The sequence below is a fragment of the Salvelinus fontinalis genome, chromosome 5 (assembly GCF_029448725.1).
Source record: "Salvelinus fontinalis isolate EN_2023a chromosome 5, ASM2944872v1, whole genome shotgun sequence".
Taxonomy (NCBI): domain Eukaryota; kingdom Metazoa; phylum Chordata; class Actinopteri; order Salmoniformes; family Salmonidae; genus Salvelinus; species Salvelinus fontinalis.
Window position 1 is genome coordinate 43295099 of NC_074669.1, and position 72089 is coordinate 43367187.

The window sequence follows — 72089 nt, forward strand, 5'->3', positions numbered from 1 at the left end:
GTTTATGTGCCAGACAAACACTCGGCTGACGCAATAAAACATGACCAGGAAAGAACCTGAACCTCAACTCAGAGGTGGTGAAAGATGCTAGCATGTCATCTCTCTCGTGCATCTCATCTCAGGAGTGGAGGAGAGTGAGGAGAAAATGAATAAACATCAAGAGGAGATGAGAGGAAACGTAAGGGGCGCCACCTTTTTTCAACAACATTTTGCTCAGAGGTCTGATGTTATGTTGTAAGAGTGAGGCAGCTGAAAATGTTTCATTCAAAGCAAACGGGAATAACTAATGGTACATTTCGAATGCAAAGCCTCCCTGGTGGGGAGATAGGCAGGGAGGTTTGCGTGTAAAAGGATTTAGACGTCTGTTCCACGGAGGGTAGCCAATGCTTCGGCATGCCAAGCCGTAAGTCTCTCTCTCTCTCTCTTTCTCGCTCTCTCGCTCTCTCATCAGACAATGAAGCAAAACAATCAAATGGGAACCATTATGTTAATCTCTGAGGCATGCAAAGTCTGATAATACCTAAGTGCCACAGCCGTAAGCAGCGTCATGTGAAGGGAATCGTACTGTAACCCTTCTCACACACAGCCACGGCAGCCAAAAGACTGGGAGACATTTAAATATCACTGTAGTGTTACACATACCGTGCTATATTTTTCATGCTGACTCTAAACTGGAAAAGGAACTGCAATACCCTCAGTCTTTTTCAGTAGTATTAGATGCTCCATTTTGGGGTCATATAGAGTAGTTTGGCCTGTCGCTGTTGGAAGTTATCCTCTTAGTCCGTTACTCCTAGACAATCCTGGTAGATCTGAGAGGGTCAGATATTGCTGACACTATAATTCTGTCAGGTAAAATGCATATCTAAAACATACTAATCTGCAGCTCTGTTCAGGTCTAGGAACCAGGTCTCTGTCCCTTTTCACTCCCTGATGACGGTCAATGCCGAAACGCATCTGATTTTATCTGTTTGACCATATCAATAAAAACATGTTAACCTACAGTAGCTGTCTCTATTGGATTTCAGTGTTGGGAGACTGAAACAGGCCAGACAGGTGCTACATCTCTGAGACACTTGGGTGGTAATTGGGTGCACCTGTATGTTTTGTCCTTTGAGGAGAGCAGGATCACCTCTATGTAAACCATTATGGTCTATTGACCAAAATGTTGGGTTTAAGATCCTTTAAAAAAAAAAAACATTTGTGAAGAATACAAAAATGCCAGTGTGTTAGTGAGTTTCTTTTTCATAACAAAAACAGTGTCCAGATGGGATCCTGTGAAACACTAAACCCGCTAGTTCAGTAGTGGATGTTGATAACCTGAGAAGGGATCAGGAGACTGTGCTGTGTGTTTGCTCACTACAGTACAACCGTTTTACCTTCCAGAGACGAGAACCAGATACATGGAACAGCCAGGGGATCCCTTTAATATTGAAAAAAATCAGTCCATGGTCTCGCTCCCGCAGAATTCACACAGAGAACCTGAATTTCAAAGCCATTGGAAATTGATTCATGTATTCTTTTTGAAGGCTAGTATTTAACAAGGGCTATTTGAACCAATATCTACTTTTACCAATATCTACAAGTCTAGCTAGCTACGGTACTGTAAAGGGCTCAGTCACTAATTCATGCAGATTGAATGGGATGGATGGATATGTAAAGCTTGGATAATTTCTGAACATGAAATACGGAGCTGCATGTGGAGACACACACTCCAGTCAGCATAATTATATCGCAAGTGAGGACCTCTAAAGTATGGCATGTTTAGAACCATTTCAGGGCGTATGTAAATGTTTTCCAATGAATTAACCATTTCTGTTTGGTGTAAGACTGATTTGTGTTGTCATGCATATTCATTATCACTTCGAACAATGTCAAAACACTTGTGTTGAATTTCTACAATATTGACAAGGCAATTTAGTGTGGAAAAAGTGGAAAAGTACAGGTACAGTACTGAATAGACAATGAGATATTTTGCTCCCCAGGGCAAAAAAAGAAGGAATATCATTGGAAAAAGAAAGAGCTAACATTGAAAAAAAAAGACAAATGAAGAAGCAAAACTGTTAAGATTAAAATAGCAGGCCATTGTATATTTTTACGTTATCAAAAATTGTCATTCTAACCAGTGAAGGCCAAATAGCTTCTATTGGAAGCTTTAAAAACCCAATAAGCCCAGCACAATGCAGGCTCTAGCTGTCTGCCACTTGAATACATCGACTAATTCTTAAATTTGTCATTCGCGAGTACCTTAGCGACCTATTTGGTGAGTTTTCTGCATGCTATCAATGCTCTTAGCATATCTCCATCATTATGACACAACAAAGACTCTTTGATTATCATTATTATTGACTCATGGCCCTCCTGATGGCCCTCCACACTTGGCCCTCCTGCCCAGCACTGACTGTCTTAGTTGGGTCCGTTTCATAAATGGTGGGTAAGACCACATCTATCTATCCTACTCCAGCCAGACACAACCCAAAGACACAAAACGCCCAAGCCCACCCAGACAATAGAGAGGAAAGTAAAATGCTTACTAACGCAGTAAGTGTGCTGGTACTATAACAGTATAGATTTCACAGAGTAGCAGCGGTCTGTTCAGGAGAGGCCTAAGCAGATGTTGATTCATTACTCTATTAAGGTCCATGACAGAGATAAGGACCAGCATGTTTCAAAGTGATAGCTGACCTCTGCGTTCTACCCATCACACAACAACCACACCTAAGGAAAGGGCTCCGTTAGTCAGACACCCAGAACACAGCTCTGTTATCTACCCCCCCCCCCCTTCTCAAGTCAATTACCAATCAAATGGATTTCATTCATCATCTCACAAATAAATGGGAAAGAAAGAGGTCGACTGGGTTGTAGAGTGCGATATAATGGTGAAACTGAGAAACTGAAAATATAACCTGTGAGGCCATTGCAAGTGTATCTTCTAACACATCGTGTATCTTTCCCAAGATACTGTTTTTCAGAAACATATAATGAGTGATGGGGACTGCGGTAACAGGAAACTTGAGTCTACGATTCCTCTAAAAGGAAGTGGAGAAATGGTTGAGCAAGAAAGAAGAAAAAGCACGTAAAGAAAACATAAATCCCAGTGCTGACAGATATTTAGGGATTTGTTTGATTTGAAATAAGAAAATATGGATTCCACATTATGACTAGGGAAAAGTCTATAATAAAAAAAGACCATTCATTTAATCATATCATACACTACCTCCGGGATATATAAAAAAAAACTGAGAAAAGGTAGATAAGGATTTGTCACATTGATGCCACCATACAATAGTGTTGTGAGCGTGTTATTGTATCCGCCTGCTAACACTACGAGATGGGGTGCTGCGCTGTGCTCTGTCCTGCATCTGCAAGTGTTTATATTTGCAAAATTAAGTCTATCCGTCTTCTTTCATCTCTTCTGTTGATGTGACAGAGACTGGGAGGAAGGTAGAAGAGGGGAATAAAATAATGTAGTCTATAGAATTGACAGCAGCTGGCTACAAATACTGATCCAATATGTTTTTCCACACTTGCTATTGATATGTACATCCTTGTCACGTTCTGACCTTAGTTCCTTTTTTATGTCTTTATTTTAGTTTGGTCAGGGCGTGAGTTGGGGTGGGCATTCTATGTTGTTTTTTCTATGTTTTGTTCTGTGTGTTATATTTCAATATGTTTGGCCTAGTATGGTTCTCAGTCAGAGGCAGGTGTCGATCGTTGTCTCTGATTGAGAATCATACTTAGGTAGCCTGTTTTCCCACTAAGGGTTGGGTAGTTGTTTTCCGTTTTAGTGTTTTCTCCATTCGGGACTGTTTCGGTTTTCATTTTGATTCTCTTGTTCTTTTTGTATTTTGTATTCATTCTCATTAAAAGTTATTATGGATACGTACCACGCTACATTTTGGTCCTCCTCTCCTTCCACCAACGAAAGCCATTACAATCCTATAGTACCTAAGACAGGGAATTAGGATTAAATGTCAGGAATTGTGAAAAACGGAGTTTAAATGTATTTGGCTAAGGTGTATGTAAACTTCCGACTTCAACTGTACATATTACCTCAATTACCTCGGGCCGGCCGGTGCTCCCGCACATTGACTCTGTACTGAAACCCCCTGTATATAGCCTCGCTACTGTTATTTTAATGTTGCTCCTTAATTATTTGTTATATTTCTATCTGTAAAAAAAATCTTAACTGCATTGTTGGTTAAGGGGTTGTAAGTCAGCATTTCACTGTGGTGACCCTAGCGTCAACAGGTTAAACTCCACCAAAAAAACTAAATCAAATAGTAGGCACAGTTCTGTGAAGGGAGTAGTACACAGCGTTGTATGAGATCTTCAGTTTATTGGCAATTTCTCACATGGAATAGCCTTAATTTCTCAGAAGAAAGTTCTTTGTTTCTAGTTATTTTGAGCCTGTAATCGAACCCACAAATGCTGATGCTCCAGATACTCATTTAGTCTAAAGAAGGCCAGTTTTATTGCTTCTTTAAATCAGAACAGTTTTCAGCTGTGCTAACATAATTGCAAAAGGGTTTTCTAATGATCAATTAGCCTTTTAAAATTATAAACTTGGATTAGCTAACACAACGTGCCATTGGAACACAGGAGTGATGGTTGCTGATAATGGACCTCTGTACGCCTATGTACAGTTGAAGTCAGACGTTTACATATACTTAGGATGGAGTCATTAAAACTGGTTTTTCAACCACTCCACAAATTTCTTGTTAAACTGCTCTGGGATAGGTGGCAGTATTTTCACGTCCGGATGAAAAGAGTGTCCAAAGTAAACTGCCTGCTACTCAGGCCCAGAAGCTAAGATATGCATATTATTAGTAGATTTGGATAGAAAACACAGTTTCTAAAACTGTTTGAATCATGTCTGTGAGTATAACAGAACTTATTTGGCAACAAGGACAAACCATTCAGATTTATTTTTTGAGGTCACTCTTTTCAATGTGTTTTCATTGAGAATCCAGATTTCTAAGGGACCTTCTTGCAGTTTCTATCGCTTCCACTGGATGTCAACAGTCTTTAGAAATTGGTTGAGGTTTTTCCTTTGAGAAATGAAGAAGTACCACTGTTCAGAATAGGTTTCGATGGAAGTGTACTCTTTGTTAGAGGCGCGGGACCTGAAAGCTAGCTACACTTTGTTTTCCTCCGGTATTGAACACAGATCATCCCGTCTTAAATTTTTATACGTAAAAAAATACCTAAAGTTGTATTACAAAAGTGGTTTGAAATGTTTGGACAAAGCTTACAGGTAACTTATGAAATATTTTGTAGTCACATTGCGCAAGCTGGAACCAATGTTTTTCTGGATCAAACGCGCCAAATAAATGGACATTTTGGATATATATCGACGGAATTAATCGAACAAAAGGACCATTTGTGATGTTTATGGGACAACAGATTAATTTTGTCAAAGGCATGAATTATATCTTTATTTCTGCGTTTTGTGTCGCGCCTGGAGGGTTGAAATAGGATTGTCTGTGTTTGTTTACTGGGGTGCTGTCCTCAGATAATAGCATCGTTTGCTTTCGCCGTAAAGCCTTTTTTAAATCTGACATGTTGGCTGGATTCACAACAAGTGTAGCTTTAATTTGGTGTATTGCATGTGTGATTTCATGAAAGTTAAATTTTTATTGTGATTTATTTGAATTTGGCGCTCTGCATTTTCACTGGGTGTTGGCCGGCGTCCCACATATCCCAGAGAGTTTAAGAAACTATAGTTTTGGCAAGTTGGTTAGGACATCTACTTTGTGCATGACAGAAGTAATTTTTCCAACAATTGTTTACAAAAAGATTATTTCACTTTATCACAATTCCAGTGGGCCAGAAGTTTACATACACCAAGTTGACTGTGCCTTTTAACAGCTTGGAAATATCCAGAAAATGATGTCATGGCTTTAGAAGCTTCTGATAGGCTAATTGACATTATTTGAGGAAATTGCAGGTGTACCTGTGGATGTATTTCAAGGCCTACATTCAAACCCAGTGCCTCTTTGCTTGACATCATGGGGAAATTAAAAGAAATCAGCCAAGACCACAGAAGAAAAATAATTGACCTCCACAAGTCTGGTTCATCTTTGGAAGCAATTTCCAAATGCCTGAAGGTGCCACATTCATCTGTACAAACAATAGTACACAAGTATAATCACCATGGGACCATGCAGCCGTCATACCGTTCAGGAAGGAGACGCGTTCTGTCTCCTAGAGTTGAACATACTTTGGTGCGAAAAGTGAAACTTAATCCCAGAACAACAGCAAAGGACCTTGTGAAGATCCCGGAGGAAACAGGTACAAAAGTATCTATATCCACAGTAAAATGAGTCCTATATCAACATAACCTGAAAGGCCGCTCAGCAAGGAAGAAGCCACTGCTCCAAAAATAAATAAGCCAGACTACGGTTTGCAACCGCACATGGGGACAAAGATTGTACTTTTGGAGAAATGTCCTCTGGTCTGATGAAACAAAATAGAACTGTTTGGCCATAATGACCATTGTTATGTTTGGAGGAAAAAGGGGATAGGCTTGCAAGCCCGAAGACCACCATCCCAACCGTGAAGCATGGGGGTGGCAGCATCATGTTGTGGGGGTGATTTGCTGCAGGAGGTACTGGTGCACTTCACAAAATAGATGGCATCATGAGGGTGGAAAATTATGTGGATATATATATTGAAGCAAAATCTCAAGACATCAGTCAGGAAGTTAAAGCTTGGTCGCAAATGGGTCTTCCAAATGGACAATGACCCCAAGCATACTTCCAAAGCTGTGGCAAAATGGCTTAAGGACAACAAAGTCAAGGTATTGGAGTGGCCATCACAAAGCCCTGACCTCAATCTCAGAGAAAATTTGTGGGCAGAACTGAAAGCGATTGCCAGCAAGGTGGCCTACAAACCTGATTCAGTTACACCAGCTCTGTCAGGAGAAATGGGCCAAAATTCACCCAAATTATTGTGGGAAGCTTGTGGAATGCTTCCCGAAACATTTGACCCAAGTTACACTCAATTAGCATTGCCTTTAAATTGTTTATGTAAACTTCTGACCCACTGGGAATGTGATGGAAGAAATAAAAGCAGAAATAAATCATTCTCTCTACTATTATTCTGACATTTCACATTCTTAAAATAAAGGGGTGATCCTAAATGACCTAAGACAGGGAATTTTTACAAGGATTAAATGTCAGGAATTGTGAAAAACTGAGTTTAAATGTATTTGGCTAAGGTGTATGAAAACTTCCAACTTCAACTGTATATATTCCATTAAAAAAATCAACAACTTCCAGCTGCAATAGTCATTTACAACATTGACAATGTCTACACTGTCTTTCTGATCAATTTGATGTTATTTTAATGGACAGAAATTGTGCTTTTCTTTCAAAAACAGGGACATTTCTAAGTGACCCCAAACATTTGAAAGGTAGGGTATTTGAAATCAAAATCCAGACAAAAGTAGCAGTTTTATAGCTTCTGTAGCCAGACTTATACATTTTTGTGCAATTGCTACGATAACATACATCAATTCATTTTCACCAACGAACCCAGGTACAGGTACACACCTGGAAACTCCAGGCAATTAGTGTATGATTATGCTTAAAAGGTGTTTCTGTTAAATAATACACTCAAATGTGGATATTTTCTAAGAATTTACATAGAAACCACAGAAACACAAACAATTGTCATGTCTACTCCTGTTCCTCCTCTCTGGCGCTCGTTGTCACCAGTTGTCTAATCATTACGCACACCTGCCACCATTTATGCGCACCTGTGCCTCATGACACGCACCTGTGCCTCATGACACTTACCTGGACTCCATCACTTTCCTGAGTACCTTCCCTATATCGGTCACTCCTTTTGGTTCTTTCCCTAGGCGTTATTGTTTCCGTTCCTGTCTGTACACTACCTTTGTGTTTTGTTCTATGTTTGTTTGTTTGTTTATTCAGTTTTTCACTCCCTGTACTTGCTTCCCAACTCTCTGCGCACACATTACAGAGTAATGCCTCACCAAAGCGGAGCATCAGGGAGTGTTTTTTGTGTTGGTAGGTGACGTTGGGTCCGGATGCCGCTGCCGGAACAACCGAGGACGCCTCAGCTGGCTCGCCAGGTTCACAAGACTCGATAGGCTCCTCAGGCTCCCGCGCCTCATCCGGCTTGACAGGTTCCCGCGCCTCAGCAGAGGTGACCAGTCTGCTCCTGGTCCCTGGGATCGTCCCTTTGGTCGGCGTCCTTTGGCTGTAGATGCATGTCAAGGAGGGGCTACTGTCACGTATACTCCCCCTCCGGCGCTCTAGGTCACCAGGTTGCCCATTATAACGCACACCTTTCACCATCGTTACACGCACCAGCGCCTCATCAGACTCACCTGGATTTCATCACCTTCTTGATTACCTTTCATATATCTGTCACTCCCTTTGGTTTCTTCCCCAGGTGTTACTGACTCTGTTTGGGTTTCATGTCTGTACGCTTTTCGTGTTTCTTGTTTTGTACCATGTTCTATTTCTTTATTAAATTATTCACTCCCTGTACTTGCTTCCCGACTCCCAGTGTACACATTACAAGACAACATGACCTGTTGTAGACTTTATCCCTCTAGAGTCACTGTATTACTTCACAAAACAAACATTGGTTTATTGATTAGGCTAAATTAATACAATTTACATTTTCACTTTGCAAGAGCATGTTTAAACGTTTTCTCTTGCGTGGCAATGCTCAAGTAGGGTCTCTGGTTAAGAATCTACAGTAAGGCATAAATCTGAGGACATGGAGATTCTGAGACATCACCATACTTGAGGCTTTGCTACAGGATATTGCTTCTGCATTCAGGGGATAACTCCCAGTTCATCTGCAACTGCACCTCCTAAAAGCCCTAGCATGGAGATGAAAGAAGAGAATTAAAACAAAGACGACAATTGTAAAATAAAATTGGGCAAAATGTCAATGTACTGTATAATAAAAATAGGTAGCTAGAAAAGATGTATTATTTGCTGTCACTGGACAGTTCTTTTCAGCCTTCACAAATATGGAGAATGGGCTATGACAAAGCATAAAAATTAGACATGATTCAAATGGTAAGGTGCTTTCAGATTGCTATGCTAATGTGTGGGCTATTTGTATTTGAACTTATTGCTTTGCGCAGAAAAGGAATGGCTGTGACTGAAAAAAATCTTTAAAAAACAGATGTCTATTTGTGAACTAGCTATATTGTGATATGTTTGAACTAGCTATAACATTTGGTCCCTGGCTGGCACTACATTTTTTTTATTGACAGAGTGCGGCCTTATTTACATTTACATTACATTTACATTTAAGTCATTTAGCAGACGCTCTTATCCAGAGCGACTTACAAATTGGTGCATTCACCTTATGATATCCAGTGGAACAACCACTTTACAATATTGCATCTAACTCTTTTAAGGGGGGGGGGTTAGAAGGATTACTTTATCCTATCCTAGGTATTCCTTAAAGAGGTGGGGTTTCAGGTGTCTCCGGAAGGTGGTGATTGACTCCGCTGACCTGGCGTCGTGAGGGAGTTTGTTCCACCATTGGGGTGCCAGAGCAGCGAACAGTTTTGACTGGGCTGAGCGGGAACTGTACTTCCTCAGAGGTAGGGAGGCGAGCAGGCCAGAGGTGGATGAACGCAGTGCCCTTGTTTGGGTGTAGGGCCTGATCAGAGCCTGAAGGTACGGAGGTGCCGTTCCCCTCACAGCTCCGTAGGCAAGCACCATGGTCTTGTAGCGGATGCGAGCTTCAACTGGAAGCCAGTGGAGAGAGCGGAGGAGCGGGGTGACGTGAGAGAACTTGGGAAAGTTGAACACCAGACGGGCTGCGGCGTTCTGGATGAGTTGTAGGGGTTTAATGGCACAGGCAGGGAGCCCAGCCAACAGCGAGTTGCAGTAATCCAGACGGGAGATGACAAGTGCCTGGATTAGGACCTGCGCCGCTTCCTGCGTGAGACAGGGTCGTACTCTGCGAATGTTGTAGAGCATGAACCTACAGGAATGGGTCACCGCCTTGATGTTAGTTGAGAACGACAGGGTGTTGTCCAGGATCACGCCAAGGTTCTTAGCACTCTGGGAGGAGGACACAATGGAGTTGTCAACCGTGATGGCGAGATCATGGAACGGGCAGTCCTTCCCCGGGAGGAAGAGCAGCTCCGTCTTGCCGAGGTTCAGCTTGAGGTGGTGATCCGTCATCCACACTGATATGTCTGCCAGACATGCAGAGATGCGATTCACCACCTGGTTATCAGAGGGGGGAAAGGAGAAGATTAATTGTGTGTCGTCTGCATAGCAATGATAGGAGAGACCATGTGAGGATATGACAGAGCCAAGTGACTTGGTGTATAGCGAGAATAGGAGAGGGCCTAGAACAGAGCCCTGGGGGACACCAGTGGTGAGAGCACGTGGTGCGGAGACAGATTCTCGCCACGCCACCTGGTAGGAGCGACCTGTCAGGTAGGACGCAATCCAAGCGTGGGCCGCGCCGGAGATGCCCAGCTCGGAGAGGGTGGAGAGGAGGATCTGATGGTTCACAGTATCAAAGGCAGCCGATAGGTCTAGAAGGATGAGAGCAGAGGAGAGAGAGTTAGCTTTAGCAGTGCGGAGCGCCTCCGTGACACAGAGAAGAGCAGTCTCAGTTGAATGACTAGTCTTGAAACCTGACTGATTTGGATCAAGAAGGTCATTCTGAGAGAGATAGCAGGAGAGCTGGCCAAGGACGGCACGTTCAAGAGTTTTGGAGAGAAAAGAAAGAAGGGATACTGGTCTGTAGTTGTTGACATCGGAGGGATCGAGTGTAGGTTTTTTCAGAAGGGGTGCAACTCTCGCTCTCTTGAAGACGGAAGGGACGTAGCCAGCGGTCAAGGATGAGTTGATGAGCGAGGTGAGGTAAGGGAGAAGGTCTCCGGAAATGGTCTGGAGAAGAGAGGAGGGGATAGGGTCAAGCGGGCAGGTTGTTGGGCGGCCGGCCGTCACAAGACGCGAGATTTCATCTGGAGAGAGAGGGGAGAAAGAGGTCAAAGCACAGGGTAGGGCAGTGTGAGCAGAACCAGCGGTGTCGTTTGACTTAGCAAACGAGGATCAGATGTCGTCGACCTTCTTTTCAAAATGGTTGACGAAGTCATCAGCAGAGAGGGAGGAGGGGGGAGGAGGGGGAGGAGGATTCAGGAGGGAGGAGAAGGTGGCAAAGAGCTTCCTAGGGTTAGAGGCAGATGCTTGGAATTTAGAGTGGTAGAAATTGACTTTAGCAGCAGAGACAGAAGAGGAGAATGTAGAGAGGAGGGAGTGAAAGGATGCCAGGTCCGCAGGGAGGCGAGTTTTCCTCCATTTCCGCTCGGCTGCCCGGAGCCCTGTTCTGTGAGCTCGCAATGAGTCGTCGAGCCACGGAGCAGGAGGGGAGGACCGAGCCGGCCTGGAGGATAGGGGACATAGAGAGTCAAAGGATGCAGAAAGGGAGGAGAGGAGGGTTGAGGAGGCAAAATCAGGAGATAGGTTGGAGAAGGTTTGAGCAGAGGGAAGAGATGATAGGATGGAAGAGGAGAGAGTAGCGGGGGAGAGAGAGCGAAGGTTGGGACGGTGCGATACCATCCTAGTAGGGGCAGTGTGGGAAGTGTTGGATGAGAGCGAGAGGGAAAAGGATACAAGGTAGTGGTCGGAGACTTGGAGGGGAGTTGCAATGAGATTAGTGGAAGAACAGCATCTAGTAAAGATGAGGTCAAGCGTATTGCCTGCCTTGTGAGTAGGGGGGGAAGGTGAGAGGGTGAGGTCAAAAGAGGAGAGGAGTGGAAAGAAGGAGGCAGAGAGGAATGAGTCAAAGGTAGACGTGGGGAGGTTAAAGTCACCCAGAACTGTGAGAGGTGAGCCATCCTCAGGAAAGGAACTTATCAGGGCGTCAAGCTCATTGATGAACTCTCCAAGGGAACCTGGAGGGCGATAAATGATAAGGATGTTAAGCTTGAAAGGGCTGGTAACTGTGACAGCATGGAATTCAAAGGAGGCGATAGACAGATGGGTCAGGGGAGAAAGAGAGAATGTCCACTTGGGAGAGATGAGGATCCCAGTGCCACCACCCCGCTGACCAGAAGCTCTCGGGGTGTGCGAAAACACGTGGGCAGACGAGGAGAGAGCAGTAGGAGTAGCAGTGTTATCAATGGTAATCCATGTTTCCGTCAGTGCCAAGAAGTCGAGGGACTGGAGGGAAGCATAAGCTGAGATGAACTCTGCCTTGTTGGCCGCAGATCGGCAGTTCCAGAGGCTGCCTGAGACCTGGAACTCCACGTGGGTCGTGCGCGCTGGGACCACCAGGTTAGAGTAGCAGCGGCCACGTGGTGTGAAGCGTTTGTATGGTCTGTGCAGAGAGGAGAGAACAGGGATAGACAGACACATAGTTGACAGGCTACAGAAGAGGCTACGCTAATGCAAAGGAGATTGGAATGACAAGTGGACTACACGTCTCGAATGTTCAGAAAGTTAAGCTTACGTTGCAAAAAATCTTATTGACTAAAATGATATAGTACTGCTGGCTGGTGAAATAGGCTAGCTAGCAGTGGCTGCGTTGTTGACTTTGTTTGAAAGTGTAGCTGGCTAGGTAACCTCTAACTGGCTAGGTAACCTCGACAATTACTCTAGACTACACAATTATCTTGGATACAAAGACGGCTATGTAGCCAGCTAAGATCAAACAAATCAATACTGTTGTACTGTAATGAAATGAAATGTAATACTACCTGTTACCTCTTATTGTCTGTACTGAGCCAAAGCACACCTCCTTTAACCTTCTGTTACTAAACACTATATCGCTGCTACTACACAGCAAGGCACAAGGCTTAAACTGAGCTCCACAGGCAGATAACACTAAAAAAAGAAGTTAATACTACTAAAAGCTATTGTATCTATGGTTCTTCATACAATCCCTCGGAAGTTCAGAATTCAACTACATGAAAACATTTTTTCAATCTACATTAACTGTAGAACTCTTGCTAATTGTAGATACTGCATAATGCACATTTAAATATGTAGGCTAATGTTGATTGTAACTGAGGCAGCTTCATATGTTTTTTTTATGAACAAATAAGATCAATCAATCAATCAAATAAATGACCAGCATGTGAATGCTCAGCAGGCTGGTGTGTGTCCATAGCCTCTGCAGACTTGGCATGTCTTCTAATCTACAATATGTGAGGGTTTATGTGAAAGACACAAGCGATAAATAAAGTGAGCGAGAGAGAGAACCTGTGTGAGAGTATTCCTCCCCACTCTGACAATTAATGATGCCAATTTTAATTTTGATACGCTAGCTGTTCCCTTGTTCAGCCAGGCCAGACGAGTCCAGGAAGTCACCTATCTAATAAATGCCACATGATATAAATGTGCCGAGGCACTGCCTGTAACCTGGCAGCTGTGGGTGAATCAATCACAGACTAAGCGTTACTTTCTACTGACATATACTCTCTCCCTGGCCTCAAAAGCAGTTCTGTCAACCAGATCCTATTAATTATGTAGTCCCTCACCCGTGCCGCTGAGATACCTTACAATATTTACAGTGTTCATCCCATCTGCATCACATAGCTCTCATCGGCTATTATGCTACTTTACTGAACCACAGAGTTACTGTTCATGAAGAATCAGACACGGGGGTTTCATAAACTTGTCAATTTGTAAGGTGTGTGTGTGTGAGGAAAAAAATGTGTCCATCCATCAAGCCCACGCAGAATTAAATCCCTTGAGGTGAGGAGAGGAGGAGGGGTAGAGGAACAGAGTGAATCTAAAACGGGTCACGTGGATCACGTGTGACCCCCTCTGCTAAGTATGCAGTGACGTTTGAGAGCTCAGTCAGTGTAGTGGTGCCTGTCAGCCTGCCTCTGCCTCTGCTTCCACGCTACAGCTGCTTACTTCTCCTCCCGCTACAGAACAACGGAGCCCAGCCGAGAGGAGAGCAGCTGGACAGAGAGAGGGAGAGAGAGAAAGAAAAATAGGGACGAGAGCTTTTTCCTCGAGATTCAGAATCTTGTTCTACTGCAGCCATCCTCAGAAACCCTGAGTGGAGGGTTTATTCTCTTTTCCTTTCTCTCGCTCTCTCTGTCAGACTGCCTAGCAACATGAGGGACTAGCCGCAGCACTACCACCACAGCTCGGCTCTATCGTCCTTCAGCACTGCTTTCCTTTCCTTCAGCAGTGCAGGCTGAGGATAACACATGCATAAAAGAACAGTGAAGAGGAAACAAATGGCACAGTGAAGGCTTCTTTTTTTATTTTCAGGCACATTGCATAAGGGAAGTGGGGACAGGAGGAGAAAGAGAGAAACCGGTGAGACCGTTGGAGAGATAGGAAAGGTGTAGTGCTGAGACAAGGATTGAAAAGAGGGGAGAAAGAACCCTAAACCTGAAGTCTTGGTGAGGCAGAGGAGGAGACACAGGCTGTGGAACGCACTGTGACAAATGGATGAGTGTTACACCAACAATAATACATTCAGACCCGGGCGAGGGGGATGTGTTTTGCATGATTAGGCAGACAGGGTGGAAGTGGACATTTCCCCAGATTTCGGAGGAGAGGAGTAGTGTTGGCGTGCCGAGTGCGTCGACAGACGGCACCAGTGATCACACAGTCCGTGTGCCAGTCACAGGAGGAGGTACAGTACTATATGTCTCAACAGCTCTGGCACTCAACCTCCCCCAATCCTCATTATTAATTTACCCCCCCCCCCCCTCCATTCTCCTCTTTCTGTCATTCTCCTCTCTCTCTCCCATCCTCTTCTCGCTTCACAGAACATTTGTGGGTGTTAAAATCTCAGTTTTGAGGTAAAAAACACAAACGTGTTGTGAGTGTTATACCTGAGTGTTGATTCTAGTGGTGCTTACATCAGTGGCATTGAAATTGACGCCACCTGCGGTTAATAAATGAAGTGTTATTTGAATCACAGTAGAATACTATACTGCGTTGAGTTAATTATCATTAACTCTCTCAGAGTGAAAAAGACATGGGAGAGGCCTCATTATTATATTTCCCAGCATGCTTTGCTGCAGGTTGCTTTTTAGAAGAGTTATTTTTTATGTATATATTTATTTCTTGTGGACTTTGATTGAATAGTTGATCTTATAGTACACAAAGTAACAATACTCTAAATAACATAGATGTTTCTAAACGAATCCAATCTGTAAGTTATTGAACTTATTTCACAAATATTGAGATGGTTTAGGTAGTCTCATTTATCATTCTTCCCTACCTTGGCAGTCATTCTAACAACAGATTTCAGGTGATTTAAAGTTCCAATTGTTAGACATCCTATAAGAATGGTATAACACTTTGCAAGCCAGCATAATGTGACTTGCCAACTTGGCCTGCAAACCATGAGTTTCAGGCCACTGTGCTAGGGTACAACTAGGCTGTCAAAGTATAGTATTGTCCCCAAAAGGTTTGTATTGTCATAAATAATGTAACCTTAGTTGGTGAAGGCTACAAGACTGAAAGCCATGAAATGCAACAGGCTTGCCTCTGTCACTAGCAAACACAGTCATGGGTGGTACAGGAACCTCTAAAATTCCCTTGAAAGGTACCCTGGGATATAAATATGCAAATAAGGCTTTACACTCTACAGTGTTAAAACAAAACCCCCAAATGTGTTACTGTAACACCACAGGTGTTAATTCCCTAATACTGAGGAAGTGTAACAGCATTAGCGCTAATAAAGTGTTAATTTCAGTTGGAATATGCAACACCCAACAATCTTGGGGTGTTCATTTGTCAACACTTTAAAACATTTTAGTTTAACTCTATTTGAGATTGTCACATATCATTTCTAAGGAAGTGTTCAATTGAAAACTGTGGGTAAAATCCTAATAGCAAATGTGCTATCCATCAATATATCCTCTTCCCACAGCATAGCCAGGCTCACAGCTCTGTCGTTTACAGCTCTCTCAGACCTTTCAAAACCATTACCTGCCTGATCCAGTGAATCATGCTGGCATGCCGGGCAGATCTCATTGATCCAATTCAATTAACACTGGCTCTATCCCATGCATCATGTCCATCCCACTGACTGGGGAAATTGGCACACTGGCCCTGATGCTTAGGGACAGCTAATTGCTGAGATGTCCCTTTGAAATGCATGGGGTTTGGTTCTTCATCTGGGTTGCAGGCTTCCCCCTCTACGAAGAAACTTAAATAGGATCTCATTTTCAAAGCACGTCATCATTTATTGCAGCAGATTACCCTGCGAACACACACACAAAACCCAACACAGCAGCTTAACAGATGAGACACACAAACAACCCAGCAAAATGACTTAACGCACAAGATACACACACAACCCAACATAGTGAATTCACCTATGACACACACACACAGACACAACTTAATACAATGATTAAATCTATGACACACACACACACATAACCCAACAGCAGCTGCATCGTCAACAAAGATCACCTATTCTCATTTAATTAAATTATTCTTACTAAGCTGCACCCATTCTGAGGGTTTGCTGTATATCTCACAAATACTAATACAGTATCAGAAAATGCCACTGAGTTGCTACGGCTGAATGTGATTCGAAGGCATCAGATATGGCTGTGTGTACATCAGATATGGATTTGTGTACAGGGGGGCTCCGGTGGCCTGGCCTAAATTTGACCAGCGCCTAGGCGATGAAGTGAAGAAACACCCCGTCAATCCAGTAACATTAGCCCACACACACACATACACATTTTCCTCAGGGCCTGCCTTTCCTGCTTGTACTCAAGATTATCCAGACACGGAACAAACAAGCCACGATTGAACAGAGAGAATGAGAAGGAGAAAGAGACAGAAAGAAAGAAAGAAAGAGGAGTGAAGGTGTACATTTACCAGAAACCAATATACAAATGATACACTCGCTCTGAATGAAGCACAATAGCATGCAATTCCCAGGACATTCCCCATGTTTGAAAACCCCCAGAAAACGGAGAAGTCAACCCACAGAGGACAGAATGTGACAATACAAAGTAAAGTGCTGAGTAGATTCAATCAGACTCATATTCACGTCTCCACTAGGCCTACTTGAACATCGCTGTAAATGTTGTTCAGGATGATGGCAATAACAACACAAGCCGCTAAGTTATTTATAATCATAACATCAGATTAAAATGCCTTTTAGATGTGAGAGCGATGGGGTCAGAGGGTACAGTGTGAGATTTCAGAACACTAAGCAATTCATTTAGACCCGTTCTGGAGCAGCAGCACACACACACACAGAGACATCAGCACTGGATGGAAAGAGCATAAAGGCTATTCTTAGAAAAAAATGGCATATTCCGACTGAGGGGTGGGTTGAGTGATAACTGCTTCATACTTTGGCCTCAGACTGACCCTGACAGAGTCTGGCTGTAACAATAGGGAAATACAGCTATAGCATTGTATGACAGTCATAACCTGTACACATATTGAAGACTTGTGAGATTGCTTTATCAAAACAAATATCACAGTTATGCTTAAGGTACGTGTGAAGAGTAGTCTACCTTGAATGGTTTATTCAATCACATTTATTGTGTGCACCACAATGTCCTCTCTAGACTCATTCAGCCACACATGCAGTTGGTTGTCAGCTGGTCGGTTTTCAGCAGCATCTGTCTGGTATACATAAGGTCATTTGTTTCATCAAATAATCCAGTCCCCCCCCCAAATTACTATCCAGAGACCTTTGTTTTGACAAGGTCTTTGTTTTGGCCTCAATAAACAAACATGTAGCATCACACACAGCTCAATATTGAATATACGAGGGCATTTGACAGAGTGCCAATAACAACTATGAAACAAAGAACGATCGATACTCTGGCAAGGCTCGCATTGATAATAACTGACCGTCAACATATTAGACTATGGACTTTGATAGGATCAAAACTTACACAATGTTAATCTTTAAACTCGGTTTGACTGTCACAAAAACAAAAAGCAATTTGAAGAATTTATTTCCAAAATGCTATATGGACCACTAGTACCGTTGGCGTCCTGGGTCCCGACCATAACACGGACAAGGCTGTCCTCTCGTGCCATTTCTTAACCTGTTGGGGATGGGGGCGCTGTTTAGACTATTTATGCTAATGTGGCTAATTTTTTAAACGGCTTCCCACAAAATCCTTGATCGTACAATATGCATATTATTATTATTATTGGATAGAAAACAGTCTATAGTTTCTATAGGAGTTGAAATTTTGTCTCTAAGTGGAACAGAGCCCATTCTACAGCAATTTCCCTGACATGGAGTCAGATTTGAGAAATGTTGGCCACTTTTCTGAAGTCAGTTAAAAGGGCACTGTCGTTGCTATGACTATACGGACACTTCTTACGTCTTCCCCTGGATGCCTTTACGTGATGACGATTCCAACGGGCTCGATTGCGCGTTCACAGGCCCTACAAATGAAAAAACTCTGAAGCTAGTCATTCTTTGGGAGCTGCGTAACGCGCGTGGAAGACACCGACCCTCTCCTGTTCCAAGCGTTAGTTTAGCCTGTTATATTTCTCCGGTCATCTTTTCACTCGTTATAGGAGTTACAAACATCATAAAGTAGTTAATTTAAAGCGTTTTATAGCAATTTATATCCGTTTAGTGCGATTTTGGGACATTTATTTTTGCAACGATGTGAAAAGTTGGGCACGCTTTTCAGTTCATCCCGAACGCAGTTGACATTTCCACATGGCAAGAGGACAGCTTTCCACCAAAAGACGATTTCTCCCAAGAAAGGATCCTTTGCCCAAGATACTGATGGAAGAACAGCTCAAGGTAGGACATTTTTATTATGATAAATCGTGTTTCTGTCGAAACATTTTAGTGGCTTAGGACGCCATGTTTTTTGACGTAGCTTCGCTTGGCGCAAACTGTATTGAAAAGTAAGGATAAATTAAAAAATGTAATAACGCAATTGTATTAAGAATTAAATTGTCTATCAATCCCTGTCCACCCTATATTTTTTAGTCACGTTTATGAGTATTTATGTATAAGAGTAGATCACTGTCTAAGTGGCGCAAGGACATTTTCTTTACCAGCTTGTCTACATTTCACATTGTCTAACCATGATTTTGGTGGCTAAATATAAACATTTTCGATCAAACTGTATATGCATGTTGTAATGTGATGTTACAGGAGTGTCATCGGAAGAATTCTGAGAAGGTTAGTGAAAAAATTAATATCTTTTGGCGATGTTGACTTTTATCGCTCACTTTGGCTAGAATCAATGCTGGGCTGCTAATTGCTATGTGCTAAGCTAATATAACGATTTATTGTGTTTTCGCTGTAAGACACTTAGAAAATCTGAAATATTGTCTGTATTCACAGGATCTGTGTCTTTCGATTCGTGTATGCTGTGTATTTTTACGAAATGTTTGATGATTAGTAGTTAGGTAAACACGTTGCTCATTGTAATTATTCTAGTCCATTTGTGATGGTGGGTGCAATTGTAAACTATGCCATATACCTGAAATATGCACTTTTTTCTAACAAAACCTATCCCATACCATAAATATGTTATCAGACTGTCATCTAATGAGTTTTTTTGTTGGTTAGGGGCTATAAATATCTTAGTTTAGCCGAATTGGTGATGGCTACTGGTGTTGGTGGACAAATAAAAGATGGTGGATTATGCTAATGTGTTTTTAGGTAATAGATGTACATCTTTACATATTGTGTCTTCCCTGTAAAACATTTTAAAAATCGGAAATGTTGACTGGATTCATAAGATCTGTGTCTTTCATTAGCTGTATTGGACTTTAATGTGTGAAAGTTAAATATTTAAAAAAAATATTTTTTTTGAATTTCGCGGCACTGGTTTTTCAGTGGGGGGGGGGGGGGGGGGGGTGCCGCTAGCGCCACGCTGATCCTAGACAGGTTAAACAGGTTCACGTGGGTAAATCTGTTTCCATCTCCCGGGCTGCCGTACGTGGTATTTGACAGGTCCCAGCTTCTCGATCAGCTCGTAGGGCCCGTGCCATGTTGCCAGGAACTTACTTTCAGCAGTGGGGATCAAGACCAACACCCTGTCTCCCACCTGGATTTCTCGGAGCTGGGCTCCCCGATTGTAGACCTGGGCTTGGGCGCGTTTGTACTTCTCCATATGTTCCATCACGACTGGCCATATGGCTGTCCGCTCCCTCATCGTCTCCACGTGCTCTACCACGCTGCGTAAGGGGGTCGGTTGGGTTTCCCACACCTCCTTGGCGTGGTCCAGTAGGTCGCGTGGCCTCCTCCCGTAGAGGAGTTTGAAAGGGGAAAACCCCATGGAGGACTGGAGTACTTCTCGGATTGAGAACATTAGGTGGGGTAGTAAGAAGCTGGTCCCAGTTACTCCCGTCCTGCTCGATGACCGTCCGCAGCATATGTTTGAGCGTTTTATTGAACCGCTTGACAAGCCCATCCATCTGCAGGAGAAAGTCGGTGGTCCGGATCTGCTTGATCTGCAGGAGAGCACAAAAATCTTTCATTAACCTGTTGAGGACAGAGGGCGCTGTTTTCACTTTGGGGGAAAATCGTGCCCAATTTAAACGGCCTCGTACTCAATTCTTGCTCGTACAATATGCATATTATTATTACTATTGGATAGAAAACACTCTCTAGTTTCTAAAACCGTTTGAATTATATCTGAGTAAAACAGAACTCATTTTACAGCAAACTTCCTGACAGGAAGTGGAAAATCTGAAATCGATGCTCTGTTCTAGGAACTGCCTATAAATGTCCTTGATATTTATCAGTATACATGAACTTCATACGTCTTCCACTAGATGTTGACAGGCAGTGAGAGAAGAAATGGAGTATATAACTTGATCTGGGGTTGAATAAAAGCTCTTTGTATGACGTGTCACCAGTTTCCTGTTTTCTGGAGCGTGCGCGAAGGGACCTGGTATTGCCTTCTGAAAAGCTGTCATTATAGACGACTAATATCTCCGGTTTTGATTTTATTTGACAAATGTGACAATATCATCGTAAAGTATGTTTTTTCAATATAGTTTTATTAGATTTTTGAAATTTATTCGGGACGTTAGGCGTGTTGCGTTGTGTGAATTTGTTCAGGAAGGAGAGCTTTGCGCTACTTTGCTAGCTTTCCGTGCTAATTGACTGGAGAAGAGGACATTCTAAAACCAAACAACGATTGTTCTGGACAAAAGACCCCTTGTACAACATTCTGATGGAAGATCATCAAAAGTAGGACCCATTTTATGATGCTATTTCATACATCTGTCGAACATGTTGTACTGGTAGTTTGTGCCCAGATCCAAAGCTGGATGTCGTAATGAAGTTATTTTTAGAATTCTAACACGGCGATTGCATTAAGAACTAGTGTATCTATCATTTCCTATACAACTTGTATTTTTTAGTAACGTTTATGTATAGTTATTTGGTCAGAATAGTTGAGTGTCATAAAAATATCCGCACATTCTGGGAAAAAGATGCTACGTTAGCACAATGTATAACCACTGATTTCAGCTCTAAATATGCACATTTTCGAACAAAACATAAGTGTATGTATAACCTGATGTTATAGGACTGTCATCTGATGAAGGTTTATGAAGGTTAGTGAAAATTAATATCTTTTGCTGGTTTATTCCCTATCGCTAATGTGCATATTGCTATCGCTAACGTGCCTTGATGAATGAATGCGGTAGTGTGGTAGGCTATTGTAGTAAGCTAATATAATGCTATATTGTGTTTTCGCTGTAAAACACTTAAAAAATCGGAAATGTGGACTGGATTCACAATAAGTTTGTCTTTAATTTGCTGTACACCATCAATTTTTCAGAAATGTTTTATGATGAGTATTTAGGTATTTGATGTTGGTGTCTGTAATTACTCTGGCTGCTTCGGTGCTATTTCTGACGGTAGCTGTGATGGTAGCTGCAATGTAAAACTGATTTGTATCTCAAATATGCACATTTTTCGAACAAAACATAGATTTATTGAATAACATGTTATAAGACTGTCATCTGATGAAGTTGTTTCTTGGTTAGTTTGGTTGGTTCTTGGTTAGTTAGGTTGGCTTTGTGCATGCTACCTGTGCTGTGAAAAATGTCTGTCCTTTTTTGTATTTGGTGGTGAGCTAACATAAATATATGTGGTGTTTTCGCTGTAAAACATTTTAAAAATCGGACATGTGGACTGGATTCACAAGATGTGTATCTTTCATTTGCTGTATTGAACTTGTTAATGTGTGAAAGTTAAATATTTCCCAAAAATATTTTTTGAATTTCGCGCATAAACTCAGTACCTTGGTCTGTCAGGATCTCGTTCGGGATGCCCACCCGGCTAAAGAGGTGGAACAGCTTCCGGGCGATTCCCTTGGACACCGCTGCCCGTAGGGGAATGGCCTCGGGATACCGGGTGGCATAGTCTACGATTCCCAGGATGTACCGGTGTCCTCGATGTACCGGTGTCCAGGATGTACCGGTGTACCCCGGGGAACCACGGGAGGAAGAGCCCAGCCTCCCCCACCTCAATTTTGAAGGTTCAGTCGAGACACCCCCTGGGGGCCAACTGAGGGGACAATTCAGGATGGCCCAGTGGGAGGACCCTAACTTGAAAGCTGCTGCAGCCCAAGTGATAGCGGTGGATTGACAGGTACTTCTAGATGTGAGTGACTGGCGATAGATACAGGTTGATCAACCGTTTGCTTCCGCGCCGCACAGGCAATGGGTTGTCCTCGCTATCGTCTTCGGGTTGGCTCGTACCTTCTTCCTCCACTCCTGCCCCCACGAGCAGTGGACAATCTCATCCCACTAGGAGAGGTACCGGCAACTCTGGTACTGCACCCACCATTATCTGGCAGTTTGCATGTGGCGTCACGAGGTTGGCCCATACGGTTGGATAACGCTTTGTGTCCCCGTGAACACAGGAAATGGACATCTCCCTTCCCCGTTCAGTCATTTGGTTCAGCAGGCTCGAGGTCATAAGGGTAACGATACTTCCGGAGTCTAATAGAGCTTCCGTGTTATGACCGACAACCTTTACCGGGACTATGGGTGCCCAACAGGAGGTGACGTAATTCACAGCGCGACCCACCTCGCTTCCGGGGCTTGCTGATCGCATCGACTCCTCTCGAGGCAGGCAATTCCAGGCCATGTGCACCCAGGCGCCACACTCAAAACACCTCCTTTGGTCTCCATCTACCTGGGGTCGTCGGTGGCGGGTCGGCCCTGCCCCAGCCGTCTCTCCACGGGTTTGCGGTGCTTTGGCCCTGCCGACTGTCGGTTCGGGGTACCCAGCAGCGAGGCTGTCCTTCCGACTCTTCGAATGGGTTGTCGACTCAGCCCGCCTCCCACTCAGCAGGGCTTGAGTGTTCTGGTGCATCTCCACTGCTTCCAGGAGGCTATCCAAGGTCTGGGGCACGCATAGCCTCGCTGCCCTCTTCATGTTGTGGGGTAGTGCCCGTAGGAAGCGATACAGTACCACTTTGTCTTGGATGGAGAGGGTGGGTACGTCAGTTAGGAGCCATCCCCTGGTGACGCGTAGTAGGTCGCTCATCTGGGCTCAGGGGGATGCGTCGGCTACGAACCTCCAGTTGTGGAATAGTTGAGCCCGATGGGCCAAGCTGTACCCGTTGAGTATTTCCCATTTGAGTCCATCGTAGTTAGCCGCCTATTCGTCGTTCAGGTCCCAATAAGCCTTTTGGGCATTCCCAGAGAGGAACGGGGCCAGTCTGCCTTGGCCATCCTTCCCGTTCAAACGTACAGAGCCTTTTGGGCATTCCCATACTTCCGAAGTCTAATAGAGCTTCCGTGTCATGTCCGACCAGGGGGTTGGGTCAGAACGTTTACACAGATCAGACACGGACAGAGTAGGATTAGCTCAGTTTCAAAGGTGTTTATTAAAATAATAGTCCAAAAGAAAATAATAGGCCTTCCCCAAGAGACCCTCTCAGGGATACCGTCTTCTGGGCTCCAGGTCTTGCTGTATCTTGTGGGGATCAAAACTGAACGCTCTCCATTAACCTCTGGTACCGTCCCCAACTATATGGGAATCCTTTCCTCCCCCAGGCTCTCCCCTGTGTGCTGCCCTTTTTGCAGCTTTATGGGACTTGTACAGCTGGGGAGTAATCAGCCCTTTATCAATCAACCAATCCCCAATCGGCCCCAATTTGTCCTGGCCGGAGATCCCGTCGAGACCTGGCACGTCCAGCAGACGGAGCCATCACCCCGTGATGTATACGTCGTCTGTCACCAGGCCTCGACGAGTCTCCCCCTGGTGGCTGACCTGCTGTACGCCACAATATATGTACGCTACCGGTCAAAAGTTTTAGAACACCTACTCATTTAAGGGTTTTTCTTTATTTTGACTATTTCTACATTTTAGAATAATAGTGAAGACATCAAAACTCTTAAGTAACACATATGGAATCATGTAGTAACCAAAAAAGTGTTAAACAAATCCAAATATTATTAATATTTGAGATTCTTCAAATAGCCAACCTTTGCCTTGATGAGAGCTTTGCACACTCTTGGCAATCTCTCAACCAGCTTCACCTGGAATGCTTTCCCAACAGTCTTGAAAGACTACACACATATGCTGAGCACTTGTTGGCTGCTTTTCCTTCGCTCTGTGGTCCAATTCATCCCAAACCATCTCAATTTGGTTGAGGTCAGGGGATTGTGGAGGCCAGGTCATCTGATGCAGCACTCCATCACTCTCCTTCTTTGTAAAATAGCCCTTACACAGCCTGGAGGTGTGTTGGGTCATTGTCCTGTTGAAAAACAAATGACAGTCCCACTAAGCCCAAACCAGATGGGATGGCGTATCGCTGCAGAATGCTGAGGTAGCCATGCTGGTTAAGTGTGGCTTGAATTCAAAATATCACAGACAGTGATACCCCACACCATAACACCTCCTCCTCCATCCTTTACAGTGGGAAATACACATGCGGAGATCATCTGTTCACCCACACCTCGTTTCACAAAGACACGGCGGCTGGAACCAAAAATCTCCTATTTGGACTCCAGCCCAAAGGACACATTTCCACCGTTTTAATGTCCATTGCTCATGTTTCTTGGCCCAAGCAAGTCTCTTCTTATTATTGGTGTCCTTTAGTATTGGTTTCTTTCCAGCAATTCGATCATGAAGGCCTGAATCACACAGTCTCCTCTGAACAGTTGATGATGAAATGTCTGTTAATTGAACTCTGTGAAGCACTTATTTGGGCTGCAATTTCTGAGGCAGATAACTCTAATGAACTTATCCTCTGCAGCAGATGTAACTCTGCTGCAGGCTCTGCTGTGGCGGTCCTCATAAGAGGCAGTTTCACATAGCGCTTTATGGTTTTTGTGACTGCACTTGAAGAAACTTTCCATGTTCTTGAAATTTTCCGTAGTGACTAACCTTCATGTCTTAAAGTAATGATGGATTGCCGTTTCTCTTTGCTTATTTGAGTTGTTCTTGCCATAATATGGACTTGATCTTTTACCAAATAGGGCCATCTTCTGTACACCACCCCTACCTTGTCACAACACAACTGATTGGCTCAAATGGATTAAGAAGGAAAGAAATTCCATATATTATCTTTTAACAAGACACACCTTTTAATTGAAATTCCTTCCAGGTGACTACCTCATTAAGCTGGTTGAGAGAATGGCAAGATTGTGCAAAGCTGTCATCAAGGCAAAGGGTGGCTATTTGAAGAATCTCAAATATAAAATGTATTTAGATTTGTTTAACTTATTCTGGCTGCAAGCCCGAGGCCGCCCACAATATGACAACAGCCAGCTCAAAGTACAGGGCGCGAAATTCAAAATATCTTTTTTAAATATTTAACTTTCACCCATTAACAAGTCCAAGACACCAGATGAAAGGTACACATCTTGTGAATCAAGCCAACATGTCCGATTTTTTAAATGTTTTACAGGGAAGACACAATATGTAAATCTATTAGCTAACCACGTTAGCAAAAGACACCACTTTTTTTACTCCATCAGTTTTTTACTCCATCAGTAGCTATCATAAATTCGACCAAATAAAGATATAAATAGCCACTAACCAAGAAACAACTTCATCAGAGGACAGTCTGATAACATATTTATTGTATAGCATATGTTTTGTTAGAAAAATGTGCATATTTCAGGTATAAATCATAGTTTACATTGCAGCTACAGTCAAATTGCACCGAAAGCAGACAGAAAAATTACAGACACCAACGCCAAATAACTAAATACTCATCATAAAACATTTCTGAAAAATACATAGTGTACATCAATTGAAAGGCAGGCATCTTGTGATTCCAGACAATATTTCCGATTTATCAAGTGTTTTACAGCGAAAACACAATATAGCGTTATATTAGCTTGGCACAATAGCCAGAAACACTTGGGCGCCGGCGACTACGACAGATATATGAAATAACATCATAAATTGGGTCTTACTTTTTCTGATCTTTCATCAGAATGTTGGACAAGGTGTCCTTTGTCCAGAACAGTTGTTGTTTGGATTCAGAACGGACACTTTCCCTCTTCATTTAGCAAGCGCGCTAGCCGGGTGGCACGACACTCTCCATGTCAACAAATGGATGAGAACGGAACACGGCAAAACTCCCGAAAAAATTTCAATACTCTGATGAAACCATATTGAAAAAACATACTTTACGATGATATGGTGACATGTATCAAATAAAATCAAAGCCGGAGATTGTAGTCGCCTATAACGGCAGCTAAACAAAAGGCAATTCCACTGTCCAGCTCGCGCACTTCAGAGTACCGAAAATGGTGGACACGTCATTCCAAGATGATGTGTTCCAACTCAGACCAAGATATTCAACTAATTTCTTCTCTCACAGCCTCTTGACACCCAGAGGAAGGTGTATGACGTGCATGTATACTAATAAGTCTTGTGCCCATTTATAGGCAGGAAGAAGAACAGAGCATCGATTTCAGACTTTCCACTTCCGGGACAGGAAATGTGCTGCAGAATGAGTTCTGTTTCACTCAGAGAAATAATTCACACGGTTTTAGAAACTAGAGAGTGTTTTCCATCCAATAGTAATAATAATATGCATATTGTACGAGCAAGAATTGAGTACGAGGCCGTTTGAAATGGGCACATTTTATCTTGCTACTCAATACTGCCCCTTGCAGCCCAAACAGGTTAACACTTTTTTGGTTACTACATGATTCCATATGTGTTATTTTATTGTTTTGAGGTCTTCACTATTATTCTACAATGTAGAAAATAGTAAAAATAAAGAAAAACCCTGGAATGAGTAGGTGTTCTAAAACTTTTGACCGGTAGTGTATGTATATTACATGAAATCCAAATAAAAATCCATTTAAGTTACAGGTTGTAATGCAACAAAATTGGAAAAACACCATGGGGGATGAATACTTTTGCAAGGAACTGTAGATACTGATAAAACACAGCAATGTCTTTCATAAGTTCTTTAACTTCTTGTCAATATGGGGGCGCTGTTTCCCCATTGGAAAAAATAGTGCCCAAATTAAACTGCCTCGTACTCAATTCTTGCTCGTACAATATGCATATTATTATTACTATTAGATAGAAAACACTCTCTAGTTTCTAAAACCGTTTGAATTATGTCTGTGAGTGAAACAGAACTGGACTTAGAGCAATTTTCCCATGAGGATTTGAAAATGCTGAAATCTGCTCGCTGTTCCCAGAACAGTTTATTAATTTGCCTGTCCTCTATTGGTTGAGATGCACTGCATACGCCTTCCTCTGGGTGTCAGCGAATAGAGGGACTTGAAATGGAGTCTCTAGGCAGATCTGAAAGTTTATAAATTGCTTGGAAACGAGGTGTCCCCTCTTTTGACTCTTCGCTCTGACGCAGGGAGGATCTTGGCATGTCGTGCTAGAAGCTCCTGTTTTAGCTCTTAGATATATCCGGCTCTGTTTTTATTCGATATATGTGTTAACCTGTCTAGGATCAGCGTGGCGCTAGCGGCACTCCCCCCCCCCCCCCCCACTGAAAAACCAGTGCCGCGAAATTCAAAAAAAATATTTTTTTAAATATTTAACTTTCACACATTAAAGTCCAATACAGCTAATGAAAGACACAGATCTTATGAATCCAGTCAACATTTCCGATTTTTAAAATGTTTTACAGGGAAGACACAATATGTAAAGATGTACATCTATTACCTAAAAACACATTAGCATATTCCACCATCTTTTATTTGTCCACCAACACCAGTAGCCATCACCAATTCGGCTAAACTAAGATATTTATAGCCCCTAACCAACAAAAAAACTCATTAGATGACAGTCTGATAACATATTTATGGTATGGGATAGGTTTTGTTAGAAAAAAGTGCATATTTCAGGTATATGGCATAGTTTACAATTGCACCCACCATCACAAATGGACTAGAATAATTACAATGAGCAACGTGTTTACCTAACTACTAATCATCAAACATTTCGTAAAAATACACAGCATACACGAATCGAAAGACACAGATCCTGTGAATACAGACAATATTTCAGATTTTCTAAGTGTCTTACAGCGAAAACACAATAAATCGTTATATTAGCTTAGCACATAGCAATTAGCAGCCCAGCATTGATTCTAGCCAAAGTGAGCGATAAAAGTCAACATCGCCAAAAGATATTAATTTTTTCACTAACCTTCTCAGAATTCTTCCGATGACACTCCTGTAACATCACATTACAACATGCATATACAGTTTGATCGAAAATGTTTATATTTAGCCACCAAAATCATGGTTAGACAATGTGAAATGTAGACAAGCTGGTAAAGAAAACGTCCTTGCGCCACTTAGACAGTGATCTACTCTTATACATAAATACTCATAAACGTGACTAAAAAATATAGGGTGGACAGGGATTGATAGACAATTTAATTCTTAATACAATTGCGTTATTACATTTTTTAATTTATCCTTACTTTTCAATACAGTTTGCGCCAAGCGAAGCTACGTCAAAAAACATGGCGTCCTAAGCCACTAAAATGTTTCGACAGAAACACGATTTATCATAATAAAAATGTCCTACCTTGAGCTGTTCTTCCATCAGTATCTTGGGCAAAGGATCCTTTCTTGGGAGAAATCGTCTTTTGGTGGAAAGCTGTCCTCTTGCCATGTGGAAATGTCAACTACGTTCGGGATGAACTGAAAAGCGTGTCCAACTTTTCACATCGTTGCAAAAATAAATGTCCCAAAATCGCACTAAACGGATATAAATTGCTATAAAACGCTTTAAATTAACTACTTTGTGATGTTTGTAACTCCTATAACGAGTGAAAAGATGACCGGAGAAATATAACAGGCTAAACTAACGCTTGGAACAGGAGAGGGTCGGTGTCTTCCACGCGCGTTACGCAGCAAGAAAAGACTTGCTAGCTAAAGGTTTTTTTCATTTGTAGGGCCTGTGAACGAGCAATCGAGCCCGTTGGAATCGTCATCACGTAAAGGCATCCAGGGGAAGACGTAAGAAGTGTCCGTATAGTCATAGCAACGACAGAGCCCTTTTAAATGACTTCAGAAAAGTGGCCAACGTTTCTCAAATCTGACTCCATGTCAGGGAAATTGCTGTAGAATGGGCTCTGTTCCACTTAGAGACAAAATTTCAACTCCTATAGAAACTATAGACTGTTTTCTATCCAATAATAATAATAATATGCATATTGTACGATCAAGGATTTTGTGGGAAGCCGTTTAAAAAATTAGCCACATTAGCATAAATAGTCTAAACAGCGCCCCCATCCCCAACAGGTTAAAGACATCATAATGTTGTTATTTTAAACCGAGTTATCAGTTTATGTCAGTATATTGCGATTTTCGGGTATTTCATTTCCTGGCGTTCTAGGGGGTTGGGTATCTCTCTCTCTCAAGCTAATGTTTACTGCTAATTGCAACGTGGAAGAGGACGTTCTCCAACCTAGCAATGATTATTTTGGACAAAGGACACCTTTCCCAAGATTCTGATGAGAGTTCATCAAAAAGTAAGAACTATTTATGCTGATAATTCGTTGTTCTGTTGAAAAATGTCAAATAATAATTCCGCCATGAATTTCGGTGCGTCTTGCTTTAGCGCACGCTGTATGCTTGAAGTAACGTTAATTTTAAAATGGCGCGGGACAGATTGCTTGAGGTTTTGGACACTATTCTCATTGTATAAGCACGATTTGTGCCGCTAAATATGCACATTTTCGAACAAACTCTATATGCATTGTTTAATATGATGTCATAGGACTGTCATCTGAAGAATTCTGAGAAGGTTAGTGAAAAAAATAATATATTTTGGTGGTTTAGACTTTATCGCTATTTTTGCCATGAATCAATGCTGTTGTGATGTTTGCTATTGTGGTAAGCTAATATAACGCTATATTGTGTTTTCGCTTAGGAAGCAACACTGATTGACAATACATTTCACATGCTGTTGTGAAAATGGAATAGACAAAAGGTGGAAATTATAGGCAATTAGTAAGACACCCCCAAAAAAGGAATGGTAGGTGGGAGGTAGGAGGTAGCGGTCCTGCTGCTGGGTTGTTGCCCTCCTACGGCCTCCTCCACGTCTCCTGATGTACTGGCCTGTCTCCTGGTAGCGCCTCCATGCTCTGGACACTACGCTGACAGACACAGCAAACCTTTTTGCCACAGCTCGCATTGATGTGCCATCCTGGATGAGCTGCACTACCTGAGCCACTTGTGTGGGTTGTAGACTCCGTCTCATGCTACCACTAGAGTGAGAGCACCGCCAGCATTCAAAAGTGACCAAAACATCAGCCAGGAAGCATAGGAACTGAGAAGTGGTGTGTGGTCACCACCTGCAGAACCATTCCTTTTTTGGGGGTGTCTTGCTAATTGCCTATAATTTCCGCCTTTTGTCTATTCCATTTGCACAACAGCATGTGAAATGTATTGTCAATCAGTGTTGCTTCCTAAGTGGACATTTTGATTTCACAGAAATGTGATTGACTTGGAGTTACATTGTGTTGTTTAAGTGTTCCCTCTATTTTTTTGAGCAGTGTATGTTATCAGACTGTCATCTGATGAAGTTGTTTCTTGGTTAGTGGCTATTTATATCTTTATTTGGTCGAATTTGTGATAGCTACTGATGGAGTAAAAATAGTGGTGTCTTTTGCTAACGTGGTTAGCTAATAGATTTACATATTGTGTCTTCCCTGTAAAACATTTTAAAAATCAGAAATGACGGCTGAGTTCACAAGATGTGTATCTTTCATTTGGTGTCTTGGACTTGTGATTTCATGAACATTTTATTATATTATATCCCTGTGGCTTTAGGCTAGGCTATGCTAGTCAGCTTTTTTGATGGGGGTGCTCCCGGATCCGGGTTTGTGAGGCGTTAGAGGTTAATGCAACCGCTGTGTCAGATTTCAAAAAAACTTTACCTAAAAAGCACACAATGCTATAATCTGAGTACAGCGCTCAGAGCCAAAATATGCCATAAAGATATCCGCCATGTTTTGGAGTCAACAGAAGTCAGAAATAGCATTATAAATATTCACTTACTTTTGATGATCTTCATCAGAATGCACTCCCAGGAATCCCAGTTCCACAAAAATGTTTGTTTTGTTCGATATAGTCCATAATTTATGTCCAAATACGCATTTTGTTTGTGCGTTCAGTCCAGTAATTTTGTTTCTGCGTTCAGTCCAGTAATCCACATTCATGACGCGCAGGTCAGGCGAAAAGTCAAACAATTCCATTACAGTTCGTAGAAACATGTCAAACGATGTATAGAATCAATCTTTAGGATGATTTTAACATAAATCTTCAATAATGTTTCAACCGGAGAATTCCTTTGTCTTCAGAAATGCGATGGAAAGCAGGTCGCTTTCACGTGAGCGCGCATGTTTAGTTTGTGCCAGACACCTGACTCAAAGAGCTCTCCTTCCCTCATTATTCACAGTAGAAGCATCAAACAAGGTTCTAAAGACTGTTAACATCTAGTGGAAGCCTTAGAAAGTGCAAAATGACCAATATCCCACTGTATATTGGATAGGCAAACCTACAAACCTCAGATTTCCCACTTCCTGGTTGGATTCTTTCTCAGGATTTTGCCTGCCATATGAGTTCTGTTATACTTACAGACATCATTCAAACAGTTTTAGAAACTTCAGAGTGTGTTCTATACAAATCTACTAATAATATGCATATCTTAGCCTCTGAGCCTGAGTAGCAGGCAGTTTACCCTGGGCACCTTTTCATCCAAGCTACTCAATACTGCCAACCAGCCATAAGAAGTTAAACAATAAAAGCTGATTTACCAACATTTCTGAAAATTGATATATAGTGGTTTGGAAAGAAACTCTTCATTTGGACATTTTACGCCTTGGTGTTCTATTAGATTTCACCATTTCATGGCGTCTATCATTAGGTGTGATTTGAGATGTATCAGTCATTAGCTGGATTCCAATATTATCATGCAGTCTTTGATATTTCTTACTGAGGTGGAACTGCTGGGGCCTCAATTATCACCACTGTAACTAATTGGCTGGTGTGACAGTGATGGGAGGCAAGGAAACACATTAATGAAGCACCACGTTCTTCCTAATCACTGAAACGCTACCAAAAGGAATGCCTGCCTGATGCCTGATCAGACGGTGTGAAATTTCACTTGATTAGACAACAGTGTAATCAGGAAGTGCATAGGAGATGTTGTACCCACTGTGACTATTATAACCTACCCTAACCAGAAACTGTGGATTGATGGCAGGATTCACACAAAAATGAAAGCGCTAACCATCGCATTTAACCATGGCAAGGTGTCTGGGAATATGGCCGAATACAAACAGTGTAGTTATTCCCTCATTAAAGCAATCAAACAGGCAAACGTCAGTATAGAGACTTGGAGTCGCAATTCAACGGCTCAGACCCAAGACGTATGTAGCAGGCCACTTCGCGGACACCGACATATTGCTTCCGGACAAGCTTAACAGGTTCTTTGCCCGCTTTGAGGCTCTCCTTCTCCGTGGCCGACGTGAGTAAGACATTTAAACGTGTTAACCCTTGCAGGGCTGCCGACCCAGATGGCATCCCTAGCTGCATGCGCAGACCAGCTGGCTGGTGTTTTTACGGACATATCCCTATCCCAGTCTGCTGTCCCCACATGCTTCAATATGGCCACCATTGTTCCTGTACCCAAGAATGCAAACGTAACTGAACTAAATGACTATCATCATGAAGTGCTTTGAGAGACTAGTCAAGGATCATATCACCTCAATCTGTCACCCTGTCACTCTAGACCCACTTCTATTTGCCCCAATAGGTCCACAGACGATGCAATCGCCATCACACTGCACACTGCCCTATCCTATTTTGACAAGAGGAATACCTATGTATTCCTAACAATCCGCACCCAGGTGGTGAAGGTATGAAACAACGCTTCGCTGCGCTGATCCTCAACACTGGGGCCCCACAAGGGTGCTTACTTAGCCCCCTCCTGTACTCCCTGTTCACCCATGACTGCGTGGCCATGCACGCATCCAACTCAATCAAGTTTGCAGATCACACAATAGCAGTAGGCTTGATTATCAACAACGACGAGACAGTCTACTGGGAGGAGGTGAGGGCTCTCTCACTCAACGTCAACTAAACACAGGAGATGATCGTGGACTTCAGGGAACAGCAGAGGGAGCATCCCCCCATCCACATCGACGGGACAGCAGTGGAGAAGGTGGAAAGGTTTAAGTTCCTCGGCGTACACATCACGGACAAACTGAAATGGTCCACCCACACAGACAGTGTGGTGAAGAAGGTGAAACAGCTTCTCTTCCAGCTCAGGAGGCTAAAGAAATGTGGCTTGTCACCTAAATCCCACACAAACTTTTACAGATGCTCAATTCAGAGCATCCAGTCGGGCTGTATCACCGCCTGGTACGGCAACTGCACCGCCCACAACCGCAGGGCTCTCCAGAGGGTGTTGCGGTCTGCACAACACATCACCGGGGGCAAACAGGACACCTACAGCACCCAATGTCACAGGAAGGCAAAAAGATAATCAAGGACAACAACCACCGAGCCACTGCCTGTTCACTCTGCTTCCATCCAGAAGGCGAGGTCAGTACAGGTGCATCAAAGCTGGGACTGAGAGACTGAAAAACAGCTTCTATCTCAAGGCCATCAGACTGTTAAATATCCATCAGTAGCACATTACAGGCTGCTGCCTTATACATAGACTTGAAATCCCTGGCCACTTTAATAAATGAAACACAAGCCACTTTAATAATGTTTACATATCTTGCATTACTCATCTCATGTGTATATACTGTATTCTATACTATTCTACTGTATCTTAGTCTATGCCGCTCTGACATTGCTCCTCCATATATTTATATATTCTTTATTCCATTCCTTACTTAGATTTGTGTGTATTGGGTATATGTTGTGAAATTGTTAGATTTTACTTGTTAGATATTGCTGCACATTCGGAACTAGAAGCACAAGCATTTCCCTACACCCGCAATAACATCTGCTAAACACACATATGTGCCCAATAACATTTGATTTGACAAACAACACGTCAACATCTCCTCTCCTGCAGATCAACTCTGTGTGTGTGCATGTGTGTGCGCTCCCACACGTGTGTGCATACTGTATTAGACTCCTGATAATTATTCCATATAGAGGCAACAACAGAAACCTTTCGAGCATTCGATTTTCTCTGATGTAAAGTGTGTTAACCTTTAAAGCAAAGCCAGCCTTGGCAACTCTCAGTCTGCTGTAACTGCCTGCACAGGGTAGGCACATTCTGCTCAAAAGGTTAGCATGCTCCCATCAAGTTGTTGTGACAAATGAGTAAACACTTTCCCTCTCTCACTCACTCACTCACTCACCTCACTCACTCTCTCATAGCATTACACATCATAACACATGAACAAACACAATGCTAATAAACAAACAAACTGAAAGTAAGACAGAAAGAAATGGAGGAAGAATTCAGGAACTGAGCTGTTTGTGTCTCAATTATATGGAAAGAAACGTAGGCCCCTCAGCCTGACAAAATCTGGCAGCATGTTTGTGTGTATATGCCTGTGTATGTGTGTGTACTCAGAGAGCGAGAGCTGGCAGGGTGGCTTCTCTCCACGCAGGCAGAGAGGCAGGCAGGCGAGGTATTGATAAGCTGGAGGTGCAAGGTGAATGGTGGATGAAGGCTAATATCGCCGGTGGCTGGCTGAGGCTCCTGCAGTACTGCTTGCTGGAGCCTGAAAATTCCTTTGACAGATGACTCTCCGCCCCGGCTGGTGAGGCATGGAGTGGCGGGGGGCTGATGGCACAGGCTCACCAGAGCGGCGCAGAGTAGCGTCATGTTGTGCAAACCTGCAATTTATACTTCCGCCCCTGGCATTAAACCCGGCTGATGATATGCAAGAAGCCCCCCTACCATTCCATTCTACCTCCATCACCAGCCCACAAGCCCTAAGGAGTTTGCATACAGTACTAGTTCCAGACAAATGCTTTATTTTCCTATTCTGTTATACACTATATACACACAAGTCTGTGGAAACCCCTTCTAAGTAGTGGATTCCACCCACCAACCCCTCTTTTACGCTACTGCTACTCTCTGTTCATCATATACGCATAGTCACTTTAACCATATCTACATGTACATACTACCTCAATCAGCCTGACTAACCGATGTCTGTATGTAGTCTCGCTACTTTTATAGCCTCGCTACTGCATATAGCCTGTCTTTTTACTGTTGTTTTATTTCTTTACTTACCTTTTTTGCACTGTTGGTTAGAGCCTGTAAGTAAGCATTTCACTGTAAGGTCTACCTACACCTGTTGTATTCGGCGCACGTGACAAATTAACTTTGATTTGGCTATTTCAGCCACACCCATTGCTGACAGGTGTATAAAAATCGAGCACCCAGCCATGTAATCTCCATAGGAAAACATTGGCAGTAGAATGGCCTTACTGAAGACGTGGCACCGTCATAGGATGCCACCTTTCCAACAAGTCAGTTCATCAAATCTGCCCTGCTAGCTGCCCCGGTCAACTGTAAGTGCTGTTATTGTGAAGTGGAAACATCTAGGAGCAACAACAGCTCAGCCGCGAAGTAGTAGGCCACACAAGCTCACCGAGCGGGACCGCCGAGTGCTGAAGTGCGTAGTGCTTAAAAATCGTCAGTCCTCGGTTGTAACACTCACTACCGAGTTCCAAACTGCCTCTGGAAACAACTTCAGCACAACAACTATTCGTTGTGAAGCATAAGGAAATGGGTATCCATTATCCATGGCCGAGCAGCCGCACACAAGCCTAAGATCACCATGCGCAATGCCAAGCATCGGCTGGAGTGGTGTAAAGCTCGCCGCCATTGGAGCAGTGGATACTTCTCTGGAGTGATGAATCACGCTTCACCATCTGGCAGCCGTACGGACAAATCTGAGTTTGGCAGATACCAGTAGAGCGCTACCTGCCCGAATGCTTAGTGCCAACTGTAAAGTTTGGTGGAGGAGGAATGGTCTGGGGCTGTTCTTCATGGTCTGGCTAGGCCCTTTAGCGTTAAGAGGAATCTATTTAACTAATTATGTGACTTCTGAAGGTAATTGGTTGCACCAGATCTTATTTAGGGGCTTCATAGCAAAGGGGGTGAATACAGTCGTGGCCAAAAGTTTTGAGAGTGACAAATATTAATTTCCACAAAGTTTATTATGTGTCTTTAGATATTTTTGTCAGATGTTACTATGGAATACTGAAGTATAATTACAAGCATTTCATAAGTGTCAAAGGCTTTTACTGACAATTACATGAAGTTGATGCAAAGAGTTAATATTTGCAGTGTTTAAGACCTCTGCAATCCGCCCTGACATGCTGTCAATTATCTTCTGGGCCACATACTGTCTGATGGCAGCCCATTCTTGCATAATCAATGCTTGGAGTTTGTCAGAATTTGTGGGTTTTTGTTTGTCCACCTGCCTCTTGAGGATTGACCACGAATTCTCAATGGGATTAAGGTCTGGGGAGCTTCCTGGCCATGGACCCAAAATATCGATGTTTTGTTCCCCAAGCCAGTTACCACTTTTGCCTTATGGCAAGGTACTCCATCATGCTGGAAAAGGCATTGTTCGTCACCAAACTGTTCCTGGATGGTTTGGAGAAGTTGCTCTCGAAGGATGTGTTGGTACCATTCTTTATTCATGGCTGAATGGATGCATCTCAGGATGCTTTACTGTTGGCAAGACAGGACTGATGGTAGCGCTCACCTTGTCTTCTCCAGACAAGATTTTTTCCGGATGCCCCAAACAATCGGAAAGGGGATTCTTCAGAGAAAATGACTTTACCCCAGTCCTCAGCAGTCCAATCGCTGTACCTTTTCCTTGGCTTCTTTGCTGCCCTTCTTGACACCAGGCCATCCTCAAAGTCTTCGCCTCACTGTGCGTGCAGATGCACTCACACCTGCCTGCTGCCATTCCTGAGCAAGCTCTGTACTGGTGGTGCCCCGATTCCGCAGCTGAATCAACTTCAGGAGATGGTCTTGGCGCTTGCTGGACTTTCTTGGGCGCCCTGAAGCATTCTTCACAACAATTGAACCGCTCTCCTTGAAGTTCATGATGATCTGATAAATTGTTGATTTAGGTGCAATCTTACTGGCAGTAATATCCTTGCCTGTGAAGCCCTTTTTGTGCAAAGCAATGATGATGGCACGTGTTTCCTTGTAGGTAACCATGGTTGACAGAGGAAGAACAATGATTCCAAGCACCCCCTCCTTTCGAAGCCTCCAGTCTGTTATTCAAACTCAATCAGCATGACAGAGTGATCTCCAGCCTTGTCCTCATCAACACTCACACCTGTGTTAACAAGAGAATCACTGACATGTCAGCTGGTCCTTTTGTGGCAGGGCTGAAATGTAGTAGTAATGTTTTTGGGGGATTCAGTTCATTTGCATGGCAAAGGGGGACTTTGCAATTAATTGCAATTCATCTGATCACTCTTCATAACATTCTGGAGTATATGAAAATTGCAAACATACAAACTGAGGCAGCAGACTTTGAAAAGTATATTTGTGTCATTCTCAAAACTTTTGGCCACGACTGTACACACATTTCACAGTGGGTGTTAGACACTGTGGCCTGTAGGCCTCTCCAGGTCTCGCACCCACTGTGAAATTTGGTGGAGGATCGGTGATGATCTGGGGGGCTTCAGCAAAGCTGGACTGTTCCGTTAGCAGGAAAACACCATTCTCAAAAGTGACAACAGATGTGATTATGCATGTAATGCTTTTATTATAAAAGGTGCATTTCTATGGTGAAAATTAACTGTGACGTGATTCTCCGCCCATGTAGGCAGCCTAATCTATTGAAGTGAGACCACAAATACTATGTGCACATGTACTGGAGAGGAGAGGTAGGTTACTGAAGTTGATGTTGACCTGGTTTTTATGCCAGTCTAGCGCTCTGGAGTTTTCATACATACAGCTTGTCACGTTCCTGACCTGTTTTCTGTTGTTTTGTATGTGTTTAGTTGGTCAGGACGTGAGCTGGGTGGGAATTCTATGTTGTGTGTCTAGTTTGTCTGTTTCTATGTCAGCCTAGTGTGGGTTCTCAATCAGAGACAGATGGTAGTCGTTGTCTCTGATTGAGACTCATATATAGGAGGCTTGTTTTGTGTTGGGATTTTGTGGGTGTTTGTTACCTGTCTCTGTGTTTGTGTTCTGCACCAGATAGGTCTGTATCGGTTTTGCACATTTGTTATTTTGTAGGTTGTTTGTAGTGTTTCACTTGTGTTTGTATTAAACATGTTTAACACTAGCCGCGCTGCATTTTGGTCCTCTCCTTCACCCCTGGAAGAAAACCTTTACACAGCTATGCTTTGTTTCACAGTTTTGCTCAACTGTTGGTTACCTAGTTATTGAGAAATTATGTAATAACAATGTAGTTGGTTTTTCAAACAATTCATCATAATAGAGAACTAATTGATGCCGAATGGAACATGGCACTGGTTGTTTAAATGACTCACAAAGAAAGAGAACAGCTGGTCATTACGTAATTAGTGTTTTACCATGCAATTTGTACTATGGGCATACCAGGAAGTAGGCTATAAAGCAAAACACAACTGATATAACATTTTCAGAAGGCCCCTGCTGGTATACATCCACACCGACGTGCTCATGGATGTATGCAATATCACGTTCACAGCTCCCTAATACATATCTATAGTACCATAAATAGTTACAACACACACACACATGCACGTGAGTATGAATGCACGCACGCACGCACACACACGCCCGTCTCCCTTCCCCACTAGCATCTACACCCTATCATCCATTGCAGTCATCATCCAGACGTAAGAACTCACACTCTTCACTCCATCTCAATTCCCCATTATTAACAATCCACCACAGGCGGAGCGTTTACTATGCAGACATTTAAGGCCAGTGGAGATGAGTGTCAGGTTTTGCTGCTCTCATGGAAAGTGCAAATATAAACTACAAGGGGTACTTACCATGGTGAATGCGTAGCATTATACTGTACACATAGAATCCATTCTATTGGATTCTATTTATTTGACTATACATTACTCATGCAGTGCAGCAGGGGTTTCATTTTTGAATAGATGAGTCATTCTGAATTACTTTGATCATCCGCCACTAAGAATAAAATGCAAAGAAACAACAAAACACAAATTCAAAGCTGAATAATTTTAAATAAGCTTTGTTCCTCATGGGGATATAGTAAAATCTATACAATTTAAACTGTTGACATACGTATGGCTCCACGCCATAAAATTCTACAGTAGTAGGCACATTTCTGAACATTTGCAAAGCCTGTTTCTCTGTTCTGTCTTCCCAGATAAGAGAGGTGATCCACTAAGAAGGCGACTCCAGTCTCTGATCTGAAGGAGCCCGTACCTGGAGCATGATCCTTGGTGTGTCTACAGAGCCAGTGAAGAACCTGGGACCTGCCTCCATGTCCACAGAGTCAGCACCCTCCTAGCTCTGCCAGGGGACGCAAGCAACCCCTTTCTAGCTCTGCCAGGGGGGCTTGTACATCCCCTACTAGGTCCGCCAGGGGGCTCACTCCCACCCATCTGCCAGCTCAGATAACCCTCTGGCTGTTGGCAAACACATGTTTGACGTGATCGAATGTGACCGCCGCCGCGCCATCCAGAGCAGCTGCAGCCCCCTGCTCCCCCTGCCTGCTGATTCACCATGCAGTGGAGACGGCGGCACTGCTGCCCCATGAAGATGACCTGGGCCATGAAGCGCTCGTTCTTCCGGACCCACATGGCGGGTCTCCTGTCCCTGGCCCTCCTCTTCACCCTCTTCCTCTTCTTCAGCCACCAGGACTGGCTGCCGGGCCGGACCGGGCCCCGCGACAACCCCCTGACCTACACCGTTAGGGGCTTCCGCACGGCCAAGACCGAGGCAAATCAGAGCTTGAGTCTGCGGAATCTTTGGAGGGAGACAGGCTACGTGCCTCCAAAGCCCCAGCTTAACCTCAGCTCCCAGCAGGCTGAGGGTGGCGGTGGAGGGGGAGCCATGGTGGGTGTAATGGGACTAGAGAACTCGATGAGCGCCAACAACAGTTTACAGCAGGAGATGGGCGTGGGAGGGAGGCTCAATTCCCAGCCCTACCGCTACATCCTCAACGAGCCCTTCAAGTGCAGGGACAGTACCCCGTTCTTGGTGCTGTTGATCGCTGCAGAGCCAGGCCAGGTAGACGCCAGGAACGCTATCCGGCAGACGTGGAGCAACGAGAGCGTGGCCATGGGTCTAGGTTTCGTCCGACTCTTCCTGCTGGGTCTAGGGCGGAGCTCAGACAGGTACACCCAGACCGCCATCGAGGAGGAGAGCTGGGTTCACCATGACATCATCCAGCAGGACTATCAGGACACATACTACAACCTCACCATCAAAACCCTGATGGGCATGAACTGGGTGGCCACCCATTGCCCGCAGGCGCACTATGTCATGAAGACAGACAGTGACATGTTTGTTAACACAGAGTATCTCATCCAGAAGCTGCTGAAGCCCGAGCTCCCACCCAGACAGAGCTACTTCACTGGCTATCTGATGAGGGGCTACGCACCCAACCGCAACAAGGACAGCAAGTGGTACATGCCTCCAGAGCTGTACCCTAGCGAGAGGTACCCCATCTTCTGCTCGGGAACCGGGTATGTGTTATCTGGGGACATGGCGGAGAGGATCTATCAGGCGTCTCTGAGCATACGGAGGCTGCACCTGGAGGACGTTTACGTGGGCATATGCCTGGCCAAGCTCCGCATTGACCCCACGCCGCCGCCCAACGAGTTCCTCTTCAACCACTGGAGGGTGTCCTACTCCAGCTGTAAGTACAGCCACCTCATCACCTCCCACCAGTTCCAGCCCAACGAACTGGTCAAGTACTGGAACCACCTGCAGAGCAACAAGCACAACGCATGCATCAACATGGCCAAGGAAAGGAATGGGAGGTATAGACACAGGAAGTATCACGCAGAGAGACCTCAGTGATGATAACTCTACTTACTGTGGGAAGTCTGGACAGGAAGACAAAATGGTAAGGAAGCGGACAAGAAGAATGATTGGATCTGGAAAGGGCATGTTAAGAGAGCTATACACTACCTGGGAAAGAGCAGTGTTTTTGGTATTGTGTACAGTCAATTAAAAGTATTTTTTTAATTTGAGAGAGATGTTATGTATTGTAAACCTGTTGAACTCTTTTTAAAAAGGGCAGTGACGTTCCATGTTTATGTGCAATATGAAGCATGCACACAACAAAGAAAAACTGCAAAGTGGGGATTTTGCCACTTTCAGGTGAAAATACAATGATCAGAAGAGACAAGGCCAGTGGTTGATGGGGTTTTGTTACACAACAGGTAGGTCACTAACTGTGGGGACAATTCTGTCAAAGAACTATAAACAATGAATAATATTAAGAGTATTTTCATGGGATGGGAAAAGGGAAAGAGAAATGCATCACTACCTACAGAAATTATGAATATATTTATGATGTGGACCACTAATGCTGCCCTCATTCTCATTCTGTTTACTTTACATAATTATCATAAAATATGAATTAAAAGGGTTTACCTGTCAATATGCCATATATTTTATTTACAACCAAGGTGAAAGCACTCAGTATTTTCTAAAGCTTTACATTGAGTGTGACGAGTCTGCACATGAGCAAATGTGCAATGAATTGAATAACAACTAAATGTATTGAATTTCTCAGGTTTCTTTTGCTTTTGTTTGTAATTTTGAGTAATGCCTCACTTGACGCTGCCTATCTGCCATTCACCATTATACACCAACAACTCATTTTGCCATTTTGCAGTCAACATCCATTTACATATATTATCAGGTATGAAGGTAAGACCCAGATGCAGACAGGTCAAAGTAACAATGGTTTAATCAACAGGGGCAGGCAATAGACAGGTCAAGGCAGGCAGGGGTCAGTAAAACAGAGGTGGGGCAACGGTACCGGACGGCAGACAGGCTCAGGGTCAGGTTAGGCAGTTCAATAATCCAGAGGTGGGGCAAAGGTACAGGTCAGAAGGCAGGCTCACGGGTAGGCAGAGTGGTCAGGCAGGCAGGTTCAGAGTCAGGACAGGCAAGGGTCAAACCCAGGGGGGTGAGAAAAAGAGATACTTGGAAAAGCAGGAGCTGAGAACAAAAACTCTGGTTGACTTGACTAACTGGCAACAGACAAACAGATAACACAGGTATAAATACACATGGGATAATGGAGAAGTTGAGCGACACCTGGAGGGGGGTGGAGACAATCACAAAGACAGGTGAAGCAGATCAGGGTGTTTTTTTATTTAACCAGGTAGGCCAGTTGAGAACAAGTTCTCATTTACAACTGCGACCTGGCCAAGATAAAGCAAAGCAGTACGACACAAACACAGAGTTTCACATGGAATAAACTATCGTAGAGTCAATAACACAATAGAAAAGTCTATATACAGTGTGTGCAAATGAAGTAAGATTAAGGAGGTAAGGCAATAAATAGGCCATCGTGGCAAAATAATTACAATTTAGCAATTAAACACTGGAGTGATAGATGTGCAGAAGATGAATGTGCAAGTAGAGATAATGGGGTGCAAAGGAGAAGAAAAAAATTATGGGTATGAGGTAGTTGGGTGGGCTATTTACAGATGAGTTATGTACTGGTGCAATGATCTGTAAGCTGCTCTGACAGTTGATGCTTAAAGCTAGTGAGGGAGATACGAGTCTCCAGCCTCACTGATTTTTGCAATTCGTTCCAGTCATTGGCAGCAGAGAACTGGAAGGAAAGGCGGCCAAACGAGGAGTTTGCTTTGGGGGTGACCAGTGAAATATACCTGCTGGAGTGAACGCTACGGGTGGGTGCTGCTATGGTGACCAGTGAGCTGAGATAAGGCGGAGCTTTACCTAGAAAAGACTTATAGATGACCTGGAGCCAGTGGGTTTGGCGACAGATACAGTGCAAAATGTGAGTCAAAACTTTCCAGCATCTGAATCAGATGGGGATGTGTGAAAACATACTCACTGATAAGAGAGAAAGAAATTAGTACCACACTGTATTATCTCACACGGAGGGAATTATGAAAAAAGTCCAAATGATAACACTGATTAGATTTTATTTAGAAATAAATTCTCCTAACATTGAAGGGGTATTTAGTGTTTACTCCAGATGGTTGAGACGTTCAGTGGGGTGTATTATGTATTAAACGTCTACACACTCCACTGCTCAGGGTCAGCTAAAAGATCATCCATAACTGGTTGAATTGGTGGACGACTCGGAATAGGACAGTTATCAAATTGAATTTATGCATAGCGAACTGGAGCCGCTGTATCAGTGAACTTCATTGCACATCTGTCCTACTCGTTTTAAATCAGCCATACATTTGGGTAAAAATGTAAAGTTCACAATGCAACGTATATACAGTCTGGTCCGAAATGATTGACAAATAAAGATGAGTAAGTGACTATATATAAACTCCCAGTAATTATTGGGTATTTACCAACATTTTGGCATCACTGTGCCTTCTTCAGGGTAATGTCATGAATACTTGAACCAGGTTATGTAGACAAACAGTGCAACTAGTGCAACCAATGACAATAGCGAGAGGTGTTGTAACGGCAGCCTTCCTCCTCTTCGTCTGAAGGAGGTGTAGCAGGGATCGGACCAAGACGCAGCGTCGCTCGTGTTCAACATGATTTTAATGAACAAGACAAAACTGTGAACACTTACAAAATAACAAACGTTGCTTACCGATACAGCCCTATCTGGTGCAGCGAAAACAAAGAGACAGGAAACAACCACCCACAATCCCCAACACAAAACAAGCCACCTATATATGATTCCCAATCAGACAACACAAAACATCTGCCTCTGATTGAGAACCATATTAGGCCAAACATAGAAACGGAGAAACAAGACACACAACATAGAATGCCCACCCAGCTCACGTCCTAACCAACACTAAAACAAGCAAAACACATAAGAACTATGGTCAGAACGTGACAGGTGTGTCATAATGATTAAGTTAATTCAAACGAATTAGTGAAACTGTTAAAAAACAATAGTTTATGGTATATTAAATATATTAGGCTATTGTTGTCAAATAGAAACATAATTGAATATTGTACATCATATTAGCATCAACATACATTATTGTTTAACCTGTTGGGGATGGGGGCGCTGTTTAGACTATTTATGCTAATGTGGCTAATTTTTTAAACGGCTTCCCACAAAATCCTTGATCGTACAATATGCATATTATTATTATTATTGGATAGAAAACAGTCTATAGTTTCTATAGGAGTTGAAATTTTGTCTCTAAGTGGAACAGAGCCCATTCTACAGCAATTTCCCTGACATGGAGTCAGATTTGAGAAACGTTGGCCACTTTTCTGAAGTCATTTAAACGGGCACTGTCGTTGCTATGACTATACGGACACTTCTTACGTCTTCCCCTGGATGCCTTTACGTGATGACGATTCCAACGGGCTCGATTGCTCGTTCACAGGCCCTACAAATGAAAAAAACCTTTAGCTAGCAAGTCTTTTCTTGCTGCGTAACGCGCGTGGAAGACACCGACCCTCTCCTGTTCCAAGCGTTAGTTTAGCCTGTTATATTTCTCCGGTCATCTTTTCACTCGTTATAGGAGTTACAAACATCACAAAGTAGTTAATTTAAAGCGTTTTATAGCAATTTATATCCGTTTAGTGCGATTTTGGGACATTTATTTTTGCAACGATGTGAAAAGTTGGTCACGCTTTTCAGTTCATCCCGAACGTAGTTGACATTTCCACATGGCAAGAGGACAGCTTTCCACCAAAAGACGATTTCTCCCAAGAAAGGATCCTTTGCCCAAGATACTGATGGAAGAACAGCTCAAGGTAGGACATTTTTATTATGATAAATCGTGTTTCTGTCGAAACATTTTAGTGGCTTAGGACGCCATGTTTTTTGACGTAGCTTCGCTTGGCGCAAACTGTATTGAAAAGTAAGGATAAATTAAAAAATGTAATAACGCAATTGTATTAAGAATTAAATTGTCTATCAATCCCTGTCCACCCTATATTTTTTAGTCACGTTTATGAGTATTTATGTATAAGAGTAGATCACTGTCTAAGTGGCGCAAGGACGTTTTCTTTACCAGCTTGTCTACATTTCACATTGTCTAACCATGATTTTGGTGGCTAAATATAAACATTTTCGATCAAACTGTATATGCATGTTGTAATGTGATGTTACAGGAGTGTCATCGGAAGAATTCTGAGAAGGTTAGTGAAAAAATTAATATCTTTTGGCGATGTTGACTTTTATCGCTCACTTTGGCTAGAATCAATGCTGGGCTGCTAATTGCTATGTGCTAAGCTAATATAACGATTTATTGTGTTTTCGCTGTAAGACACTTAGAAAATCTGAAATATTGTCTGTATTCACAGGATCTGTGTCTTTCGATTCGTGTATGCTGTGTATTTTTACGAAATGTTTGATGATTAGTAGTTAGGTAAACACGTTGCTCATTGTAATTATTCTAGTCCATTTGTGATGGTGGGTGCAATTGTAAACTATGCCATCTACCTGAAATATGCACTTTTTTCTAACAAAACCTATCCCATACCATAAATATGTTATCAGACTGTCATCTAATGAGTTTTTTTGTTGGTTAGAGGCTATAAATATCTTAGTTTAGCCGAATTGGTGATGGCTACTGGTGTTGGTGGACAAATAAAAGATGGTGGAATATGCTAATGTGTTTTTAGGTAATAGATGTACATCTTTACATATTGTGTCTTCCCTGTAAAACATTTTAAAAATCGGAAATGTTGACTGGATTCATAAGATCTGTGTCTTTCATTAGCTGTATTGGACTTTAATGTGTGAAAGTTAAATATTTTAAAAAAATATTTTTTTTGAATTTCGCGGCACTGGTTTTTCAGTGGGGGGGGGGGGGGGAGTGCCGCTAGCGGCACGCTGATCCTAGACAGGTTAATTCGATTTCACATATTTAATTGTTTCGTATTTAATTTCAACCTTAATGTATAATGAGCATCATCAACAGGGAGAACATTTTAGGTGTAAGCTAATAAGCTGTAGATATAATATATACATTTATAAGACTTGTTCATAAAAGAAAGAATTGTTCAAAAGAAGGGCCTGAGATCAAAGTCAATATTCAGACCACTAGGAGTCATTGGTTTTAGATAGGATATCCAGTAAGCCTCCCTTTGTAGGCTTTTCCACATGAACAGGTGATGAGATAGATTACTCCCTTGGTCTTGCATGAGATGATGCCCCTAACAGGGATTTTTAGACTTGTATGTGGATGTCTGAAGGATGTTTTTATAGTGCTATTGCACTGTGGCATGAGCCACATTTGTACTTCCCATTTGGGATAGGTGTCAAGAGTGTCTGAGTGGGCTCAGGGGGCATGTCAGATCTCACCAAGCTATCTCCAATATTGCGACCACACTTATAGACCACCAGTGGGGGTTCCTTGAAGAGGTGTGCAATTTGTTTGTCTGATTGCAGAATATGCCAATGCTTTTTTCAGGATTGCTTTCATTTTCTCCGAACCCGTAGTGTACTTAGTGCAAAAGATGGTTGCTTTGTTTTTCTTCTTTGGTTGACTCCCTGCATAATTGGCTATATGGTAGACCATTCTTGTGTGGAAAGGGATGCATACTATCAGCACATAGCAAGGTATTGCGGTATGTGGGCTTTGTGTATAAGTTTGTGCAAAATGCATCATTCTCTTTGATGATCCATAAGCCCAGGTAGTTTATTTTTCTCTCATCAGTCTGCATGGTGAATTTGAAGTATTCAGAGCTCTCGTTTAGTTGAATTTGGAATTAATTTAGTTCCTGCTGACTTCCTTCCCACACACCCCTCACTATTGTCATTGGTTGCACTAATTGCACTGTTTGTCTACATAACCTGGTTCAAGTATTCATGACTTTACCCTGAAGAAGGCACAGTGATGTCGAAATGTTGGTAAATACCAAATCAATTACTGGGAGTTTATATACAGTAAATATATACTGAGCTAAATTGTATCCTCAAAAAAATTGGGAAATTATTTTATCAAAAATACAATTGCTCAGAGAAAGAGACAAGTAATACTTTTTTTCTTTAAAAGGTAGGGGTTAAAATGATTGACACCCTTAAAGATACTTATAAATACAATAGTCAAATACTTACTATTTGGTCCCATCTTCTTAGCATGCAATGACAACATCAAGCTTGTGACTCTACAAACTTGTTGGATGCATTTGCAGTTTGTTTTGGTTGTGTTTGATTATTTTGTGCCCAATAGAAATGAATAGTAAATAATGTATTGTGTCATTTTGGAGTGACTTTTATTATAAAAAGGAACATAGGCCTCCTGAGTGGCGCAGTGGTCTAAGGAACTGCATCGCAGTGCTAGCTGTGCCACTAGAGATTCTGGGTTAGAGTCCAGGCTCTGTCGCAGCCGGGCGCGACCGGGAGGCCCATGGGGCAGCGCACAATTGGCCCAGCGTCGTCCGGGTAAGGTAGGGTTTGGGCGGCAGGGATTTCCTTGTCTCATCGTGCACTAGCGACTCCTGTGGCGGGCCGGGCGCAGTGCACGCTGACACGGTCTCCAGGTGTACGGTGTTTCCTCTGACACATTGGTGTGGCTAGCTTCCTGGTTGGATGGGCATAGTGTCAAGAAGCAGTGTGGCTTGGTTGGGTTGTTTCGGAGAACGCATGGCTCTCGACCTTCGCCTCTCCCGAGTCCGTACGGGAGTTGCAGTGATGAGACAAGACTGTAACTACTACCAATTGGATACCACGAAATTGGGATGAAAAATACAAAAAAATAAAAAGGAATATAATCTGTTTCTAAACACTTCTACATTAATGTGGATGCTATCATAATTAGGGATAATCATGAATGAATAATGATCAGTGAAAAATTTACAGAGGGTCAATGATCATACCCCCAACCTAAACTCTCACCATTACCAATAACAGGGGAGGTTAGCATGTCTTTGGTATGATCTGCAAATGCATCCAACAATTTTGTAGAGTCACAAGCTTGATGTAGTTGGTGAAATGAAATAAAAAAGACAAAAATAATTTAAAATGGAAAGGTAGTGCATGCATACAGTAGTGGTATGGCATATGTATTCACCCTCTTTGCTATGAAGCCCCTAAATAAGATCTGGTGCAACCAATTACCTTCAGAAGTCAAATAATTTGTTAAATAAAGTACACCTGTGTGCAATCTAAGTGCCACATGATCTCAGTATATATACACCTGTACACTTTGAAAGGCCCCAGAGTCTGCAGCACCACTAGGCAAGGGGCACCATAAAGACCAAGGAGCCCTCCAAACAGGTAAGGGACAAAGTTGTGGAGAAGTACAGATAAGGGTTGGGTTATAAAAAAATACCCAAAACTTTGAACATCCCATGGAGCACCAATAAACCAATTATTAAAAAATTGAAAGAATATGGCACCATAACAAACCTGCCAAGAGAGGGCCACCCACCCAAAATCACGAACCAGGCAAGGAGGGCATTAATAAGAGGCAAAAAAGAGACCGAAGATAACCCTGAAGGAGATGCAAAGCTCCACAGCGGAGATTGGAGCATCTGTCTATAGGACCACTTTAAGCCGTACACTCCAAAGAGCTGGGCTTTATGGAAGAGTGGCCAGAAATAAGTAATTGCTTAAAGGAAAAAATAAGCAAACACGTTTGGTGTTCATCAAAAGGCATGTGGGTGACTCTCAAAACATGTGGAAGAAGGTATTCTGGTTATTGAGCTTTTTGGCCATCACCCCGAGAACCCCATTCCCACAGTGAGGCATTGTGGTGGCAGCACCGTGCTGTGGGTTGTTTTTCATCGGCTGGGAAACTGGTCGGAATTGAAGGAATGATGGATGGCGCTACACACAGGGACATTCTTGAGGGAAACCTGTTTCAGTCTTCCAGAGATTTGAGACTGGGACGGAGGTTCACCGTCCAGCAGGACAATGACCCTAAGCATACTGCTAAAGCAACACTTGAGTGGTTTAAGGGGAAAATTGTAAATGTATTGGAATGGCCTAGTCAAAGCCCAGACCTAAAACCAATTGAGAATCTGTGGTATGACTTAATAAACTGTTGAGGATGGGGGCGCTGTTGAGACTATTTATGCTAATTGGGTAATTTTTGAAACGGCTTCCCACAAAATCCTTGATCGTACAATATGCATATTATTATTATTATTGGATAGAAAACAGTCTATAGTTTCTATAGGAGTTGAAATTTTGTCTCTAAGTGGAACAGAGCCCATTCTACAGCAATTTCCCTGACATGGAGTCAGATTTCAGAAATGTTGGCCACTGTTCTGAAGTCAGTTAAAAGGGCACTGTTATTGCTATGACTATACAGACACTGCTTACGTCTTCCCCTGGATGCCTTTACGTGATGACGATTTCAATGGGGTCGATTGCGCGTTCACAGGCACTACAAATGAAAAAACCCTGAGGCTAGTCATTATTTTGGAGCTGCGTCATGCACCTAGAGGACACCGGCCCGCACCTGTTCCAAGCATTAGTGAAGGGGGTAATATTACTCGGGTCATGTTTCTACTCGTTATGGGAGTTAAAAACATCATAAGGTAGTTAATTTAAAGCGTTTTATAGCAATTTATATCCGTTTAGTGCGATTTTGGGACATTTATTTTTGCAACGATGTGAAAAGTTGGGCACGCTTTTCAGTTCATCCCGAACGCAGTTGACATTTCCACATGGCAAGAGGACAGCTTTCCACCAAAAGACGATTTCTCCCAAGAAAGGATCCTTTGCCCAAGATACTGATGGAAGAACAGCTCAAGGTAGGACATTTTTATTATTATAAATCGTGTTTCTGTCGAAACATTTTAGTGGCTTAGGACGCCATGTTTTATGACGTAGCTTCGCTAGGCGCAAACTGTATTGAAAAGTAAGGATAAATTAAAAAATGTTATTACGCAATTGTATTAAGAATTAAATTGTCTATCAATCCCTGTCCACCCTATATTTTTTAGTCACGTTTATGAGTATTTATGTATAAGAGTAGATCACTGTCTAAGTGGCGCAAGGACTTTTTCTTTACCAGCTTGTCTACATTTCACATTGTCTAACCATGATTTTGGTGGCTAAATATAAACATTTGCGATCAAACTCTATATGGAATGTGTAATATGATGTTACAGGAGTGTCATCGGAAGAATTCTGAGAAGGTTAGTGAAAAAATTAATATCTTTTGGCGATGTTGACTTTTATCGCTCACTTTGGCTAGAATCAATGCTGGGCTGCTAATTGCTATGTGCTAAGCTAATATAACGATTTATTGTGTTTTCGCTGTAAGACACTTAGAAAATCTGAAATATTGTCTGTATTCACAGGATCTGTGTCTTTCGATTCGTGTATGCTGTGTATTTTTACGAAATGTTTGATGATTAGTAAGTAGGTAAACACGTTGCTCTAAGTAGTTTTTCTATTCCATTTGTGACGGTGGGTGCAATTGTAAACTATGATATCTACCTGAAATATGCACTTTTTTCTAACAAAACCTATCCCATACCATAAATATGTTATCAGACTGTCATCTGATGAGTTTTTTTGTTGGTTAGGGGCTATAAATATCTTAGTTTAGCCGAATTGGTGATGGCTACTGGTGTTGGTGGACAAATAAAAGATGGTGGATTATGCTAATGTGTTTTTAGGTAATAGATGTACATCTTTACATATTGTGTCTTCCCTGTAAAACATTTTAAAAATCGGAAATGTTGACTGGATTCACAAGATCTGTGTCTTTCATTAGCTGTATTGGACTTTAATGTGTGAAAGTTAAATATTTTAAAAAAATATATTTTTTGAATTTCGCGGCACAGGTTTTTCAGTGGGGGGGGGGGGGTGTGCCGCTAGCGCCACGCTGATCCTAGACAGGTTAAAGCTTTGGCATGGTATGTTCTGTTCATAATGAAAACACTGTAAATGGCCTTCATTACAAGAAAAAGGTTCTGATAAAAAAAAAATGTAACACTAGTTTCATTAAATTTTAGGACATCATGAAAATATAACAGGGGACTTTACTCAAATCAAATTTTATTGGTCACATACACAAGGTTAGCAGTTGTTATTGCGAGTGTAGTGAAATGCTTATGCTTCTAGATCTGACAGTGCAGCAGTATCTAACAATTCCACAACAAATCCTAATACACACAATCTAGTAAAGGAATGGGATAAGAATATACAAAATATATGGATGGGCAGTGACAGAGTGGCTAAGATGCAATGGTGTAGGATACAGTCTATACATATGAGATAAGTAATGCAAGATATGTAAACATTCTTAAAGTGGCCAATGATATCGAGTTTGTAGGGAGGCAATCGCCTCTCTGTGCTAGGCTGTTTAACAATCGGATGGCCTTGAGATTGAAAAACAGCTTCTATCTCTCGGTCCCAGCTTTGATGCACCTATACTGACCTATTAGGGTGGTAAGAAAACTGAAGTGGGTCTAGGGTGACAGGTAGGGTGGAGGTGATATGATCCTTGACTAGTCTCTCGAAGCACTTCATGATGACAGAAGTGAGTGCTACATCATGCAGGCCAATGACTAAATCTCAGTCAAATAGGCCTATGATGTATTGATTTCATTTAAAAGATCTGAATCATGGCTTTTAAAACCTGTCTAGGATCAGCGTGGCGCTAGCGGCACACCCCCCCCCCCCCCCCACTGAAAAACCAGTGCCGCGAAATTCAAAAAATATATTTTTTTAAAATATTTAACTTTCACACATTAAAGTCCAATACAGCTAATGAAAGACACAGATCTTGTGAATCCAGTCAACATGTCCGATTTTTAAAATGTTTTACAGGGAAGACACAATATGTAAAGATGTACATCTATTACCTAAAAACACATTAGCATAATCCACCATCTTTTATTTGTCCACCAACACCAGTAGCCATCACCAATTCGGCTAAACTAAGATATTTATAGCCCCTAACCAACAAAAAAACTCATTAGATGACAGTCTGATAACATATTTATGGTATGGGATAGGTTTTGTTAGAAAAAAGTGCATATTTCAGGTAGATGGCATAGGTTACAATTGCACCCACCGTCACAAATGGAATAGAAAAACTACTTAGAGCAACGTGTTTACCTACTTACTAATCATCAAACATTTCGTAAAAATACACAGCATACACGAATCGAAAGACACAGATCCTGTGAATACAGACAATATTTCAGATTTTCTAAGTGTCTTACAGCGAAAACACAATAAATCGTTATATTAGCATAGCACATACCACATAGCAGCCCAGCATTGATTCTAGCCAAAGTGAGCGATAAAAGTCAACATCGCCAAAAGATATTAATTTTTTCACTAACCTTCTCAGAATTCTTCCGATGACACTCCTGTAACATCACATTACAACATGCATATACAGTTTGATCGAAAATGTTTATATTTAGCCCCCAAAATCATGGTTAGACAATGTGAAATGTAGCTCAGTTGGTCAGAAAATGTCCTTGCGCCACTTAGACAGTGATCTACTCTTATACATAAATACTCATAAACGTGACTAAAAAATATAGGGTGGACAGGGATTGATAGACAATTTAATTCTTAATACAATTGCGGTATTACATTTTTTAATTTATCCTTACTTTTCAATACAGTTTGCGCCAAGCGAAGCTACGTCAAAAAACATGGCGTCCTAAGCCACTAAAATGTTTCGACAGAAACACGATTTATCATAATAAAAATGTCCTACCTTGAGCTGTTCTTCCATCAGTATCTTGGGCAAAGGATCCTTTCTTGGGAGGAATCGTCTTTTGGTGGAAAGCTGTCCTCTTGCCATGTGGAAATGCCAACTGCGTTCGGGATGAACTGAAAGCGTGCCCACCTATTCACAGCGTTAAAGAAATAAATGTCCCAAAATCGCACTAAACGGATATAAATTGCTTTAAATTAACTACCTTATGATGTTTTTAACTCCTATAACGAGTGAAAAGATGACCGGAGAAATATAACAGGCTAAACTAACGCTTGGAACAGGAGAGGGTCGGTGTCCAGCACGCGCGTGACGCACCAAGAAAAGACTTGCTAGCTACAGGGTTTTTTGATTTATAGGGCCTGTGAACGCGCAATCGACCCCATTGGAATCGTCATCACGTAAAGGCATCCAGGGGAAGACGTAAGAAGTGTCCGTACAGTCATAGCAATATCAGTGCCTTTTTAACTGACTTCAGAACAGTGGCCAACATTTCTGAAATCTGAATCCATGTCAGGGAAATTGCTGTAGAATGGGCTCTGTTCCACTTAGAGACAAAATTTCAACTCCTATAGAAACTATAGACTGTTTTCTATCCAATAATAATAATAATATGCATATTGTACGATCAAGGATTTTGTGGGAAGCCGTTTCAAAAATTACCCAATTAGCATAAATAGTCTAAACAGCGCCCCCATCCCCAACAGGTTAAACAGCAGCATGCTTGTTTTTTAACGTAGTGGTATATTAACGTAGTGGTATATTAATAAAGCGTCATTGTCAAACCCCCTCAATATCCTTTTTGTTATCAACTTCCTGAGCTGTGGTCTATCATCAGACACAGATCTCATTAACGTCTTCTGACAGATGGCAGATTCCAACCAAGCCTCAAGGACTCAATGATGGGGAGCAGATAGCATCGATCCAAAATCTATTCATCAACATAATTTGAGGGTGACAACAATCCTGAATGGCCCATACAGGAGTAGAGGTTGGACATCCATCTGCCAGCTCTCAGATAACACATCTTACCATCCTATCAACACCAACCCTGAGCCCATCTTCAGCCATGTAGGGGCAAACTGAGGGCTGTTAAATCACAAGAGCAGTCAAGGGTGATGTGATGTCAGGCGTTTTGTCAAACTAAACCAATCCAAGAGGTGTGTGGAGGTCACTGAGAGGATGTGGCTAAACTAGGGCCAGACGATTATTACAACAAAAGAAAACTGACGAGTTTCATAAGAAAGTTATTTATTTCTGGCCATGTTGAGCCTGTAATCGAACCCACAAATGCTGATTCTCCAGATACTCAACTAGTATAAAGAAGGCCAGTTTTATTGCTTCTTTAAAACTTGTTAGAGCTAGGGTCCTTTTTTCTCAATTTCCGCCTGACTGATGTGCCCAAAGTAAACTTCCTGTTACTCAGGCCCAGAAGCCAGGATATGCATATAATTTGTACCATTGGATAGAAAACACTTTGACATTTGTAGAAGTGTTAAAATAATGTATGAGACTATAACACAATAGATATGGTAGGAGAAAATCCAAAGATAAACCAACATGAAATGTTTAATTTTTGAGCCCATGCTCTTACAATGGAAATAATAGGGGCAGATCCATATCCAGCTCCCAGATTGCAATTCCTATGGCTTCCACTAGATGTCAACAGTCTTTGTTCAAGGTTTCAGGCTTGTTTCTTCGCAAACGAGGAAGAATCATAAGTTTTACTACTAGGACTCAGAGTTGGAAATCAGTCTGTGCACGCTGCACCTGTTAATATCGTTTTCCTATTGAACATACTACTTTCCATATGAAATATTATAGTTTAATTACATTTTAGGGTACCTAAGGGTTACATTTTGACTTGTTTTAACAAAGTTTAGTGGTAGCTTTTTGGATTCCTTTCTCTGCATGTTGAACGAGTGGATTACTCAAATCGATGGCGCCAACTAAACTGAGTTTTTGGGATATAAAGAAGGATTTTATCTAACAAAATGACACTATATGTTGTAGCTGGGAACCTTTAGATTGCAAATCAGAGGACGATTTTCAATATTTAATCGCCATTTGTGATTTTATGAAGCTTGTGCGGGTGGAAAAATATGTTGATGTGGGGCACCGTCCTCAATCAGACAGTGCAGTTAGAGTAAAAAGAATTTAAGCTTTGAACCAATATAAGACACTTGTATGTATCTAAATGTTTAATATCCATAATTGATTTGAATTGTGCTGTCACGTTCCTGACCTATTTCTGTTAGTTTGTTATATGTGTTAGTTGGTCAGGACGTGAGTTTGGGTGGGCATTCTATGTTTTCTGTTTCTGTGTTGGTTTATTTGGTTGCCTGGTATGGCTCTTAATTAGAGGCAGGTGTTTGGCGTTCCTCTAATTAAGAGTCATATTTAGGTAGGCGTTTTCACAGTGTTCGTTGTGGGTGGTTGTCTCCTGTGTTTGTGTATATGTTTGCACCATACGGGACTGTATGCGGTTTGTTCGTTTTATGTAGTCTGTTCCTGTTCATTGCGTTCTTCACGTTATATGTAAGTTCGTCGTTCAGGTCTGTCTGCATCGTTTATTTGTTTTGTTTGTTTATGCAAGTTTAGTTTGTTTTTCCGTCGTGTTCAATAAATTATGTCATTTCACTACGCTGCGCCTTGGTTCGATCACTACTCCTCCTCGTCTGATGAAGAGGAGGAGGATTACCGTTACAGAACCACCCACCAAATCTCCAGAACCAAGCAGCGTAATGTCGAGCAACGGGAGAGTTTACAGGACTTGTGGAGTTGGGAGCAGGTATTTAACGGAGAAGGACCATGGGCTAAAGTGAATCACCGTCCATGGGAACAGCTGGAGGCAGTTCGGAGAGCGGAGGAGAAGAGAGAGAGGAACCGGCGTTATGAGGGGACGCGTCTTGCACGGAAGCCCAAAAAGCCCGTGAGTAACACCCAAAAATTTCTTGGGGGGGGGCTAAGAGGTAGTGGGCCAAGGGCAGGTAGGAGACCTGCGCCCACTTCTCAGGCTAACCGTGGAGAGCGGGAGTACGGGCAGACACCATGTTACGCAGTAGAGCGCAGGGTGTCTCCTGTACGTGTGCATAGCCCGGTGCGGGTTATTCCACCTCCCCGCACTGGTAGGGCTAGATTGGGCATTGAGCCAGGTGTCATGAGGCCGGCTCAACGCGTCTGGTCTCCAGTGCGTCTCCTCGGGCCGGCATACATGGCACCTGCCTTACGCATGGTTTCCCCGGTTCGCCTACATAGCCCGGTGCGGGTTATTCCACCTCCCCGCACTGGTCGGGCGACCGGGAGCATTCAACCAGGTAAGGTTGGGCAGGCTCAATGCTCAAGAGAGCCAGTACGCCTGCACGGTCCGGTATTTCCGGCGTCACCTCCCCGCCCCAGCCTAGTACCTACAGTGCCTACAATACGCACTAGGCTACCAGTGCGTTTCCAGAGCCCTGTTCCTCCTCCACGCACTCTCCCTGTAGTGCGTGTATCCAGTTCGGTGCCTCCAGTTCCGGTACCACGCACTAAGCCACCTGTGCGTCTCCAGAGTCCTGTACACACTGTTTCTTCTCCCCGTACTAATCCTGATGTGCTTGCCCTCAGCCCGGTGCCACCAGTGCCGGTACCACGCACCAGGTGTAGAGTACGCTTTGAGAGTCCAGTGTGCCCTGTCCCTGCTCCCCGCACTAGCATGAAGGTGCATGTCCTTAGCCCGGTGCCTACAGTTCCGGCACCACGCACCAGGTCTACAGTGCGCCTTATCCGGCCAGAGCCATCCGTCTCCCCAGCGCCATCTGAGCCATCCGTCTCCCCAGCGCCATCTGAGCCATCCGTCTCCCCAGCGCCGGCTGAGCCATCCGTCTGCTATGAGCCTGCAAAGCCGCCCGTCTGCCATGAGCCTGCAAAGCCGCCCGTCTGCCATGAGCCTACAGAGCCGTCCGCCAGACAGGAGCCGCTAGAGCCGCCCGCCAGACAGGAGCCGCTAGAGCCGTCCGTCAGACAGGAGCCGCCAGAGCCGCCAACCAGACAGGATCTGCCAGAGCCGCCAACCAGACAGGATCTGCCAGAGCCGCCAACCAGACAGGATCTGCCAGAGCCGCCAACCAGACAGGATCTGCCAGAGCCGCCAGCCAGACAGGATCTGCCAGAGCCGCCAGCCAGACAGGATCTGCCAGAGCCGCCAGCCAGACAGGATCTGCCAGAGCCGCCAGCCAGACAGGATCTGCCAGAGCCGCCAGCCTGCCATGAGCGTCCAGAGCCGTCAGCCTGCCATGAGCGTCCAGAGCCGTCAGCCTGCCATGAGCGTCCAGAGCCGTCAGCCTGCCATGAGCGTCCAGAGCCGTCAGCCTGCCATGAGCGTCCAGAGCCATCAGTCAGCCATGAGCTGCCCCTCAGCCAGAAGCGGCTAGTAATCCAGAACTGCCCCTCAGTCCAGAGCTGTCTCTCTGTCCGGAGCTGCCCTTCAGTCCGGAGTTGCCCCTCTATCCTAAGCTACCTCTTTATCCTAAGCTACCTCTTTATCCAGAGCTGTCTCTCTGTCCGGAGCTGCCCTTCAGTCCGGAGTTGCCCCTCTATCCTAAGCCACCTCTTTATCCTGAGCTACCTTGTCCCGGAGCTGGACTTTATCTTGGTGTTGCCCCTTAAATTAGGTGGGGGAAATAAGAGGGTTGTCATGATAAGGGGTAAACGTAAGCTGGGATTGACTATGGTGGGGTGGGGACCTCGTCCAGAGCCTGAGCCACCACCGTGGTCAGATGCCCACCCAGACCCTCCCCTAGACTTTGTGCTGGTGCGCCCAGAGTTCGCACCTTATGGGGGGGGTTATGTCACGTTCCTGACCTATTTCTGTTAGTTTGTTATATGTGTTAGTTGGTCAGGACGTGAGTTTGGGTGGGCATTCTATGTTTTCTGTTTCTGTGTTGGTTTATTGGGTTGCCTGGTATGGCTCTTAATTAGAGGCAGGTGTTTGGCGTTCCTCTAATTAAGAGTCATATTTAGGTAGGCGTTTTCACAGTGTTCGTTGTGGGTGGTTGTCTCCTGTGTTTGTGTATATGTTTGCACCATACGGGACTGTATGCGGTTTGTTCGTTTTATGTAGTCTGTTCCTGTTCATTGCGTTCTTCACGTTATATGTAAGTTCGTCGTTCAGGTCTGTCTGCATCGTTTATTTGTTTTGTTTGTTTATGCAAGTTTAGTTTGTTTTTCCGTCGTGTTCAATAAATTATGTCATTTCACTACGCTGCGCCTTGGTTCGATCACTACTCCTCCTCGTCTGATGAAGAGGAGGAGGATTACCGCTACATGTGCGCCCTCCAATTTCACCGGAAGTTGTAGACAGGTGTCCCGCTAGCGCTTAATTAATCAGCACAACCGTTTTCAGCTGTGCTAACATAATTGCAAAAGGATTTTCTAATGATCAGTTAGCCTTTTAAAATGATGAACTAGGATTAGCAAACACAATGTGTTACTGGAACACAGGAGTGATGGTTGTTGATAATGGGCCTATGTACGCCTATTTAGATATCCCATTAAAAAATCAGCCGTTTCCAGCTACAATAGTTATTTACAATATTAACAATGTCTACACTGTATTTCTGATCAATTTGATATTAATTGACTGGAAAATATGGTTTTCTTTCAAAAACAAGGACATTTCTTAGTGACCCCTAACTTTTGAACGGTAGTGTGTGTATATTGATGGAACATATTGGTAGGCTCTTGTATCAGTTCAATATGCAGATAACACTCTTCAGGTATTTGTTTGAAAACATTCCCATAACATTTATAAACCAGAACCTTTGACCCCAGTCATATGTGCGTACAGTACATAGTGTTGGTAGATAAGTCCTGGCCATTGTACTTCAACAATTTCCTGGATCAACATCGAACCTTTTTAAAACTGAATTAATCCTCCAAAAATCGATACCTGGGGCAATAATTATCCTCTCCCACATTTGTCCGACTCCTGTGATAAGCAGTGTGGTGTGTAACACTGATACAACTCCTCCGGCACGGGGTCAAATTTCAGCGCAGTTGACAAACGAGGACAAATCACAGCCCAGGAGTGCATTAACGATAGTATTACATTTTGGTAAAATATACACCTGACGAAACTTTATCCTGCACAATTTCAGAGGTGTCAGAAAAAAAGTGTCTAACGCATAGGGTGGGGGGGGGTCCCTCTAAAGTATGGGGATTAGACGCACATGTGGATTTTCAATATTGACAGTTCATAATTGCCTCAAAAGAAAAGGAGATTATATGTGCTTCCTGTGAGTTTTCAGTCAAAATAATATACTCAACAAAAATATAAATGCCACAATTTCAATGATTTTACTGATTTACAGTCATATAAGGACATCAGTCAATTGAAAAAAATGCATTCGGCCCTAATCTATGGATTTCACATGATTGGACAAGGGCGCCATGGGTGGGTTTCGGAGGGCATAGGCCCACCCACTGGGGAGCCAGGCCCAGCCAATCAGAAGGTGTTTTTCCCCACAAAAGGGCTTTATTATAGACAGAAATACCCATGAGTTTCCTCAGCTGTCCGGGTGGCTGATGATCCCGCAGGTAGCCAGATGTGGAGGTCCTGGGTTGGCGTGGTTACACATGGCCTGCAGTAGTGAGGCCGGTTAGAGATACTGCCAAATTCTCTAAAACAATGTTGGAGGTGTCTTATGGTAGAGAAATTAACATTAAATTCTCTGGTAACAGCTCTGGTGAACATTCCTGCAGTCAGCATGCCAATTGCACGTTCCCTCAACTTCAGACATCTGTGGCATTGTGTTGTGTGACAAAACAGCATATTTTAGAGTGGCCTTTTATTGTCCCTATCACAACGTGCAGCTCTGTAATGATCATGCTGTTTAATCAGCATCTTTATATGCCACACCTGTCAGGTGGATGGATTATCTTGACAAAGGCGAAATGCTCAGTAACAGGGATGTAAACAAATTTGTCCACAAAATTTGAGAGAAATAAGCTTTTTGTGCTTATTAAACATTTCTGGGAGCTTTTATTTCAGCTCATGAAACATGGGACCAACACTTTAAATGTTGCGTTTATATTTTTTGTTCAGTGAATATAATCACTGCATTTATCATGGGAAATTGACTCAAAACAAGATTTTATATAAATTCATATACATTACCATTTGAGACATTTTCTCTATCAGAATACCTCTGTCCCAGCAGGGAAATCAACAGTGCATCTCTAAGATATGTATTATACAGTAGGATGTTTCATTTGTGTCAAATGAAGAAAGCTAGCACATTGTGGTCAGGAATGTTGGCCACCAACACTACTAGCATTAGTGGTTCAATCAGGTCCTAATGCTGCTCTCCCTTTTGGCAGCAAGTCTCTCTCTCACACACACATATACACACACAATTCTCTCTACCTTTGCACTCTCTCTCCTTCCCTCTCTCCCTTCCACCCACTACTGTAGCTTTATTGTCTCCGAGCCCCCTACGAGGCCTTGCTGGTGGGAAATGATTGCTGTATGGAACAGCACGGAAAGGGTTGCAGCCATCTGCACGAATCCAGATATATGACAACGGCTAGAGATTGTGACGAGGCGCTTTGCAGATGGCAGGAAGGTCTGAATCTCACAATGAGGTGCTAGTCCTTGCGTAGGGAATGACCTTGGCACGCAGGGAACAGAGAGAAAGACACATGCAGGTGGCCATAACCTTGTGAGAAAATGGGTTGTACAGCTAGGTTGGAGAAAATGTTAATCAGTGGCAGGAATACATTATGTCATCTCTGTAGAACAATTATAACTATGATTGTAAGTCATGAAATGCCAAGAAACTGTGTTTTTGGACTTCCTGTGTACAAAGGAAATTGAGGGACGACTTGCAATTATAATCCATTTGTTTTGTATGTGTCTTCACTTAATCTCGGGGGCTTTGAAGTGATGTTGAATGTGCATACACACACGCACACACACACACACACACACACACACACACACACACACAGTACACACCCTCTCGGTTAATAGAAGTGATTGATGTCATGGGCTAACTTTTAATGTCCAAGTTTCATTAAAACAAAATGCAGGAATCAAGATAAAGGGAATGAAAGTCTAAATAAAAGTGACAGGACTGAAATTGGAATATATATATTTAGAGCCTGGTTCTTAATTCCTATAACAGACCATTTGAGAAAAGCCACAAATTCCTGAGCCCTTCGTCGGTTCCCATTATAATTACTTTGGTGTTATCAATTGGCAGGAGGAAAGATAGGACTCCTGATCATTAGCTCAGGCTATTTCTACTGCAGGACAATCTATGAGCTTCAAGGCCCAATTCAAAGTGCTTGAAATGTCTTATTTATAGCATTTCTTAACAGCTCTTTACTCATCAGCAATATAAAATGTTCAAACGCAAGCAGTAGGCTACCTAACTGTGGCTTCAGATAATTCAGACACAATGTCAAAAGGGACCTGTAGTAAACATACGGGACATGCAACATAAACGTTGTTGTTAAAATACAGGGTCAAAAATGTATATATTCAGTAGTTATGTTTCCATCCAATTGGCGACAGATTTTCATGCGAATATACTAAAATCTGCATAAATAAAATATGCGGTAAACATTTTCCCACCAATGGCATGTTTCTACCAAACTGATTTGTTGCAGATAAAAAAAAACAGTGCGTGATAACTCAGTGCACATAAAATATACTTTTTCGCTTAAGTTTTCATGTATTGAATAAAAACGTACGTTCGATGTGTTTCCATCGCATTTACAACTCCATCAATGGTCTTGTCGCAAAACTAAAATAACAAATGTGCCCACTCTGGTCTTGGCACATGCGCTCTAGCCAACAGCTCGGTAGGCGAGCCTACATTATGCGTAAGAGCGAGATTATTATCATCACTGTGTACTTTCACCACTCTATGAAGTTCATCATAATTTATCTAATCTGTAGCCTAAAACTTAATGAATAATTGAATTAATAAAGCCACATACAACCATGGTCTCTTTTTTTGCCTTCTTGAGTAAGGCAGCTCAAATGCAGATGTTTCAGCCTAGCTCAGCGCTTTCTGTGGTGGTGGGGAAGCCAGTAGAAAATACGGAGCGTAGGGGTTGGTAATGTTTTCTAGTTGCGCGGTGATTGGCTCAGTGTTCTTTCAATCATTGGGGCATTACGTCACTGCAAAATCTATGGGTAGAGCTCGAACATTCAAGCCCCTTGGGTGCTACCATAGATGTACCTCCCCCCCTCATAACTTAGCCTATTGTTCTGACTTGGTGGTGCACATGGAGCCTATAACCTGTTTTAGAGAAATGTCATCATCGAATATTGTACGAGCTTTCATTGTTTGCTTATATGCCCCCAAAAAGTTGGGGGGGAGTTTGCCCCACCAAGATTTACAAGCTAATATCACCACTGCAAATGTAACTAGCACATGATGCACCAAAACGCACGGTTTACAGTCACTCCACAGGTCAGTGCACACTGCAACATAACGTTTGTTTACTTTTTCTGTCTGGCCAAAATAGGAACTGAACATTTTCCGGATACAATGAGTGAACTCAGGGGAATCAAAATACTGAGACAGAGGGGAGTTTACACTGGGCTAAACCAAAAACAACCTCTGTTCTTCTGCAGAAGACTGGTAGGAGCGAAGGAATGTGTTGTCTTGACCTGCTTTCAGGCACTGGAGGTGGCTATAGTCATCCCGCTATCTAGCGAGATTATTTGTCAAACGGCAGGTGTCATGAGGGCAACAAAAGTCCTAGCCTACTGAATGGATATTCGGTCACACCTCATACCTGGCAATGCTGCAGGTAAGACAACCTCACATTCTGATTAATAAACCTATGCACTCAAATTACACTGAACAACAGTTACTTTGAGCCATGTATTGTATCTCTGTAGATATTGAAAGGAAACCTCACAGCTCTTTGTCTCATCTAATGTCTCTTACCTCATTAGGAGAGCTGGGTGGTAAAGTGTGCGAGGGAGCGAGTGCAGTGGAGGCATGACTGATCACCATGAAAGGAGCATTCTCATAGTCAAACATAATAATGATTAGTATCAGCACCAGATTAGCCACAATTTGGACAATCATTGGCATCTTATCTCTGGTAATGTAAAGATGTCCACAACGTCACTGGCACAAAGCCTATTACATACACTAGATGTAAATATAATATATTGATGGGTGGAGGGAACAGATGTACCATACTGTAATATTTCTGCAATATATTAACAGAAAGTACTAGCAGAAGGATGAGTCTTAGAAGGAAGGTCTGGTGCAGATATCAGCATATTTCTGTTGCTCAAAGCTAAAGAAATCATTTATTCTGGACAGACACCACGAGGAAGCCTTTCTGCATCTGTAAGATATAGAACTGCATTAGTATTTTTTTTTTTTTTTACTTTGCGAAATAGTAATTTCTCATGTGCCCAATCTGAAAGCGCTACACTTTTCTGGGTACATGGGGAACTTTGGGAAATGCATTCCATTAAAAACCAAGGCTGGAGATTTCTGAAAATGCTCTGAGGTAAAAAAGTCCATCCTGAAAATGATAAGAATGCAACTACATTTCGCCAAAGTTCTGTTTGCCAAAAGTCCAACCCACTGCAGATAATAAACTCACATTAAAACACTATTTAGTAAGTATTTCAAAGCATTAGGACATAAAGAGAGAGACTCCTCTTAGCCTTCCCTTGAGACCAGGGTCTGCAACAGAGTCATACCTACCTACTCTTTACAATAATAACCCATCTCTTAAAGCTGCCTGTCAGATGCACATCAGAGCGTAAGTTATTACAATTACTAAACTGTCCATGTCATCTAGATGTCAACAGAGCCTTCTAGAATAGCACATATGGGACTACATATGGGTTGTTCCATGTCATTTCAGCAAGCCATGACACCCACCATCTCATATTGTTCTGAAATAATTGATGTAGTTAGAAACAGAGAAGATTAGCATTCCTGCAACATTATTTTGTTGAAGTATAATTTGATCTCTGAGAAATTAAGGTAATTGATTGCATCTAAATTGGCCATGTATTAAATTGGTTCTGACCACTAGTGTGTGTGTGCATACCTGTTTCGTGTTATTGTGTGTGCATAACCTGTTTTGAGTTCAGAGCACACTCTGGCCGATGAGTTGGGTTGACAACGGCAGTCAAGCAACCAAGCTAACCGGCTAACCTGCTAGCTACTTCCAGACTCATGATGAGAGAATGCCCCACTCTGACCATTTTATTTGCCCTAGTAGAGCTGATAAGGCTGTTTTTCATGTTATCCAAAGCATTGGTGACTGTAACTGTGCTGCTGGTGTAACCGGTTCTGCACCGGTATCGTTCTGCGTTGTGTTCTGGTAAGGTGTAGGTGGAAGATAAGGCTCTGGACACAATTCAGCCGGTTGTCTCTCTTTTAATGACTGCATGGAATGGATACAAATACAAGGCAAAAGTTACTGCTGCAGTCTGGACTCCATACAAGCATATTTGCCTCTCCTCATCACGCTCTGAGCAAACTGTAGTAAGAGTATCAACAAAAAATACATTGTACAAAATGTACATGTTCATATTTTCAAAATACTCGTTACATTTTATAAATGTTGTACACGAATACACTAATAATTTGCTAATAAGTGCAACATTTTTCCTAGAGTGTACAATTGTACCATTATACCTAAAGCATACTAATGGAGCAACAACGCCATTTTTGACATGCCCGGGCATGTAACAAAATGAACGACAGCTAACTAGGCACATTAAACATGAAATACAAAATCATCACATTTCACAACATACCTGCATGGAATGGATACAAATACAAGGCAAAAGTTACAACTGCAGTCTGGATTCCATACAAGTATATTTGCCTGATAAAAGACTGTGCAGAAAACCTATGAGAAAATTATTTTAAATTACGACGTCTGCACCTGAAAGAGACCCTTTCCCGCCACAAAGCTAACGATAGTTGTGCTAGCCTTGCAAAGTTGCACTCGAACATTATCCCCATTCACACGAATATATATTCATATAAGCAGTAATGCAACACTGAATCAGTGATGATTTAACTTCTGTTTGTCTTTTTTTGTGAATTTGAGAACATGTGCATTCAAAAAAATGGAGCATAAGTAACACCTACCTCACCTCATCATGCTCTGAGCAAACTGGGGAGTAAGAGCATGGCTCCTGTTGATGACATCACAGCATCAACACAATTTAGAAAATAAATTCAATAAAATAATTCACTCTTGAAAGTAATGTAATACATCTTAAAATAATACATTAAAACAAATATGAGGGATTTTCGGTGAAATACAAAGTATATTTTACACCTGTTACACTGGCAACAATTTAATTCCGCTTTTTTTGCCAACGTTTACTGACACCAGCCACATGGGTGTTGAGCGTTCATAAATTCATCAGTTATTCTGCGCTCAATGGCACACTCAGACAAGAGTGCTCTGAAATCGGAGTAGATTGCCAGACTGAATTTACGAATGCACCCAAAATGGTTACTTGCATAGTGAAGTATTTTGTTTAGACATGTAGCTCACTAGCAAGGTAAATAATGAAGCATAATCCCAACTCATGATGTTACTACCCTGCATGAATCTGCAGATAGCTAACTAACCAGGTTCAATGTTAGATAGCTAACATTAGACTGTAACCAGCTAAGAAAATGGCTCTGAGATATGAATAAATAGGTCATAAACGTATCATTAGTTAGCCAGCCAGCCAGTTGACATTAGCTAGCTAGGTAAAAGAATGAAGCGTAATCACAACTCATGATGTTACTACACTGCATGAAATTGCAGGTATCTAACCAACCAGGTTCAATGTTAGCTAACTAACATTAGGCTATAGCGAGCCAAGCAAATGGCTCTCTGTCAAAATTAGAAACGTGATATACCTGAAAATGTAGCCAGGTTGACTACGTAGCTGGACGCTTCTCCCTTTTTGCCACGGATGCCATAGTTACCCTTAGTTTGAAGATGTAATCCGGAGACAGGTGTTTTTTCCATCTCTTTAGCTTTCACACTCGAATTCCACTGATTTCAAAACTCAGTCCTACAGAAAGTGGAGAGCAACACTTATTATGCAGTTTAAATACACAATGCATTTTTTTAAAGCCGTGTTATACAGGATTACCTAGAAACACTGTCTAGCTCAACAGCATGTGAAATTTATTGTCAATCAGTGTTGCTTCCTAAGTGGACAGTTTGATTTCACAGAAGTGTGATTGATTTGGAGTTACATTGTGTTGTTTAAGTGTTCCCTTTATTTTTTTGAGCAGTGTATATGCATGCACCACTTTTCCGTTCTTTACTTTTTAGATTTTTTAAAGTTTTTTCACTTCACCAAGTTGGACTATTTTGTGTACGTCTCTTACATGAAATTTAAATTTCAGGTTGTAATGCAACAAAATAGGAAAAACGCTAAGGGGGATGAAATACTTTTGCAAGGCACTGTATAGGGCGTTTGTCTTCTACCCAGATGAAGTGCTGAACCCCTGTTTTCAGTTTCAAATTTATTTAGCTGGAACTTTATACTTTTAAAAATGTATTTCACCTTTATTTAACTAGGCTAGTCAGTTAAGAATATTCTTATCTACAATGACGGCCTACCAAAAGGCCTACTGCGGGGACGATGGCTGGGATTAAAAATGTAACTTATAGGACAAAATACACATCACAACGCTACATAGAGACCTAAGACAACAATGTAGCATGGCAGCAACACATGACAACACAGCATGGTAGCAACACAACGTGGCAGCAGCACAACATTGTACAGGGGTTGCTCAACTAAAAGTTTTGAAATTGTGCTGCAGGATTTAGTCATTTGTAATTTAGTAATTTGTGGTTTAGTGCAGTACCCTGCGTCACTACTTCATTGCTCCAGACCAATGCAAGGGGGAGTTAGTGCACAGATTATGCTTTTGGGTCCCAAGGCGTTACTGTGTCTCTAACTGACAATGAATGGGCGACATAAACCAAATAGAAACTGATAATTGTGCACAACTTCAAAATTGAATTTCAATTAACTGAATAATGAGGATGAAGGTGATTGAATTTAGAACAATCGCGTAAGAATTGCTATTCCTCTGTGCTGCACGCGCACACCTGTAAAAATATTTTACAAAATTGTTACTACTCGTCAGTGTAACAAAAGTTTTATAAAATCATACTAAGGTTTTTATTCTAAGAGAAACTTAAACTACAATTAGGGTGTGGAAATGTTAGGATTATTTTGCTCTTACTGTAGTACTGTGGCCTATTCCAGACCGGTCACATTGTACAGCGCCCAAGTTTTGCAGCAGTCTAAGACACTGCATTGCAGTGCATACTGTTACAAATGTTGGTTCAATACCCATGCTGGCTGCGCCCGGGAGACCCATGAGGTGATGGTAGGGTTTTGGTTTCTCTCCTGCTGTTGTCTATTTCAGCAATGTTTCGCACTGCTCTGAGACAAGTATGGGAACTGGTCTTGATAAATCAATGACATTTTTATTTTCACTGAATCTCCGTTTGGGTATTGGTTAGACTACAATTATGGTGTGGAAATGTTATGCTCTTAGTACTGAAGCCTACTCCCGACCGTCACTTTGTACTGCGTCGTTGAGGGTTTTGTTTTCTTGGAATAGAAATACCATAATATTAATACAATTAATTAAGCAAAATTTCTTTATCAATCCCATATACTATGTTCTTACAAAAAAAGTTTAAAATTCTCTAGTACATACAATATTGAAGGCTATCAAATGTTTCTCAAAGATGCCCTCTGGTGGTCAAACTAGCACTAACTAGTAATGATGCTAACAATGGCTGACAATGAAATAACGTGCCATAGAATTCTGTGGCAGCCCGCAAGGTGTACTGCAGTATGACACAACTTTTAAAGGAAGAACCACCGTAGCAGCATAAAACATTGTACATACATTATTGGGCACAAACAGCAGAAAGGGCAAGAAGGTAGAGACAACAATAAATCACACGAAGCAGCAACAACTGTCACTAAGATTGTCCATGATTGAGTCTTTGAATGAAGAGACAAAGCTAAAACTGTCCAGTTGGAGTGTTTGTTGCAGCTAGATCCAGTCACTAGCAGTAGCGAACTGAAAAGATGAGCGACCCAGGGATGTGTGCTTTGGGGACATTTAACAGAATGTGACTGGCAGAAAGAGTGTTGTATGCGGAGGATTAGGGCTGCAGAAGATATCTCAGATAGGGCGGAGTGAGGCATAAGAGGGTTTTATAAATATGCATCAACCAGTGGGTCTTGCGACGGGTATGCAGTGATGTGTCCGATAAAGGAGCATTGGTGGCAAATCTGATGGCCGAATGATAAATAACGTCTTTCCGCTTGAGTGCACCCTTACTTGTTGATCTATAAATTACATCTCCATAATCTAGCATGGGTAGGATGGCCATCTGAATCAGGGTTAGTTTGGCAGCTGGGGTGAAAGAGGAGTGATTACAATAGAGGAAACCAAGTCTAGATTTAACCTTAGCCTGCAGCTTTGATATGTGCTGAGAAAAGGACCGTGTACCATCTAGCCATGCTCCCAAGTACTTGTATGAGGTGACTACTTCAAGCTCTAAACCCTCAGAGGTAGTAATAACATATGTGGGGAGAGGGGCATTCTTTTTTTTAACCTGTTTGGCGTGCAAGCCCGACATCGGTACATTTATGACAACAGCCACTTCAAGTGCAGGGCGCGAAATTCAAAAGATATTTTTTTTGAATATTTAACTTTCACACATTAACAAGTCCAATACAGCATATGAAAGGTACACATCTCGTGAATCCAGCCAACATGTCCGATTTTTTTAATGTTTTACAGGGAAGACAAAATATGTAAATCTATTAGCTAACCACATTAGCAAAAGACTCCACTTTTATTACTCCATCAGTTTTTGACTCCATCAATAGCTATCACAAATTCGGCCAAATAAAGATATAAATAGCCACTAACCAAGAAACAACCTCATCAGATGACAGTCTGATAACATATTTATTGTATAGCATATGTTTTTTTCAAAAAATGTGCATATTTCAGGTATAAATCATAGTTTACATTGCAGCTACAGTCAGAAATTGCACCGAAAGCAGCCATAATATTTACAGACACCAACGTCAAATACCTAATTACTCATCATAAAACATTTCTGAAAAATACATAGTGTACAGCAAATGAAAGACAGGCATCTTGTGATGCCAGACAATATTTCTGATTTATTAAGTGTTTTACAGCGAAAACAAAATGTAGCGTTATATTAGCTTAGCACAATAGCCAGAAACACTTGGGCGCCGGCGACTACGACAGATATATGAAATAACATCATAAATTGGGTCTTACTTTTGCTGATCTTTCATCAGAACGTTGAACAAGGTGTCCTTTGTCCAGATGAGTCGTTGTTTGGATTCAGAATGGCAACTTTCTCTATCCATTTAGCAAGCGCGCTAGCCAGGTTGCACGGATCTCTCCATATAAACAAACGGAAGAGAACGGAACACGGCAAAACTCCCGAAAAAAAATTCAATAATCTGATGAAACTATATTGAAAAAACATACTTTACGATGTTATGGTGACATGTATCAAATAAAATCAAAGCCAGAAATAATAGTTGCCTATAACGTCAGCAAAACAAAAGGCAACCCCACTGTCCAAATCGCGTTCTTCAGAGTACCGGAAATGGGGTACACGTCATTCCAAGAGGATTTATTCCATCCCAGATCAAGATAATCACGTGCATGTATACTAATAGCTCTCGTGCCCATTTATAGGCAGGAAGAGGAAGAGAGCATTGATTTCAGACTTTGAACTTCCGGGTCAGGAAAAGTGCTGCAGAATGAGTTCTGTTTCACTCAGAGAAATAATTCAAACGGTTTTAGAAACTAGAGAGTGTTTTCTATCCAATAGTAATAATAATATGCATATTGTACGAGCAAGAATTGAGTACGAGGCCGTTTGAAATGGACACATTTTATCAGGCTACTCAATACTGCCCCTTGCAGCCATAAGAAGTTAAATATGTTTTTTTGAATATCAAAAACATACAATATATTTGCAGTGAAGCCGATCAACAAGTACACCACACCTGTCATCCGACAGACTCCCATTCAGAGCAGCACACAGAAGCATCCGGTGCCAACAGATCTCCCACCAAGGCCAAAACAATGGGAACACGAGCCCTCCAAGACCCCCCCCCCACCCCCACAGTTCCCCATAGCTGTCCCTCAACCATCTGAAACGCCTCTCAGTCACCCCCCAAGAAAAAAAGAAAAATGAATTCCATTCTCCACCCTCAAGAACCCCCCCCCGTTTACCAAGTAAATTAATTAATGAGAAAAAAGAAAGACAAAATAAAATCAATTTAAAATCAACAAATCAACAATTTAAAATCAACAAAGGACATCGAGTACAACTAAAATCATGACAGCAAGGCCAGCTGTATATGTCTGAGTGCATATCTGACACTATTTACGTGTGTGTGTGTGTATATATACATTCTTCTTAGCAAACCATATTACCTTTTGTTTTGGAGGTATTCAGAACAAGATTAAGGGCAGAAAAGCTTGTTGGTCACTAAGAAAGCGTTATTGTAGAGTGTTTAATACAAAATCTGGGGAGGGGCCAGCTGAGTATAACACTGTATCATCTGCATATTAATGGATGAGAGACGTTGATGTAAATTGAGAAGAGCCTGGGGCCTAGGAATGAGCCTTGGGGTACTCCCTTGATGACAGGCAGGGGCTGAGACAGCAGATGTTCTGACTTTATACACTGCACTCTTTGAGAGAGGTAGTTAGCAAACCAGGCCAAAGACACCTCAGAGACACCAATACTCCTTAGCCAGCCCACAAGAATCTACGGTATCAAAAACTTTGGCCAAGTCAATAAAAAATAGCAACACAACATCGATTCGAATCAAGGGCAAGGATGACTTCATTTGGGACCTTTAAGGTTGCAGTGACACATCCATAACCTGAGCGGAAACCAGATTGCACACCAGAGATAATACTATAGACCTCAAGAATGGCAATCGTTTTTTTTTCAGCACTTCATAAACAGGGAAAAATAGATAAGGGCACAAGGCGAGACACAGATGCAGACACAGAAGGAAGATGGTTTGAGTCTTGACATTTATTCAACAATCAAAAAGGGGTGGGCTAGAAAATGGTTGCAGACAGGCAAAGGTCAAAACCAGATCAGAGTCCAGGAGGTACAGAGTGGCAGACTCAAGGGAAGGCAGAATGGTCAGGCAGGTGGGTACGGAGTCCAGAAAACAGGCAAGGGTGCAAAACTGTGGTTAGAACCAAAGAGAGAGAACTGATCCTTAAAGTAACTAACTTTGGCCTTCCGGATAACCTGAGTGCATTTATTTCTCCCTTGCCTGAACGAGAGCCAGTCAACCTGAGTATGCGTATGCCGAGCCTTTCGCTAAATGCAATTCTTGAGGTGGAGTAACTCTGCAAGATCACGGTCGAACCATTGGCTGAACCTATTATTAATTCTCATTTTCTTTATGTGGGCGTGTTTGTTTACAATACCACTGAAAATATCATAAAAGAAGGTCCAAGAGTTTGACAGAGGGGATCGAGCTGATTCTATACCAATTTAACCTGTTGGGGATGGGGGCGCTGTTTAGACTATTTATGCTAATGTGGCTAATTTTTTAAACGGCTTCCCACAAAATCCTTGATCGTACAATATGCATATTATTATTATTATTGGATAGAAAACAGTCTATAGTTTCTATAGGAGTTGAAATTTTGTCTCTAAGTGGAACAGAGCCCATTCTACAGCAATTTCCCTGACATGGAGTCAGATTTGAGAAACGTTGGCCACTTTTCTGAAGTCATTTAAAAGGGCTCTGTCGTTGCTATGACTATACGGACACTTCTTACGTCTTCCCCTGGATGCCTTTACGTGATG

General features: G+C 42.5%; 1 protein-coding gene across 1 annotated transcript; it reads left to right on the forward strand.

Moving 5' to 3' along the window:
- The first annotated feature begins 13815 nt into the window (after positions 1–13815).
- On the forward strand, positions 13816–42102 carry LOC129855635 (beta-1,3-galactosyltransferase 2-like). Its single transcript, XM_055923504.1, has 2 exons — positions 13816–14619; positions 39725–42102. The coding sequence occupies exon 2, from the start codon at positions 40084–40086 to the stop codon at positions 41383–41385; it is 1302 nt and encodes a 433-aa protein (XP_055779479.1). The 5' UTR covers positions 13816–14619; positions 39725–40083; the 3' UTR covers positions 41386–42102.
- The last annotated feature ends 29987 nt before the right edge of the window (positions 42103–72089 follow it).

What these genes read in the sequence shown, in the direction of transcription:
- LOC129855635 (XM_055923504.1), top strand. Translation starts at nt 40,084, where the DNA reads ATGCAGTGGAGACGGCGGCACTGCTGCCCCATGAAGATGACCTGGGCC.